At 35.3% G+C, this 72,089-nt stretch overlaps 1 protein-coding gene across 1 annotated transcript; it reads right to left on the bottom strand.

Moving 5' to 3' along the window:
- Positions 1–22,905: 22,905 nt before the first annotated feature.
- Positions 22,906–63,568, bottom strand: LOC148940921 (uncharacterized). The gene is made up of 5 exons (XM_089105505.1): positions 63,451–63,568; positions 38,581–38,733; positions 33,744–33,850; positions 30,881–31,066; positions 22,906–24,497 (listed from the first exon to the last, which is right to left on the bottom strand). The coding sequence occupies exons 1-5, from the start codon at positions 63,503–63,505 to the stop codon at positions 24,237–24,239; spliced, it is 762 nt and encodes a 253-aa protein (XP_088961631.1). The 5' UTR covers positions 63,506–63,568; the 3' UTR covers positions 22,906–24,236.
- Positions 63,569–72,089: the final 8,521 nt, after the last annotated feature.

The following is a 72,089-nucleotide window of genomic DNA, read 5'->3' as shown; positions in this document are numbered from 1 at the left end:
GGAGATTCAAGAGAGTTTGTAAATTATTATTTGTCTTTGCCAGTAATATAATGTCGTCTGCAAATAGTAGCATTTACATATTCAGATTTCTCAGTTGGAGAGTTGGTGCCCATCTTTGTCGGAAATAAGGAACAATATCATTAATAAACATAGCAAATAATTTTGGCGAGAGTGTACTTCCTTGGCGCACGCCCTTTGTCGAGAAAAAAGGCAGAGATATTCCCTTCCTAACAACTTTTACAAAACTTTTTTTCAATGAATACATAGATGATAGAATTTGTAAAAAAGGGGCTGGTAGGCCTAGATTTAATAATACATTCAGCACTAAAACACGATCTACACTATCAAATGCTGATTTCAAATCAATTAGGGCCACATATAATTTTCCTTTACCTTTGTAGTGCTTTTCTACAAGAGCATTAATAACAAAAATTCCATCAGCTGTGGAATAACCTGGTCTGAACCCACCTTGTTCTTCTTGCAAGATTTTTTTCTCTTCTATCCACATTCCCAGCCTTTTATCTATAATTTTTTAGAACTTTACCATCACTGTTTAGGAGGCTTATTGGTCTATAGTTGTTATGCGCCTTGGGATTACCATTGGGAGAATAAGAGAGGTTATCCAGGTCATTGGACACTTCCTCTTTGAAATAATTAGTTTAAATAATAAGGCCAAAAAAGGTAAAAGAAAAGTCCGAAGTGCTTTGAAGATCTTCATAGGACTTCCATCGGGCCTGGGAGCTGAATTACCTCGTATTTTGTTAAGTAAATCTTCAATTTCTTCCGGGGTGATTGGGTCGCATAACACGTAATCTTCCTGGTTCAGAGGGAATGATGTTTCTTCACTGTTATCTAGACCTAATGTCTCTTGTAGGTGTATGTTGCTATCCCGGGTATCTTCTTGTAGTAGTTTGAAGTAATCGGGCCAAGTTTCGGGGGCGGGCACCTCTGACTATCGGTCTTTTAGCCTATCTCTTTTTATGATTTTCCAGAACTCCCTACTGTTATTTTCCCCAAAGCACTTTAAAAGAGTGGCTTTTTCTTTCCTTTTATAATTTTCCTTTTTCCTTTTTATTAATTTTTTGTGCTCTTTACGTACTAAACGGTAACTTGTTAGTGTCTTGATTTTTGATTCATCATCCAGTGCATTCTTTACATTTTGTAACATTTTATACAAGTTAATGCTACTGAATTTACATTCTTCATCATAAAAACTTTCATTCTTTTTCTCCGCTGGTTTTACTGATGCCAGTGATTCGTTTAATATTTGTAAAAATCTATCAGCTAGTGTCTCCGGGTCAGCTTTTGGTATCTCGGCCTCATACTTCAGATGGTCCATTTCTTTAGCCATGGGGTCATTAATTAATTCCTCATGGACCAGTGCCCATTGTTCATGTGACCAATTGCAATTTATTCTAGTAAAATTGCAAGGAGGTAAAATTGCAAGCTCCTTTTTCTTCCTCGTTTCTTTATTCACATACATCTCCTCATTACTCCTCTCAACCGAACAATATTCCCTTCTAGAAAAAATATACTCTACTTTAACTACAAAGTTGTCTGATCTTGTTCCATGTATCACTTTCACATTTCGGGATTCAACTTCGAGCCCAGTGTCCACCAAAATATAATCAATCAAACTAAAGCAAGGTCCAGAAACACAAGTGTACTCACCTATGCTACCATCCTCACCAAATCTTCCATTACCAATTGCCAAATCAGAACCTCCACACAGTGCAAGCAGTTTCCTCCCCCATGAGTTAACTCTCCTTTTTCGATCTTGGCTCATTCGTGGTATAAAATACATTGAAGGAATGATCCCCGCTACAGGGTCGTCATCATCATCTGAAACAAAACTCATATTTAGTTCTGGTTGTTCAGTAGTGTAAGCGTTTAAGTCACCTATTAATAACACTGAATCTCCTTTATACCGAGATCTAATAGGAATAATTTCTTCCTCTAATATTGCCCAAGTATCCTCTTCACAATATGAACTATTTTCTGGTGAAATATAAACACACCCCAATATAAACCACTTCCCCAAAAAATTCAAACGTAACCATATCAAATTCTCAGACATGCTTGGAAAACGACTTAAACTAGAAAATTCATGTTGCTTGACTAGCACTATTATTCCTCCATAGTTCCTGGAATTCCTTGATGTCCTTCTATCTACCTAAAAAATAACATGCCCAAACACTGAAATTTCATCTACTGGCAATAACCATGTTTCAACTAAGCAAGTTATTTGTGAATCCAAAAATGAACTATTTAAACACACATCTCTTTTACTACCTAGACCCTGTACATTCCACGTAATAGCTGATAGTTTTTGTATGTGGCTATTTGCTTATCCTATGACAAATGGTGGTCATTCTGCTAGAGTTTGGCCACATTTTTTCGGATTATGACTTTTTTGTTTCCTTTCCGATTTTGGTCCTTTATTTGGTCTCACATTTCTTCGATCCTGCTCACTATCGTTGCTTGGGCTTATAATCATGCCCAGGTCCCTTTTTCCTTTCGGCCTATCACTTTTTTGCGTGATTTCCACTAGGAATGTTAGGGTCTAGAACCGCAGCCGGTTTTTCTATGATCGTTGTATCTGAATCGCTGTTTGAGATGCTTTCAGTTTCAGGATCTGAATCACTATCGCTTGACGGGAATCGCATATAAGACCTTCTCGGGATATGGTTTTTTGTGCTACTATCTTTATTATGAGCTTGTTTTTCCATAGTCGGCTCCGCCATTTCCAGCACTGTTTTTCTCTCAAAGTCATAAACAAACGTCTGTTTGTCTATGCATAATCTAGTTCCGCGTAGCTTCACAATTCTCTTTTTGCTTATAGCTTGGGAAAATAAAGGTCTTAGGGCCGTACGAGCCTCGCGTTCTTCTGGCGTATAATCTGGCGCTACTGATATCCCCTTTTGTTTGAAAAGGTTTGCATTCCCCAACAAAATGTCTCGTGTAACTTTGGAATTGAACTTTACTAAAATAGGGCGTGGGTTTTGTGGTCCCCTTAAACGAATAGCATCCCTGAATTCCCACTTTGACACTTTTAAGCTTGGCACAGTATTACTGATTAGTGCAATTATATCATCTAACAGGGTTGTATTCGATATAGGGGGCTGGGGAAAATTATAAAACATCAAATTTGTCTGTTTTATTTCTTTCTAAAGCCGCATATTTCTCTTACGGGATACTTCCAGCTCTGCTCGAATGTTTGTCAATTCCTGAGCTGTTTCCGTTTGCTTAACATTAAACTCTTTCATTTTAGCTTCAATACTTGCTAGGCTTAGTTTAACGTCATCGATACTCTTCGACAGGCAAGGGATTTCGAACACTGCCTTTTTTATCTCTTCAAGGGCAAATGCTATAGACCGTCCTTCCATCCTTTTTCTATTATAAAATGGAAAATTATTAGCTTAACTTTCTATTAAACATGAAACGAGGACTTGCACGCAAGGGGGGCTACTTCGTAACTTGTACGGCCCCCCAGTTTCAAACAGAATAGGTGGTAGATTCTATTCGTCAATCTTCTTTTGAATCCCATGTTAAATCATATATCACAATTAAAAGGTTTATAAATCTTGTCAAACTGGTTTATAACCCTTTTAAGCAGCGTGTCACTATAGATTTTATTTCATCTCCGCACTGAATGAATGCCAAATCGCAACAAACCGCACTGTCCTTTTCGGCGAACCGTCTGGGGCTAAACGGAAAGCAGGTCTTCCTCGGTGGGGGTAGAAGGATGTCATAAAGAACGATTTTAAGGAATAGGGAACTTCCTGGGAGGATGTAAAGAGGAAAGCTTTGAATAGTTTGGGACGGAGGAACAGCGTGCGTAGCTGTGTTGGCGTCAGGCGGCTTGACGCTGCGGTGAGCTGTTAGTAGTAGCAGTAGTATGTTCCCATATTTTGATACGAAATCATATAAAAACTTAATTTATATTACCAGAGGACATTTTTTTAAACCCTCGATTCTTCCCAAACAATAGGCTTTCTAGTAGAAAGATTGGCATTTCCCACCTTATGAATTTGAAAAGCTAATCGCAATCCTATATCAAGAGTTAATTTAAGACACCATATCTCCTTTGCGCATATTGTCAATATTAAGTTGGGACTCGGAAGTGCCTTATCCAACCTTCTACCTCGTCGACGCCACTCGATGTTACGAACGACATGAAGACGTCATTTTAATAATGCTAAGTTAGGACTCTAGGAGCCAAGATGTCATATTTAGTCCATCTCAAAGATATTTAACAATGTATTTCAGCAAGGCCATACCCAAGATTTTTTTTTTTCGGGGGAGGGGGGGGAAGGTTACTCAATGATTTTTCGGGGGGGGGGGGGGCTACACAAAAAAAAACTAAATCTGTATACGAAGGGGATACTGTCCCCTCAATTACCCCACTCTTTACGCTAAACTTTGACTCTTTCAACAAGGCTTCAAAAGTGAATGCTGTATTAGAAGAGCAGTGGTTTTTTTTTGTTTTTTTTTACAATGGCTGTAGAATAGAAAGGATTGTTTATTCACATTTGCTTTTTTGAGCAATAAAACTTTTAATTTAAGCGCTTTGAACGGCAGTTGCTAAAGAAAACACCTGCAGTTACCAATTGGCTATTTTTCTGCATTCTAAAATACTTTCAGTTAATTACTAGCTAAACTTCAGCAGAAGGGATGGGGGTTGAGGGGGCATCAGCCCTCCCCTATACACAACATGTTATGAGTAGATTTTCTTCTTAATTATGTCTTTGACCTAGGCTTGAATAATATATTTCTTGCCCTATATACGTTAAATTATAATGAATAGAATTTCTTATAACCTTGATTTAAATATTCAAAGCTTTCAAATTCTGGTTTAAGATGTCAAAACATCACAAATCCGATAAGCAGAACCAGGCAGTTAGGACGCTTCTTCACTTGAAGTTTTACAAACCAAATGCAAGATAAATCAGCCAATTGAAAATCCTATTTCCCTGTACTGTATTGAAAAAAAGTTGGGTACGTGTATTATCCACGCCCTACCTAATGTTCTTCTAATATGTTTCTCTGACACTCAATTCTAATGAAATATACCAAAGTAAGATAAAAATATAATATTTTATAAACAATCCTGGACTATATATTTGCACATTAGGGGGGGGGGTAAATATAGTGGGTCTGCATGGTTAATGTTTTAGGTGCAATTATTTTGCATATTATGTTGTAAAAATTGTTTTCTAACTTCACACTGTTCATATACTTTACCCCCATTCCCCCCAATGTCTAAATACATAGTCCAAATTTTCAATGTATTCTGTTACTTCTCTTTGTCTTTTCTTACGCCAAGCTGAAATTCAAGTATATTTGGTCTAATATTTGCCCACCTCCCCTCCAAAAACATTGTGTACGTTTATAAGCAAGATTATTCACTTGTCTTCCGCAACACTGGTTATCATCAAGAAAAATAAAGAAAATGACGGAGACGTGTCAAAATCCTTATATTTAGAGTGGGTTACCTGAAGCCTCATCGTGTTTGCCTAATTGTCACCTAAGGAAACTACAAAAGTAAAAAATTGCCATTAGGCATGTCCATAGGGATGATGCAAGTGGGTCCGTGTCCCCTCCCTAAAGCATTGAAATTTATATTTTAATTCCTTACATTTTCCTTATAATTTCGCAATTTTTGGTGTATTTTAGTGTACCCCTCTCCTTCAATTTAAATTATTTCCTATGTTCGAGCCTTATGGTCACCATAATTACTTTTTCCTTTTGAACACCTTATACATGTTTCAAATAACTAGTCCGATCACCAAGATGGGACGCAAAATTTTGTTTCAGAGATGGTTCGAAGTATTGGTTGAATGTGATGCCCAGGGTCTTTCAACACACAGAAATCAAGGTTTTAGACTTACTTGCTCAGGTCCTCCACCACCTTACGGAATATGAGGTAGCGACAGATGACCTCCACGCAGGGACGCAGCTAAGGAGATCCCACCCCCAAAGTTCCAAGGTGTCAGCATTCAACGTTCGAATTAAAGAACCAAACGCTAGTCTCCGACAGATCAAACAGTATTGTCATCAATTAATGATTCGCCCAGCTTCTAGTACCGAGGGATATTGTAAATCATTTGCCCCTTATTTTACTCGGCAATTTAATGATTAAACTTTAGGAAGTATTCAATCTATGATGTAGTCTATTATATGAGTTTGTGTGAGTTTTACCTGCTAATGTTATAGCCCTGATTTGATACTATAGATGACGTTGTGCATTATGCATTATGACGTTAGCGTGATGACTTTGACGTTAGCGATAGCATAGATGACGTTGACGTTAGCGTGACTGCGTTAGCGTTTGCTATTTTGGATAATAAGGCATCTTTAAAAACCATTTTGGTCATCTTTATCTTTTATCAATGGTCAACGGCAGGCACGCACCTACAGAGGGGTGGGGCTAAAAGGGCTGGAGCGCCTCCTCCCCCTCAAGAAAAAAACTAAATTCTGTTTTTAAATTTTATTTAATCTGCTTGGTTTTATCGTTCATTCCTAGGTCCCAACTCAAAACTTGCGTTCAAAGAGCTAAAATAAACTTAAAGTATAACCTTTAAATACCGTTTTTTCTAAAGTATCTTAAAAGCTTTTCTTTGGTTGGCCCAGGAACCCCCCGTCATAATTATTTTATGATTGCAACACTGGTCAACTGTCAATATTATCGTCATTAATTAAAGAAAACTTTCCGAAAAAGAAGTTTTTCAAATAAAAGTAAAGGCCATTTTAAACTTAAGATCAGCAGATACAAATACGTCTTAAGATTAAAACTCAAAACGACCAGAAATTACTATTAACGAATAAACGAACAGAAATTAAATAAAAATCAATGCAAACAAACATACAATAGATACTAATATAAATGAATAAATATATCTAAAAACCGAGTGAAAATTAAATTGAATATGCAAATCAAGCTTGAAACGAACGAAAATCCCTACAAACTAGAGTTTGGGTATCGCCTCCTTCTCTCACTGTAAAAGTCTAAAACCTACTGCGTCATTGGCGCTTTACTGAAAACTGTATGTGTGTTGAACAGTCTTGGAAAGTATAAACCAAATCAAACTGAATATTTGATATATAATGATACTAATAATTGAAAGATCCATCAGTTGAAGATTTTATTTCACTGTAATTTTATTTTCATTTTCAATGCTGTAAGAACTTGAAAAGAAAATATTTGTAACATAATTTGTTTTCAGTAAAGCGCCAATGACGCAGTAGGCTTTGGGTTTTTACAGTTAAAAAAGGGGCAGTATCCAAACTCTTATTTGTAGTGAAACTATGTTCGTCTTGAACAATTTTAGAAAGAACTAATAAATCCAACTGAATTTTTGATTTACAATGATATTAATTGGTGAAAGCTCATCAGTTCAAAATTCTACGGTAATTTTAGTATTTATTCTCAATATTGAATACAAAACAAAATATTTTTAATATAATTTGTTTCAGAGGTTTCCGTATAACCTATTGTAAAGGTCATACGGGTCCAATGTTTTATAATTTATTTATTTTTTCCCAGAGGCACTTTATATGGAAGGAGTCAACGCATAAACTTCAAAAGGGGCTCATTCGATCGGAAATCGGAAGTTGTAGTGTCCTTTTTAAGAATCAAAAGTGATTGGAGGGCAACTAGCCCCCCACGACCTTTTTTCCCAAATGCATCTAATATGCAGCCATGCACAAGTGTCACACTCTTTGTCAGAGCTTGGAGTGAACCCTTCTGTCATACATGTACTTAAATTTTGGTACAGTAATTCGTTTCTTCGTTTAAAATCTGGTAGAGGGTGCTACGGTAATATACCAGTTCAATCTGGAGTACGACAGGGTGGATTGCTATCACCTTATCTATTTAATGCTCGTATTCAAAATGTGTTATTAGGAATCAAGCCTTCGTATTTTTATAATTTATCTGATGTGTCTTATATTGCGTATGCGGACGACCTGCTAGTTTTAAGCCGAACCTCAAAATTTGTTAGATCAATATATGCCCCCAGAGCATAACTTATAACGCCTGCCCACGGTCCCTGGGGGGTTGCGTCGACATCGGATTTTTTCTTATCTGACCTTTGAACTATTTTTAACAAAATGGCTATCTCAAAGTTTTGATCAAATGGGATTTGGAAAAAAGCACACGGAGGGGCTAGTTGTCCTCGAATCTCTTTTAACTCTTGAAAAGTGAACTAGAACTTTCAGTTTAAAATCAAATGAGCCCTTTCTGAAGTTTATACGACCATCCCTTTCATAAGAATCATATACACCCCATAGACATAACTTACAACGCCTGCCCCCGGGCCCTGGGGGTTGTATCGACAACGGAGTTTTCCTTATCTGACCTTTGAACTATTTTTAACAAAATGCCTATCTCAAAATTTTTATCGGATTGGTTTGGGGAAAAAGGGCTAAGGGGGGGGGGGCTAGTTGCCCTCGAATAAATTTTTACTCTTAAAAGGTGAACTAGAGTTTTGTTATCTGACCTTTGGCATCGAGCTAATAGAACAGTACCAAATAAGCAATATGAATCTGGCACAAATCATTCTTATTCAACAACAAATACATTCCACTTAAAAACAAGACAGAATGGTCACAGTATGTGGAATACATTTTATCTAAAGCTCGGCGTGAATATTTTCCACGGTTAGGTACAATTTTCGCTTATCCAATCTTTAACTTTTCTTTAATATCTCTCAGAACCTGAAGTCGCAAAAATGTTTGTGTAGAACAAATACTAATTCCTAACCACCGTAAACTCGCAACAATACGAATTACCGAGGATCCACAGGACAAATTATGAGCTTATGATTTGGGATTGAAAACTAAACATTCGCATTTATCAACATTCAAAAACAGACCAGCATCCCGAAACATCAAAAAATACGTTGCACAGATAATGCCAAAATAGACTTGGTTCGGCTTAAAACTAGTAGGTCATCCGCATACGCAATATACGACTTATTTACTTAGAGTTAGACTTAGGTCTTCCCACGCCGGCTGGCGCATAAGGCGACAACGGTGCCTCTCCATGACGACCTCTCTTGCGAATTTGACCAAAGTTCTTCGAGCGACGATCTCAAAAGCGCAGCATCCTTCTCAAGGTGTTTTCCTAGTGTCTTCTGTCGCCCAAGTCTTCTGATGACGGAAGGAGCCCAACACCACACATCGTGTGGTAGGCGACCCTCACCCATCCGCACCATGTGACCCGATTATCGCTATCGGTTAGTCACAATTCTATCGATCACGAGTGGCTGCTTTGTCTTTTCACACATAGAGGCGTTAGTGAGCTTATCAGTTCACTCGATATCAAGGATGCGCGGAAGACAGATGTTGTCAAAATCCTGGATTCGCTTTTCCAGCTGCTTAGTCAACGCCCAAGATTCGCAGCCGTACATTAGTACGGAGAGGACGTTACTATTGAAAAGCCGGAGCTTTAGGGAGTATGCTGGATTCCTCCACACATTTCTTAGTTTATTGAAGGCGCTTCCTGCGCATGCAATCCGTGTGGTAATTTCCTTCTCAAGGCTACCATCATATTTAATGACACTACCAAGGTACTTGAACTCTTCAACTTCATCTAGTACATCAGATCCAATTTTAAGCGGTGGGGCAGGGAAGGTATTGACGCTGTTTCGCATGACTTTTGTTTTCTGTGTACTGATTGACAGACCAACTCTCCCAGCCATACTGGAGAGTACAGCGATATTATTCCGTAGCTTCTCTCTTAAATGAGATAGGAGGGTTATATCATCAGCAAAATCACCGTCACAGAATGTGCGGTTTTGGTTCAGCTGAATTCCACCTCTGAAATTACACATTCGAAGTACATAGTTGATGAAAATAGCAAGTAACACTGGGGACAGGATACATCCTTGGCGCACATCATACTTCACACTGAACCATTCGGAAGGGTCCCCACCATCAGTCCTTACAGCGCATAACTGATTCTCGTATAGCCTGACAATCATACACAGAATTTTGTTGGGCAATCCATATTACCGAAGGATTTTCCATAGCGAGTCTCTTTGGACCGGGTCAAACACTTTCAAAAAGTCAACGAAGGCAACAATAGTCTCAGTCTGCCATTCATTTGCTTCTTCTACGAGTACCCTCAAGTTGAATATCAAATCAGCTCACGATCTCCCTGGTCGAAACCTATGTTGCTCATCTCTTAGTATTGCGTCGACTTTTGACTGAATACGGTTCAGTAGTACTTGGCAGAGAATCTTATCCCTGACAGACTGCAGAGTCATACCTCGCCAGTTATTACAGTCGGTTGTTCTGCCTTTCTTAAAGAGCTTGACGATAACCCCTTTCTTCCAATCGATGGGAATATTTTTAGTTTCCCACATCTGAGAAATAGCCTTGTGAAGGGGCTCGGCAATGACTTCAGCTCCATACTTCAAGAGTGCAGGCTGTAAGCTACCAACTCCTGTAGCTTTGCCATTCTTAAGATTATGCAATACTGTCATGACTTCAAGCAGGCTTATAGGTTCTTCGCTTATGTCAAGTTGGAGGAATGGTAGCTCAGCCGGAGGGGAAACGGGGTTTGTAAGCAGTGGAAAGTTTAGTACCTCATTGAAGTATTCCTTCCATCTCTTATCAATGTCTTCCTTTTTTGTAAGAAGTTGGCCAGCCTTACTTTCAATCGCAGGTGCCGGCTTTCTGAAACCTCCAGTTATTTCCTTTGTGATACGATTGACTCTCGCCCTTACTGGCGGCTGCCTCTGCTTCAGCCACCTGTCTCAAGAAAGGGCCGTTTGTCCGCTCTGGTAGACCGCTTTGCGGCCTTGTGGGCTTCCTTATATTTAGATTTCAAAAAAATTTTGCACTCGACAGTGGACTCACTCTCGCAAGTTTCCAGCATGATTTTGGTTTCTTTCCGGTCATTCATAAGTTTCCAAGATTTGTCGCTGATCCACTGCTCACCTTTCTTTTTGCATACCCGCTGTTTTCTTCGGCGGCACCCCGCACACATTGTACAATAGACTCCCATCTCTTGTTTACTGTTGCAGTTGTGTCTTCAGTCGAAAGACTTGCAAACCTATTAGCAAGATTTACACAGTAGGCTTGTCGAAGACTCTAAGCTTACGGACGTCGAAGGACTTGATAGGGTTTTCAAATTTCTTCAGGGTCTTCAGCTTAAGTTTGAAACTGGAAATCACCAGTTGGTTGTCAGAGTATGTATCAGTGCCACGGTAAGTTCGCACATTCTCCAGCAATCGTCTATGACGCTTTTTCACTAATATCTGGTCAATCTGGCTTCTTGTAACACCGTCAGGTGAAGTCCAAGTATATTAGTGTACTTCAGGTTGGGAGAACCATGATCCATCTACTATCAGGCTATGGCTGGCACACATATCAACCAGACGCACTTCATTATCATTGATAACACTCAGTCCATGTCAGCCTAGCACATTAGGCGCAAAACTATTATCACTACCAACTTTGGCATTAAAGTCACCACACACAACTAATACATAGTGCTCAGGTACTGTATTGAGTATGTCGTTCAAATCACTATAAAAACTGTCATTGGTGTCCCTACCAGCATCGTTTGTGCGGGGATAGGCTGCAATGACGGTAAGTTTAGACTGGAAGCTTTCAAAACGAGCCTTAAGAATCCTTTCATTCATAGGTACAAACTACAACATCGACTTTTTTGCTTGTTTACTGAAAACTAGGGCAACTCCGGCTTCACGTCTCTTCTCTTTATCTGTCAACATATATTGAACCAGAGGTAGTCAGCCTGGCTTCAGAAATAGCTGCTATTTCAATCATATATTATTGAAGAATTCTAATCCCGTCCTCTAGACGACCTGGCTGTGTGTCAGGATTAACAGTCCTGACATTCCAAAAAGCAACACGAAAAGGTTCATTCGCTGTCAAAAATCGTGTCCGTGGACGGTCAGTAGTCGTTACCAGAGAAATCAAATTAGGCCCGAGGCCTTTTGTTGTCGTTTCAAAAATCATCTAAAATTTTTACAGGGACAGAGGATTAGCCTGTCGACCAACCCTCCTCCTTTCTTGGCTTGGGACAGGCTGCTCACCGAGCCCCGAGAGGCAAGGGTCCTAACAGGCCGAGTTATGTCCACATTGAAAAAATTATAAAAATACGAAGGCTTGATACCTAATAAAACACTTTGAATGCAAGCATTAAATAGATAAGGTGATAGCAATCCACCCTGTCGTACTCCAGATTGAACTAGTATATTACCGCAGCACCCTCTACCAGATTTTAAACGAAGAAACGAATTACTATACCCAAATTTAAGTACCGCAAAAAATATTCATGCCGAGCTTTAGCTCACACATTGTGACCATTCTTTTTTGTTTTTAAGTGGAATGTATTTGTTACTGAATAAGAATGGCTTGCGCCAGATCCGTATTGCTTACTTTAGCTATTGTAAATTTTTACTGCACCTTCCCACTTCATATCGTAATACACGTATTATAGAAGAAGTATAGTGCTACCGACATTAGTGCTGCACTATATCTTGGGTTTTGCCTTCATCTTCCACTGTAAAAGTCTAGAACCTGCTGCGTCATTGGCGCTTTATTGAAAACATTTTATTACCAATATTTTCTTTTGTACTTATTATAACATTGAAAATAAATTTAAAAATTACAGTAAAATTAAATTTTGAACTGATGACCTTTCAGCTACTAATATCATTATATATCATATATTTTAGTTTGATTTTATTAGTTCTTTCCAAGACTTCTTAAGACAAATATAACTTCCCTACAAACAAGAGTTCGGATACTGCACCCTTTCCTAACTATAAAAGTCTAAAGCGTAGTACGTCATTGGTGCTTCACTGAAAACAAGTTATATTACAAATGTTTTCTTTTCCAGTTACTGCAGCATTGAAAATAAAATAGCACTGAAATTGAACTGATGATCTTTCAACAATTAATAGCATTATATATCAAACATTCAGTTCGATTTCATTTGTACTTTTCAGGACTGTTGAAGACATATATATTTTTCAGTAAAGCGCCAATGACGCTGTAGGTTTTAGACTTTTACAGTGAAAGACGAAAGCAAAAACCTAATTCTTCTTTTTAGAAATTCTTGTTCATTCCAGAGTGGGTATCCATAATTTAGCTGAAATTCCATTAGTTCTGAGATTTGTTTAAACATACATCTTAGTAATCACTCTTGGTTTGTTTGCTATGATTATTTATTTCGTTTCTGCTCGTTTCGGGGTTTCTTTATGCCTCAGTAGCAAAATGTTTTTGTTCGTTTTAAGCTTTATTCGCATATTCAGCTTGAGTTTTAGTCGTTTTGAGATTGATTTATTCATTTACATTAGTACTTGTTGTATGTTTTTTTGCTATGATTGTTTATTTAATTGCTGTTTGTTTTGGGTTCCATTTATTCTCTAATATTAATTTCTGGTTGCTTTGAGTTTAAATTATCGTAGATTTCTATTTCTTATGATCTTAAGTTTCGTATGGCCTTTACTTTTCTTTAGAATAATTCTTTTACGGAAATTTTATTTTTTTAAATTAATTTAGTAAAGTGCCAATGACGAAGTAGGTTTTAGACTTGTACAGTGAGAGGAGGCAATACCCAAACTATTGTTTGTAGTGATTTTTTTTTCGTTTCAATCTTGATTTGCATATTCGATTTAAGTTTCACTCGTTTTAAGATTTATTTATTCATTTATATTAGTATCCACTGTATGGTTGTTTACATTGAATTTTATTTAATTTCTGTTCGTTTTGGGTTCCATTCATATTTTAATTACAAAATAGTTTTTTTCGTTTTACGCTTGATTTGCATATTCAATTTAAGTATGACCCGCTTTAAGATTTATTCATTCATTTATATTAGTATCCACTGTATGGTTGTTTACATTGAATTTTATTTAATTTCTGTTCTGTTCGTTTCTGGTCGTTTTGTTATGGAAAGCTTCTTTTTTTTATTAATTTTTGTTCGTTTTTTATTGCAAAAAGTTTCAATTTTTTAAAATTGCTTATTTCAAATCAATTTTTTTTCGCCATCAAATGTTCATCAAAAGTATCAAAACTAGTATCAAAGTAACAATATAAAAGTAAAAAAAAAATTTTTTTTTGTTATCTGACCTTTGAACTATTTTGACAGAACGACTATCTCAAAATTGTTATCTGGTGCATTTGGGGGAAAAGGGCATGGGGGGACGACGCTAACTGCCCTCCGATCACTTTTGACTCTTAAGAAGTGAACTAGAACTTTCAATTTCGAATCAAATGAGCTCTCTATGAAGTTTATATGAGCATCCCTTCCATAAGAACCATATATGCCCCAGGACATAACTTACAGCACCTGACCCCGGGCCCTGGGGGGTTGTGTCGACACCGGATTTTATGTTATCTGATATTAGAACTATTTAAAAAAAAATGGCTAACTCAAAATTTTTATTGGATGTGCTTGGGGAAAAAAGAGACACGGGGGGGGGGGTCTAGCCCTTGGATCTTTTTTGACTCTTTAAAAGCGAACTAGAACTTTCAATGTTTAATCAAATGAACACTCTCTGAAGATTATACTAGCATCCCTTCCATAAGAACCATATTTGCCCTCAGGACATAACTTACATTACCTAACCCCAGGCCCTGGAGGGCTGTGTCGACCCCAGAGTTTTTGTTATATGATCTTTGAACCATTTATAATAAATGGCTACCTCAAATTTTTTATCGGATTTATTTGGGGAAAAAGAGTGTGAAGGGGCTAGCTGCCCTCTGATCACTTTTGACTCTTAAAAAGTGAACTAGAACTTTCAAATTCCAATCAAATGAGCCCTCTCTGAAGTTTGTACGAGAATCCTTTCCATAGGAACCTTATATGCCCCCAGGGCATAATATAAAACGCCTGCCCCCGGGCCCTGGGCGGTCGTGACGACATCAAAGTTTTGTTTTCCGACCTTTTAACTATTTTAAGAAAACGGCTATCTCCAAATTTTTATAAGAAGCATTTTTTTGGGGGGGAGGGAAGGCGAGGGGGGGGGGCTAGTTGTCTTCCAATGTCTCTTGACACTAAAAAAGTGAACTAGAACATTTAATTTCCAATCAAATAAGCCCTCCCTGAAGTTTATACAAGCATCCCTTCCATAAGAACTATATCTGCCCCCCAGGGCATTTCTTACAACGCCTGCCCCTGGGGGGTTGTGTCGATTCCTGAGTTTTTGTTATATTTTCTTTGAACTATTTTTTAACAAAATAGTTACCTCGAAATTTTTATCGGTTTTTGGGGAAAAAAGAACGTGGTGGTGGGGGGGGGGGGGGCTAGTTGTCCTCCGATCACTTTTGAAAATAAAAAAAGGCTTAGAACTCCTGATTTCCAATCGACAGAGCCCCCTTTGAAGTCTATACCACGACCCCTTCCATATAAAGTGCCTCTGAAAAAAAAAACAAAAAAAAAAAACAACAGCATTGGAGTCGTATGTCCTTTACTATAGGCAACGCTATAGCGCTGTCTCTAATTGTCTTATTCCACTGATCTCCGATTCCTCAAAATAATCTGTGTGGAGTGTCATCAAACGGACATACTTCCTCAAATTTATATTCATTGAAAAAATAAAAAAAACAACAAATACCCCCCCCCCCCTACATTTTCAAAAATACATCTTTCCCCCTAAATTCACCAATGTAACACCACTGAACTGAGGATGTTTACTAATTGTTATATTAAAACCAAATTCTAGATTTTCTACAAAAAATAGAATTATTCGCAATTGATAAATCCAGCAATAGAAGCATATAAAAAGATAATACAAGATAAAAGAAATTAAGCTGCATTAATGAAGCTGACTATTCAACTAAGCTAAACTAAGGATTTTTCACTATCTTATTTGAAATAGTATATCAGCTTTTCTATAGTTTAATTTCTTTTTATTTCTAAAAAGAATGGCCTAAGAAATTATTTATAAATTCATCAAGGTTTCTAGATACCTGAATTTTAGTTTAAACACTACATTTCAAAAAACCTTAAGTTGCTCTAGGGGTATTTCTACTAGAAAAAACCTATAATAGAAACACCAATATACAGCAGTGAGCAAGCTTGAATCTTGAGAAAATACCAAGATACAACAGTGAGCAAGCTTGACCCTTGAATTGTTCTATGGGTATTTCTGTTCAAAAAAACTATAATATAAATACCAAGATACAGCAATGAGCAACCTTGACGAAGATACAGCAGTGAGCAAGCTTGACGAGGTGGGAGTTTCATCTAATAAATATTGCTGAAACCTAGACTGCTTCATGGGACTATAGAAAATAAAAAATATCTACAGTTAGATTACAAGAAGACAAAAATTGCTTTATAATTTATATTAGAATGTCATATCACAAAACTCATTTCACTTCGGTTGCACTTATAACTCAAAATGTCGAAAAGCGTTCAGCTACCCTCCGCCAAAACCTAGTCTCCACAAAAATTAAACTTTTAGTTAAGGACGACCTCCCTTAACCTCGACACGGCGTGTCCAGTAGACCAGCCAGAATTTTTATAACCTCTATACTTTTTGAGATACGACCTAGAAACTACAAGGGCGAAAACATATTTCACCAGTTTCTTGCAGCCAAAACCTAGAAGGGACACAGTTAATTGCAGTACCTAGTATCTATGTCCAGCAGAAAGCACGTGCAAAACGAAGAAAAAATGACTTAGGAACAGGAAAATTTGGTTCTTCATCTATTTCTCTCATCCTAAAAGTGAAAATAATAAATATTTTGCAGTTCTCTAAAAAAAAGTGAAAAATGAAGAAACTAAGTTTTGGCAGAGGACAGCTGCATTATTTTTAAAACAAAATTTTTGTATTTCTACAAAAGAGGGGTAAACAAAAAGAAAACGCAATCACTCACAACCACTGAATCAAAGAATAGAAACATATAAGAAATTAATACAAGAAAAAAGAAAACAACAACAAAACTGCATTTACATGTTGACAGTAAAACAGACTAACTGAAGGATGGTAATGTAAATCACCGGACACTGTTTCTATTAAACAAATTAATGCACAGGCCGCATGAAAGTCACACTTATCTGTTAAATCAAGATTAGGGGCAAATACATTGCCAAATATGTATGACTACTGCGATTTCTTGAATCTAATATTGTTGAACTTTTAAGCAGAAAATTTGTGATCGACAAATCAGAGTTGGTTGAATCAGATTGGAGACCGGACCGGTCTCCAATCTCCAAATTTGAGACTAAGTAATAAATTCCCTATTGTCAAGTAAGGACAGAGATAGGAGGAAAAAATTAAAACAAGATACAAGCTTTTCATACCAATTTCTTACCATTTTAATATTACGCTTTTGAAATTCAAATATGACGTTCAAATCACGAATAAACCCATGTCATTCATGGTATTTTATTTCTATTCTTTATCAAGAGGTGTTACCAAAGCCATATCCAGGATTTTTGTTTGGGGGGAGGGGGGAGGGAGAGGGGAGTGTCAAACCCGGTAATCCCCCTCTTCTATGGACACGGTCCTAGGAGTGACAATAGTGTAGCTCGGGCATAGAAATTTCTATCAGATATTATGGTTAAACACACAAAAAAAGATGCTGGGACTTAAGTTTACTATTCTATGATCAACAAAACTTCAAAATCATTGCAACTAACATTCCTAAAGAGCTTCATATTTGATAATACTAATAACAAAAAAAAAAAATATCGCATCATATGCTTCAAAACTCTTTGCTCGATTTGCATATAAGGCTCCGGTTGGGTGTGTAACAGCGTTGCCACAGCGATAAAATTGTACCGTTTTTGGGGTAATTTAGTGGCCCCGGTACAATATAGTACATTTTATGGTAAAATCCAAATTTTCAGGTACATTGGGGCTGTATTCGCCACGTCAATTTATATTTTATAAAAAAAAATCGAAACGTCTTCAGTCAGCTCTTAAGAGATTTAAGCAAAAGAAAAATATAAGTAGTATAAAGTAGATAAAAGTATAAGCAGATAAGCTCTTATGGCAAAATACCAGACGGTATTGGCAGCAAAACATCTGCGAATTCTCTTTTAATTTTTGTCCTTTTCTTTCTACTTGTATAACAGTCTATTTCATAAACTGAAACAACTCTTGTTCATGTAGGATAGAGTCCGCGGCCACTTTGAAAATTAAAGAATCAATAGAAGAAGAGGCTAAGAGGTTCGAGACTGACAGTTATCATCCAGACTATTTTATACAATAACTACCCTCCTTCTCCTCCCAGTTGCAGATCGGGGGAGGGCAAGGGGGACGCCCCCCCCTTAGCGTAGTCTAAAGTAGTGTAATTCACTTAATTAACTCAAGTTTGCGTTAATTAAACTTGCTCCAAACGCAAGTTTATAAATCAACCTATTTTGCGCCCCCCCCCCTCCTCCCCTAAAAAAAAATCTTGGATCCACCCCTGTCTCCTCCTTTCCTTGTGAAACAAAGTGTATGGGCTATGCTAGACAAATGCGTATAGGTCTGAGAGGTCTAAGACTGACAGTGATCATCCAGACCATTTTATACAATAACTACCCTCCTCCTCCTCCTCCTTTCCTTGTGAAACAAAGCGCATGCGCTATGCTAGACAAATGCGTATTATAAGGTGGTTGGAAACTTGTCTTTTATTTTAACAGTGAGGCCTAGGAAGAGAGCCTTGTGGACAAAGCTGTGACTCAAAATACAGTATTCCATATTATAAAACATAAAACTTATAATTATAAAAAATATATTAAAAAAAAATAATCGAAACTTCTTCAGTCAGCTCTTAGGAGATTTAAGCAAAAGAAAAGTATAAGTAGTATAAAGTAGATGAAAGTAGTAAAAGTATAAGTAGATAAGCTCTCTTGGCAAAATACCAGATGGAATTAGCAGCAAAACATCTGCAATTCACTTTTAATTTCTGTCCTTTTTTCATCGAACACAAACGCGTTCAATGAAAAACGTGCTCGAACACAAACGAAACGAACACGAACACAATTTCTGTCCGTACTTTCATCGAAATCAAGCGCGACAAAAAAGAAATCTCCGCAAAATTTACACTGATAAACACGATAAACAACATTCAAAATTGATTTATGAGAAAATGAAGATACAGGTGCAAAACAATAAGTTCTTTTCTGTTTATTCTAGCTTTTTTGTATATGAAATTGAAACTGACGCAGAATGCCATAATTGTGCCAAAAAGAATTCCCCGCAGTACAATCTGGTGAGATTACGGGTACAATTTTTGTCAAGGCATTGACAACGCTGGCCTACAAGTAAATTCCAGATTAGAGAAGAAACATACCCCATTCAACGCATGAATGATTAGTGGATTCAATTAGTGGATTAGTTTTCTAATTCAAGTGGTTCGATTCCCCTGTCCCCTCTTTGCAGGCATTGTAATATGAATAATGAAACAATTGACCATTGCCTATTTGAATGTAATATGCTGACGTCTGCACAACATACCTTGCTTTGTAAACTGTTAAAATGCTTCAAACACCACAAAGTCTCATTATCAGCCAAGAGCCTAGCCAACTATACCTGCACACAGAGCACAGAAATCAATATCTATTATCTTATATTTGAACTCCTTGAGTCAAAAGATCTACTGAAAGATATCTGAGAATATCATATAAATAAGAGACAACCAAGACAGTAGCTCTGTAGCACCACAGAGTGAAGCAAAAAGAAGAGGGCTAAATAGTATCAACTGAATAGCCCGCCTGCTGTGAATTAGAAGAAGAAAGAAAGTGGAAAGAACATGGGAAACTGAGCAGAGAGGCTTAACCTCTCAATTGGTTTAAACATCCTAACTGGTTTAGCTTCTTAAGAGGTTTAAACCACTTAATCGTGAGACGTTGAACTTTGATGCTTTAACAGGGACTTAACAGGAATTAAAACTACTAGTGCCACTGATACTACAGCGATACACAGCAGAACTAAAAGATTGAAAAAAACTTCGGTTTAATTACAATAATTTGGACATATTCTGACGTTCAAGTGTATTTTCGTCCTAACTGATATTTTCTAAAGCTAGGCTTATTCTTTTGTTTTTACTTATCATCAAAAACAAGGCTAATGAGCAGAATGTATGCTGGTGTAAAAAAGACTGCACACAAATTGTGCCCTTTTGTGCTATGTATTGTACCATTTTACTCATTCTGGTAAAAATAGTTCTTTATCTTCAGCCAGACACAAAACAAAACAGAGTGAAAAAAACTTACGCTCTTTCGTAGGTCTTTATAATTAACTTAATTTTGCTGGGTAACACTAGATGGCGAATGTTTTTATCTCTCTGATAAACTTAAGTATCCTCTTATGAGCTTCCCATACTCTTTGAGTTAGTGGTTAACTAATTGTTATACAATATTAAGATATAATACTTGGATTATTCTCTTTTCTTTTTATTTTAATATAAAATCAACTCGTAGGTTAGACCCATACTTTATCTAAAAAATAATAATAGGCCCCTTTTTTTGTCATCAAATCACTTAAGCCTAATTTCTTTGATATTTACTTCTGCATTCAGGCCTTAGTTCTCTAGCCTGACAACAAAACCATCAGAGATCAGTTTAATGGTTGTGGTTTTTTGAAACCTAATTTTGCTTCCGTATTACTGGAACAATTACTTCATTTTATATACTAAACATAATTTAGATTCCTCAACACGGGGTTGAAAAGCAATAATAGGGCCGTTGTACTTCGACAAAATTACTAATGGCATATTTTTCTGATTCAGGTCTTTCTTGGCCAGAATAGAAACTGCCAGAGATCCGCCTTTAAGCCAATTACTTACATACCATCAGTAATTTTTTACTACATAAGACATTTTTTTAGCATAAGAATTTATGCAAGTACACCCTTCTAGCAACAGGAGAGCAAATTTATGAGAGCTTATAATTCACAGATCAGAGAAAAAGTAGGATGAAGCAATAATAACGGAAATCTGATTCACATCTTTTTGGAGAAGAAACTTCACAAAACCCACTCAATCTGGTAATTTCAAGTCTTTTTATAAACTGATGCTCGTATCCTCTCAGAAAAGAAACTTCACTAGATCCACTCAATCCAATAAGCGTAAAATTTTGTCATAATCTGATGCTCTAGGAGAAGAAATTTCACTAAACCCATTCAATCTAATAGGCCTCAGATCTTTTTTGTCATCAGAGAAGTAAGATCCTAGTAATCCAATTACCAAAAACAGGTCTAATGTTCACATAGTTTAGGTTTTATAAGTTTTTAGTTTTTACCCTACCTTTTTATCAGCTATCTAAGTACAACCGTAATTTTTAGTTTTTTTTATATTCAATTTTCCGTCTAGTTTTTGTCACTTCTGTAAGTGAGGCGTCAAAACTATAAATAAAGCATGCCGAATCCCAACATCCCCCTCCGTATTTTTGATGATCTGGCCATGGTTGATGTAATGTAAAATTAACTCCCCTATTATTTCTTAACCTGCGACAGCTAATTTTTCTTCACGTAATATATATATATATATATATATATATATATATATATATATATATATATATATATATATATATATATATATATATATATATATGCAAGGAATACATGGTAAGGAATCAAATAGCCAGCTTTAATATAGTTCATTCGCCCTGGACGACTTCAGCACTCCTTAACAGATTACAAAGTCAGCCATCAGAAACTGCAAGTTATGGTTAAATTGCAATAGGATTTAATTAATTACATGTAAGTGGCCTGTGATCAAATATTAGGCGACGAAAATTGATTTTTCTGAAAGAAAAACAAAACGACTTTTCTTGTTTCAGATGCAAAATTGGTCTTGTCACGTGAATTAACAAAGAAGCTGAATAGCTAGTGATGATAATGTAGAAAGGCAATTTTTATCATTTAATCCACACGGTGGGGTTCGACATAAAATGGCTTATCAACATTTGGACAAAGCATATTTACGGAAAATCAAACTAACACCAAATAAAATTGGCGTGCCTATTTAGTTTGGTTCAATTCCCCATTTCTCAACCAATGATTGCTAAACCGTCAAGAGGAATTTTTTTGTCACTTCCAGCAAATAATGACAAAAAATTGATTTTTGGCTCATTAAAATACTGCTTTTAAAATTTATTTATAAGATATATATCTGGTCCTACAACTTAGTCATAAACTGAAAGGAGGAGTAATGAAAATTTAAAGTTTAAAATTTAATTTAAATTTAAAGTTGCATCGACCAGCTGATCCTAACTTTCAGAACAGCTTAGCAAACGGTTTTGTCAACTGTCTGAGAAGCGGAAAAATATCAGATACAACCTATGGGCGTAACACGATGTTCGTGTCTTGCCTCAGCCTTAGACATGGATATGATAGGCTGAAAGGGATCTAAGATATCACTTTAATTAGGTGACACGATCGGCAAAGCGGAACTGATTCAATATATGGTCAATTTATTTCTCTTCTTTGCTAGTCTAGAAGTAAGATAAATCGATGTAAATTTCAGATTAGCAGCGATAATCGATTTTTTTTTTACCTTAACAGGAGTGCCAAAAGCATAAAAAACGAGCATCTTAGCAACTAAATAAGATGGACTTTGGACAGCTTCGAAAACTTAATTTTTTAACCCGCTATTTTAAGGTCTGCTTATAGCATCTACTTAAAGCAGATGCTATTTCAAAACAATACCCAAGTAAATACCAAGTGAATCAATGACAATACCCAAGCCGATTTACCACCGTCCTAGCAAATATTGTTAAGGCATTTCGTCTAAAATTTTGAAGCAAAATCGTCTTCATAATTACGAAAGGTTTAGCAAACTCATAAAGAGTAGCTTGACTATGTGTCAGTTAATGAGATAAAATCCCAGTTCCCAAGGCCTTACCCAGGATTTTTTTTTTTCGGAAGGGATTTTACTAAATTTTTTTTTTTTTTGGGGGGGGGGGGGGTACACAAAAAAAACTAAAAAAAACGCATACAAAATTTGTTTATGTTCGTTTTTGTTATGTGTTTACGAGTCAGACAAACATTTCGGGGGGGGGGGGTCAAAAACCCTAACCCCCCCCCCTGGATACGGCCTTGCTAGCTCCATTTTTGAATTAGGCCTTTCATGCACAAAAACATCGGTAATAATTTAAAAAAGCCATGCAATTGTTTAAAATTAAGCTGTTTTCAGCTGTCCTAACAAAACTTTTAGCCAACAATTTATTAGGAATTATGTTTCTGTGAGCTTACAAAACGTTGTTAACAGCAAATATCCTTAGAAAAGTTAAAAAAACAAATCAAATCGCTTTTCTAAGAAAAATGTTAAGAGATTTCCAACAATATTCAGAAGCTGATAAGAATGACTGTTTCTATTCAATAAACGTTGATAGAGAATCCGTAGCTGCTAATATTCCTTTGAGTAACAAATCATTTTATTGGTTTCTTACAAATGCCCTAGCCTAGAAGGCTATGCTAAATTTTCTTTCTAGCTTGGATCTTTAAATTTCCAACCCAAATGTGATAATTGTTAGATAACATTTGTGTTCTACAAACTAGAAAAAAATGCAAATTAACAATAAGACGGCAGGAAAAGCCATAATAGAAAAAAACAGAATAGAAAAAAAATTCTAATAGAAAAAAACACATGCTTATCAATGGTACTGCATTAGCGTCCTGAAAAAAAGAAATTGATTCCCCGTAATCAACATACCAATCAGAGAGATTAAGAAACTGTCGAGAGACGAAACTTTGACGCTGTATCATGGCTTAATCGAAGTTAAAAGCTATTACCGCCACTACCAATGCAGCGTTACTCATTGGAACTAGAAAATTAAAAACAAGCTTGATTTAATCTTTTTATTTGGATTTCAATTAGAAATCTTAAATTTATATAGAACCAGCCAAAAATTTTTTAAACGGCGTTATTTTGGTTTGAAACTAGTTTTTATTGATTATAAAGTAGTTCCAACTAGGCTAGAATACAGAAATTGATCTAGTTTTAACAGAAAGTACACTAATATGTACGTACACATTATACAACACTAACCTGTTGCAATGCAATACTAACCTATTGCATTATCTCACAATGTCGTTCTTGTGCCTTCAACCCAATTTTAAGGAAAAATAAAAGATAAAAGACAAATAATATGTTTGTCCAAATTTTTATACAGCGTTGACATAGTTGTTTTTTTTTTTATCAGAGGCAGTTTCCTCTCAACAGTTTCCTAAAATGTTTAATAGAAAAGATAAAAAGAACAGAGAAGGAAAAAAACTGGCTTAAAAAAAGAAACAATATAAGCCAAAATTTCAGTAAACTTTGGCAACAATGTATCCAAAAAAAACTGCAATTAAAACAAAAATAATTAGCATGGTGTAAGTCATTGGCTGGGCAATAGGCTGCGTATGAATTCGAGCAAAATTATCCGCTTTGCTTTCACCAATAGCAGCTGACCTCTTCAGTTTGCTACACTCCTCCCTCATTTTCACGTTCTCTTGGGTCACACGGGAGATTTCTTCACGCAAACGTTTCAATTCCTCAGCTGCCCTTCTTTCGGCTTCCACCAGTCTCTAAAATAAAACAATTATATAAGTACATCTAATAAATACAAATTTAATCATATTTTTATTAATAACATTTTATATATTTCATTATATTTTATACACATATATAATTTTTTATGCTCATATATATATATATATATATATATATATATATATATATATATATATATATATATATATATATATATATATAATATATATATATATTTATTCATATATATATATATTATGTCTAGCTTTCCTTGAAAGCATAAGCATCTGTGGGAATTAACTGATCATTAATATTTGAATTTTAACGGACGAAAAGCGTTGTCAAATTTAACAAGTTAGCTTTGTTTATTTGTTTTCACGGTTCAACAAGACAACACTGGCAAAAATGTTATATTGCCCTAGGCTCTTCATAATTTTGAAACAGCCAAAGGAAGAATCTTAGAAAATGACGGCTTTCGGTAGACTTAAGATGTATCCAGAGGGAGAGGGGGGGAGAGGATGTTTTTAGCTTAGTACCCTTGGTACTCTAAATCGTCAGTCACAATTATAAGTTTTCAGAAGAGCAAAAAACCTCACAGCTTTTTCATATCCCATCCGATAACCGTAAAACAAAAACGGATTGATATTTAAAATCAATACACATAAATCCGTCTTCGTTTTAAGGTTATCAGAAGGGAAATAAAAAGGTTATGAGATTTTTTCTGCTCTTCTGAAAATTAATAATTATGGAGATACAACATTTTAATACCCAACTGACGAATGTTTATTATTATTTGTAATGTAAAATACCAGATAATATAACAATTTGGTCAATTCTCAGTACGATTAAGTAAAAACAAATTTTTTTTCAACTGCAAGTAAGGAGATACGTTAAAATTTAAAACAAAATGAAACTATTCCGTATATGAGAGGAGGGGACAGCCCCCTTGTCAATCCCTTGCTCTTTATACTAAAGTCTTAAAGTTCTTTAAAATTACTTCACATTGAAATTCCACGGTCCTTGTGTTTGAGCAGTATATCTTAATGAATTGTTACAAAAAGTCAAATCTTAGCACAAGGAGCAAGGGATTAAGGAGGGGACAGTCCTCCTCGTATAGGGCATAATTTCTGCCTGTTTTAAGTTTTAGCGTTGCTCCTTATTTTCAGTTGAAAAACTTGTTTTGCTTATTTGATCTCTGACCATGTTACAAATAATGCCGGAAAATCCTCTTCCCCCTCCGTAGAAAATTCTCCCTGGAAACTTTTTCTCCCACGAAAAAATCTTTCCCACAAAAAACTCCTTTCAAAAATCCGTATGTTTCCCAATAACAAATACTACACGTTAGCAAAGAATGAATTGCTTAACTTATAGTCCTTTCCTATGGGCAGTGGGGGGGGGGGGGTTGTTCATCCCCAGAGGCTTAATTACTGGACCTTTCAACTGTGCTGAACTAAATGGATTTTAGAATTTTGACCGGATGTCTTTGAGGAAAGGAGCGTGGTGGGGCGAGTTGTCATCCAATCTTTTTGGTCACTTAAAAAGGGCACTAGAGATTTTAATTTTCGTTCAAATGAACCCTCTCCCGATCTTCTAGGATTACTAGTTCAATATGACTACCCCTGAACCAAAGAAAAAAACAACAAAAAACAAAAACGAATAAACACCGTGGTCTTTCTTCTGGCAAAAACACAAAATTCCACATTTTTGTAGATAGGAGCTTGAAACCTATACAGCACGGTTTTCTGATATGCTGAATCTGTCGGTGCTATTTTCATTAAGATCTCTTGACTCTTTGGGGGTCTTTCCCGCCTTTACCAAATATCAGGTAAATTTTCTTAGGCTTGTAGCTTTTGATGGGTAAATTTTAAACTTGTTAAATTTTGTAAATTTGGAATCAGCATAAAAAGCTAACTCTTCTAATGTATCGATAGTTATAAAAATTCCTTTTTTTTAGTGTTTAGGTTACTATTGGAGCGAGTCTTTCCTTATTTACAGTTCGTTACCCTGAAATTGTTGATACGCGCATAAAAAACTGAAATTTTACCCTATTTTGCTTTGAGGATATAAAGGGTGGAATTGCATGAATGAGCCATATTAAGGTGAAGGTAATCACACATCATTAGTTAAAATTAATAAATGTTAATTACAACATAATTAATTACATCAATTAAAAAATATAATTAATTACAATTAATAATCAATAAATAATAGCAATTTAAATTAAAAATAATTCTATTTACTGTTAGCAAGGCCGTATCAGGGGGGGGGGGGGTTACCCGGTTTGAACCCCCCCCCCCCAATTTTTGACCGAGTCGAAAACTAGTCTAAAAAATACATGTAAAGACAAAACCTTACCAGCAAAAACAAAATATGCTCCCACACTAAATCCTATTGCATTTTGTGGGTAAACGGTCTGATCAGCTTACGCAATTAGGTAACCGTAGGTAAACCCATGTTCACCTGACCTTGCATAGTAAATTAGGGTTAACATGCGCTATTATCCTATTGCATTTTGTTGCATACAAAAATCCTATGGTAATTTTGTGGGTAAACGGTTGTGATCAGCTTACGCAATTGGGTAACCGTAGGTAACCCCATGTTCACCTGACCTTGCATAGTAAATTAGGGTTAATATGCGCTATTATCCTATTGCATTTTGTGGCATACAAAAATCCTATGGCAATTTTGTGGGTAAACGGTTGTGATCAGCTTACGCAATTAGGTAACCCCATGTTCGCCTTATTATGCAAGGTCAGACCTTGCATGAGGACTTCCTTGGTTTTACTTGGTTTTTGCTTCAGGCATGCGGCGTCACCTTTTTTCCAAATGTTTTTCTTCTTCTGACTGTTCTTGCGACGTTACCTGTTAGCACTGCTACTCCGGAAAGAATTTTTTCAACGCTCAGAAGGCTCAAAACCTGGCTGAGAAATTCAACAGGAGAAGAATGATTGAGTGGCTTAGCCCTCCTTGCAGTCCATAGGGACGTTGACATCTGCCCTGACAAGGTCATCGACATTTTTGCAGGAAAAAAAGATCGTCGCCTGGATTTCGTTTTTATAGATATTCGCCCTTACTTTTAGCTAGAAAAAAAAAAAAAAAAAAAAAAAAAAAAAAAAAAAAAATATATATATATATATATATATATATATATATATATATATATATATATATATATATATATATATATATATATATATATATATATATATATATATATATATATATATAGACTACTTCTACTATTTGGCTTCTTTTTGCGTTAACTGTTTTTGCTGTCTCAAAAAAAAAAAAAAAAAAAAAAAAAAAAAAAAAAAAAAAAAGCTTGTAGTATTTAACTATACTTAAATACTTGTCTTGTTTTTGCGCTTCAAAAAAAAAAAAAAAAAAAAAAAAAAAAAAAGAAAAAAAAGAAAAAAAAAGATGCCCCTTAAAGATACGAAAGTATGCCTAGTGGACGCGTCCTCGTTCGCAAGGGGGGGACTAACGGTCTCGAGCTAACGTAATGTTGCTCCAGGATGTTAGACAAAGTCCACGGGAAAAAATCGGGTAACCCCCCCCCCCCCGAACAAAAATCCTGGATACGGTCCTGACTGTTAGTTTCTTGAGTTTTTATTGTGCTACGTTTCTGAAAATAAGCCTAAAGCGGTTAGTCTCATTGGTTTATGTTTGCCACATATTTCTGTGAGTCAGTCACTTTGTTCCTTAGGGAGGTAATTTTGACAATAAGATTTCAGATAAAAGGCTAAGGGCAAACAAAGAAAGAAAAAAAAAAAGAAAAAAAGGGCCATACCAACAAAATATACTACCTTTACTGAAGAATTAGCTGCTCAATTTTTGGGCAGAGATAATATAATACAAAAAGATATTACTCCCTCTCTTGCTGTTCCCCGTACCGTTTTGACCAATGTAGTATATCCTAATTGGTATAATAGGTTTGAGAATTTCATCTGTAGCTGGACTATGAAATTTTTTTGTAATAAGGACGACTTTTTGTCTCTTACCGTCTCCTTATTCAACCCAATTTATAACCGGTCAGAGCCACCTAAACTATTTCCTACACAAAATTGAGGAAAAGTGACAATCCACTCTGCTCGTGTGGCGGTGTAGAAAATTATTATTACTTCCTCTTTGAATGTGTTAATCATTCTTTTCCTCGCTCTCTTTCGATAAATTGTTTAGATCGGCTGATAATTTTTCCTTTTGATTTGTATTTATTTAATGTTTGTAAACTTACCCGGTCTGTAGTAATTCCTGTTCTCATTGATACGGTCCGACTTGATCAAATTTCATAGTTGATTTTAAAAGTGATATACTTATTATCAGATCGTAGTTCCTTTTTTGGCCCATTTTATCCGTATTTTTTTCTCCTTTCTGTATTTTGCCGTGTTTTATCTCTCATTTCTGTTCCAATTTACATTTTTTTTGTAATTGTAGACGCGAAATACCGGGTTTCCGGTTCCGTCACTAACAGAGTATCTATACCAACAAAATAATGAAACACACCTATAAAATTATAAATAAATAGTGTGTTAGTATTGATTCTTTTTCTATGAATTTTCTTCCCTGCTGCTCCAAGTTTGGCTGATTCCTAGCGCTAAAACTCGTGCTAGTACGAAAAAGTTATTTTAGGAGGGGGGAGGGAAATTCATCACTATAAAAAAAAACAGAACAACTAAAAGAAACTCTTTCAAACCATAATAACAATTAGAACTAGTAACAAATTATGTTAACGCATCGTAGACGTTTGTAAATAGTAAAGATGTACTGCAGATAAATATGAGATATATAAGAAAGACGAAAAAGAACATTGACGAAAAAAGAAATTGACAGATAATAAATTGTTTTGTTACATCAATCAGAAAATCTAGCTCGAGAAGAAGAAAAAAAGAAATATTGAGACAGAAATGCATAAATAAAACCAGAGCGGCACAAAAATCAAACTAGAACAAGGCTAATTTCATTCATGATTGGCTGTCTTTTTCTCGTTTTATCGTGACTATCATTGACGTCTGTAAGTGATTAATCAGTGACTAAAAACTAATAACTTATTTACTAGCAATAAACAGGGAAAATATTTCGATAAAGTGACGTCAAAACCCAATCATTTAAAACCTGCAGTTAAAATAAATCAAGGCAATTATACACAAAAATAAGTCAAACAAGCTCAAGTTGTTTAACTAATAACTTATTTAGTAGAAAATAAGAGAGAAAAAAATTACATAAAGTGACCTCTGTCATAGAGAGAAGTCACTTGATCTAATTACTTTATTTAAAAAATTGCTAACTGCAACATTCTAGTAACGTTTAGAATAAAAACAATAGGAAAAGTCAACATTCTAGTAATGTTTTGACAAAAAACAATGGAGAAAGTCAACATTCTAGTAACTTTTTGACTAAAAACAACGGAGAAAGTCAACATTCTAATAACGTTTTAATTAAAAATGAGAAAGTCAACATTCTAGTAACGTTTTGACTAAAAACAATGAAGAAAGTCAACCTAGTAACGTTTTGACTAAAAACAATGGGGAAAGTCAGCATCCTAGTAACGTTTTGACTAAAAACGATAAGAAAGTAAACATTCTAGTAACGTTTCTACTAAAAACAATGGAAGAAGTCAACATTCTAGTAACGTTCTGACTAAAAAGAAGAAAGTCAACATTCTAATAACGTTTTGACTAAAAAGGAGAAAGTCAACATTTTGGTAACGTTTTGACTAAAAACAATGGAGAAAGTCGAGGTAGAGGCAGAACCACAAAGAATGTATCCAATGGATGGTCTTGGCCGCCTCCCCATTAACTCCAATTTTTTTGAATTTCTAAATTTTCTAAATTTCGTTATGTTTGTTGTTAGGTCCCTCTAGGAATCAGAAGAAGCGGACGGCAGAGAGGGAAGTTTGGACATTGTCTCGAGAAGAATGCTGTGCTATCAAGGTCATCCTTGGAAGATCTTTGGTCCAAGGTGCCGGAGAGGTTGTCGTTGTTGTCTTATGCACCAGCCAGCTCGGGGATACCTAATTCTCGATAAGTGGCCTCCGATTATGCTCCTTGCTGAACTTAGTCTATAGTCCCAAAACATTATGACAGGCAAGAATGAAAGGGACAAACATTTTGGCATACGTCAAGGTACTTAACAATTATTACTACTATTATTTATTTGTTAATAAACTAATTTATTACTACAATTATTATTTTTTATTAAAAAACCTTCCAAAACAACACAGCAAAAGAGAAATATTACTTATTTAGCTGATAGAACCGTTCATTACGAATTCAATAAATTTTTCAATTTCGACACAGCAACAGCTGTGTCAGGAACTTAAAATTAACAGTAACTTTAAAATCTCAGAAAAATATAGGCAAGTGAAGAATAGTTGGTAAACTAAAATTCCAAGAATCTCAAAGGCATAGTAATTTCAAACCTGTTCAATTGGTGGATTAGGTTGCCCGGACTCAATCTGATTTTTTGGAGGAGTGGCATCAAGTCGCTCTGCTGGAGCACCTTGCTCAGAAACCTTTTTTTCTGCAATTTCTTTTAACTGAGGAGGAATGTCCAAGACACATTTCAGTTTCCAATCCTGTATCTCCTCGGCTGCTACTTCTTTCCACTGAAAAACAAATAAAATATAAAAATCGGAAACTGTGCTCAAAGTTTTATTGAAATCTAAAAACCGCTAGCATGTAAGTATTTTGAGTAGGTAAGATAAGTATTATACGTTTTAACAAGAGACTGGCTTTTCCTTCTCACAAGCCAAATAGTCCTGTTCTACCTTGTTTGACCCAGAATTACACAACGATTTTCGCTTAGTATGATGACCCTTTAATCCCCTCTTGTAACCCCCCCCCACCGCCAATCAAAGGCCGGCACGTTGCACCTTGTTCGATCCTCAATTATGTGAGGATTTTTCACTCCGAATCAAGATCCAAATTAATCCCTCCGACGCTCCACCCCTACCACCTCCATATTTTTAGGAGTAGGCATGTGTTTTCTCCAGCTCCCTAATCTGTCATCAAAATGTACTTTGTATCTTATTTAAATTGAAAACATGTAATGACTTTTGGTATAAATGATTTGATGCAAAATATGGCCAGTGGACCCGACAAGTCTACCCTCCCGTCTCATCACTAGGTATTAGCAGAGAAGTAGACATGTTGCATGTTTTTTAAGTACAATCAAACACAAATTTTCAATATGTGTTATCTGATTCACAAAAGTGGACCATAGCCCCTTCAATACCGTCCACAACCTACTTTTCAGCAGAAAGATATGCATGCCTTTGTCACCGATAGACTTGAAATTTATGGAACAAATACTTGGGAAATGAAAATGATGATCTCAAAACGCACACTTTTCTTCTCCAATCTTTGCATGAAAGTACTCTTATCTACTTGAAACTTTTTGGGCAAGGAATTTGGACCAGAAAAACAGATGGTATGGATCATCAGAGATGTAGAGGACTTTTGAGCAAGCACGGGCACAGTTCTGTTTTCAAGCAAAATATTGAAACAAAAAAGAACAGGCAATCTGTTTTTTTTTCATTCCTTTTGATTTTCTTATTTACCAGTTTGGCCTTGTTTCTATTTTTAGCATGCCAGTTATACTCTCTTTCTTTTTTCTATTTCTTTTTTAAGTTTTTTTCTTTTTATACCATTTTTTCTTTTTTATATTCTTTTTTTTATGTTCTATTTCTTTTTTTGACCAATCTTTATTTTTTGACTGGTTTGCAAGAAATCACACGAGCATTGGAACCACTGGTGAATCCAGTGTGAATTCGTCTGTGACCCCAGCCCCCAAGATTTATGGCACCGCTCATACGATTTTTTTTCCCAAAATTAAAGCTCTAAACGAATTTTTTTAAATTCGTGATCTATGTAGATCGTTTTTGCAAGCCAGAAAATCCCAGGATGCCAATTTTCCAAAATATTTTTGGCAAGTTCTGATTCTTGCTGTCTCTTGTAATTCTTGCTATCGCTTATCTTCTAAATCGTTTCATTTCTTCTAAGCATATATTTATCTTCTAACCATATAGTTCTCACTGAGGCATACCTTTTAACCACATATTTTTTTTTCTTCACTTTCATTTTTAATTCGTTCTGCTCCTCGTTGTCGCATGTCTTGTAACCGCATATTTCTTTATTACTCACTTTTGTTTTTGAATCGTTTTATTTCTCGCTGTCGCTTATCTTCTAACCTTGTATTTATTTGTTCTTCAGTTCCAATTTTGACTCATTGTATTTGTCGTTGTCGGAAATATTCCAAACGTATATTTCTTTGTTCTTCCAAACGTATATTTCCAAACGTATCCAAACGTATCTTTCTTTGTTATTCATAGACATTTGTCCTCGAGGTATTATAAAACTGCTGAAAACGCCTTTTGTAAACAGACTCATCACACTTGGTATTTTATGCTTAGCTATGTTTCTTGTCTAATTTTGCCTGCGTCATAGACACTAAAAACGATACAACGACTAATGAGGCAAAAATGAAATTTGCAAGCCCTTGAAATATCCTTTTTGAATAACTCTATGTGTTTGACAAGATTATGCTATGGTTAGAAGATGGAGCAGAGTTGAAGAAATTGACAAATAGTTATAAACTTGGCCAGAGACACTGACTAATATCCCTGCGAAAACAAACGACCTTAATAGCAATAAAATATAAATATAACTTAATAATATAATAATAAATATAAATATAAAACTTAAATATGAATATAATAATAAATATAAAACTTAAATATAGATAATATAATAAATATAAATATAAAACTTAATAGCAAAAAAAAAAAAATATCTTAGTCTCTTCCTTTATCCTGTCAAGCCGTATTTTCATAGGCACAATAAGAGTCATAAGAATCCTTGACCTTAAAAAGTTTATACATAAATCTTGAAGAGTTGATTTCCTAATTGTTTTAATCCCTAATTAAGATGATTAAAAGAGATTCCCATTCCTCTCTTTATTGGTGTCTTCATAAACAGAATAAGAAGTGAGCACGCCTTCCTCTCCTTCTAAACAAATGCCCATTGCCCATTGCCAATGCCCATGCCTATTCCGGACATGTAACTGGTACATACTTCAACACCAGGATGAATAAGAAAAATGCTATTTTCTACTTTGGCGTTATTGACTGTTTTCCCCTTATTGAATAATGCTTATTGCTATTATTTGCCAAAAAGATAGGGCTACAGAAATTAAGACAGGATTTCAAATATGTGTAAATGAGGCCTAAACAGGGCTAACACATAACACCTTTTAAGCTACTGCTGTTGAAGTAGAATACTTACAACATTGTCTAAATTAGTAAATCCCTCTGGAACCACAGCACTCTGAATTTGGAACTTGTGTTTAACAGTTTCCGATGGATCATTAACGTCAAATGGCTGGAGATTCACTAGAATGAAGGTAAAACAGATTAGGACAGCTGCATTACACAATTTCCTGCACAGAGCAAGCTGAAGTATCCTGTGACTGATAAGAAAGAAAGATGATGTAGAGATATGTTAGGGTATTTTTTATAGATGGCGTTTTTAGTACTGAAGTAGCTGCAAAAGGTCCATGCAAGTTACTTCTATTTGTAATTTCATGCGGGTTTTCCTGCTGTGATGGCGCAAATTATGAAAAATTGGACTGGCCAAGCTTTCATTAGTGTCCCAATAACAGTAGTAATTTACGAGAAAGCCCGATTGTATGACCTAAATTTGTAAATTTGACATGAGCGCAATCTGCTCCTTGTAAGTGAGGCTATTTGGACTTAACATGTTAGAAGCCGAGAGGAGCTCATTCAGGATTCCCGGTGCTTTTTTAAGACGAAGAAGAAGTGGTCAGGTAAATTTGTATTTGAGTATACCTGTTGTGCAATGTAAATAAAACCTCCAAAAATTGATTTATAGTCCAAATAAAGGTCTCACAATCTGTTTTTAAACCATGTACATCCACTCCATTCCTTCTTTGAGTCTCAACCAGCCAACAACCTCTAAATTGGTAGACCTTAATCTTTAAATGCAACAAAGTTACATTTTTTTTTCTGCACATTTTTTGGGGGGGGTTTTGGTTTTTTTTTTTTGGGGGGGGGGGAGTTTGGTTTGCACAAAGCTATATGATTTGTTCAGAGAGAGAACCATCCCCTGATTCGTTTGATTTGATACACCCAAAAATTTGTATACCAACAAGGGTCTTCTTAAGCAAGGAACTATAGAACAAGACAAGGCCGCACCCAGGGGGGAGGGGGTTTGCCCCTCCCCCCCGAAATGTTTGTTTGAGTCGTAAAAACGTATCAAAAATGAGTATAAAGATATTTTTTTGTGTTTTATGACTTTTGTTAGAACCCCCCCCCCCGAAAAAAATCCTTGGTACGGCCTTTGAACAAGAGTTGCTATTTCAATCACAAGGTTAAAAACAGAGACCTTCAATTTACCTAATTATTCTTTTCTTGTCTAAGACATGCTTGTGTAAAGTCTAAATGCACTTTAAAATAATTGATCTAAAAAAAAAAAAAAAAAAAAAAAAAAATAAAAAAAAAACAGCCGAAAAATACAATCATAACTACTACAATGATGGACTGAGAAAAGGGAACTTACTTAAGCAACACATAAAAATAATTGCCATAGAAAAAATAAAAGTTTAAATAAAAAATATTCTTAGCACAAATATTAAAGTTGTAAATGAGCTTTCTCAAGCAACAGGCTACTAATAAAAAACAAAAGAAGAAACCTATTGGTGTTAATTTTTCGGTTATTTCCCTTCTACGGTTTTGGTGTTCTAATTCTTACCTCCGCCTGAAATCTTCTCCAGAAACAACTATTAAAGTTCTTCGAGGAGTAAGACAGGGAGGTGTTTTATCACCAACCCTTTTCAAAATTTGTATTTTCACTGTTCTGGAAAAGATCTCGGGCACTTATTTTTCTGGTTCTACTGATATTTCATACATTGCCTATGCTGATGACATTCTGTTGATTAGTCGTACTAAATTTGCTCTTTCTGCGATGGTTTCTTTAGTTTCTCGGTTTTTCCTAAATATTGGTCAATCCCTGAATCTTGACAAGTGTGAATTCTTATCTTATAATCTGTCTTCATCTACTCCTCTGGTATGTAATGAATTTTCTGTATTTTCTGTCTCTTCCTTTCGGTGGCTTGGTATTACTGTTTCTAATTCTATAGCTCTTTTCCTTAAACAGATTGTTGCTGATGCAGTAAGAAAAATTCAGTTATTCAAAAATTGTAGCAAACCGTGGAATATATAGCAAAAGAGCTCTTGGGCACTTTTTTTCGACTTTTTCTTATCATTCTGTACTTTATATTTCGGATGTTCATTCTGTTCTTAAGCTTAAGGATTTGAAGAAAATTAAAGTTGTAAGTTTCAAATTTTGGAAATTTCTACTTTCTCTGTAAGCATGGACTAGAAATTGGTATCTAGTTAAAAATTTCTATGTTACGGATGTAACTCAAAAGCTCAGTGACCTACACAAAAAGCTTTCTTCAGATGCATTTTGTAATATTGGCCCTTACCATGGTCTTTTACAGATTTTTTCTTAGCAGAAATTAATTGCTAGTGTTTGTTGATGTTCTTTTTTTTTTTTTTTTTTTTTTGTTATTATGCTTATACTCCACTTGTTCTCTTGTAGTTGTGGGTAGTAAACGATTGAATTGAATTAACCGACAGCAATCATTCTGTTATTATTGAATTGGCCTTTTGTTCTTCCCTTTTTGATGGTGGAAAGAGACCAGAGGAGGGTTGTCGATATTTTTGATTTTTTGTTTTGTTATCAAAGTGACTCCAGTGGCAGCTCAATAAGGAAAAATGTGCTTATCTATTTGCATTATCAGTATTGTGTGTATTTAATTCAAATACCCAGCATCAAATAGCTTTTATTTTCTTGGCATGCCCAAGCGGCTTGCCCCAAGGGGCAAGGGGCCAATTCCCAAGAATGTAGGACAGGGCTCGTGGTAGTGCTGCAAAATGAATTTCCAATATCTAGGGGCAGAGGATATTCCCCTCCCCATTATTAAATTCTAATTCACAACAATATTTAATTCTATTCTAATGGCAATGCTACTTTGTTTGAGCTGTTTGCATTTACGAGTTGTTTGCAGATAATTATCTAATATATTTATATTTGTATAGGATTAAAAAGAATAATGAGTTTGACACAAAAAATAACTTGGAAATAATTTTCTACAATTCATAAAAGGTAAATTGCTAAAAATAGGAAAAAACAGTCAGTTTCTAAGTAAATTATTGGATGTTTTGAACCCAATAAATTATACCTGCATATAATTAAAAAGAATTAAGAGCTTGACCCAAAAAACAACTCGGAAATAATTTTCTTTATTTGATAAAATGTATATTGGTTAGAATAGGAAAAAACAGTCAGTTTCTTAGTAAATTTCGGGATGTTTTTGAACCCAAAAAGAAATAATTTTGTATAATAAGTAAATATAAAACACAGAAAATGTTATGAACAAATAAAATTCCTTACTCCATTGATTCGTGAAGTTTATTTGTTACATTTTCCTTTTCTTATTGCTAATTGATCTTTGCTATTCCTCTCAAATTTTATTCTGATAGAATTGATATTAAAAGAAAAATTATTTAAAAAATACAATTTTTCATTGCAAACAACAAGTCAAAACTCATTGATTAACTTTAATAACTTTTATAACTGAGCCTAAAATTCATTGATTAAAGGAAAAAGCAGTAAAAATTAAATAAAATATAAAAAAACTACGCATAATAAATTCGTCTATCAATATTCGTCCAAATTCATGGCTGTTATATGATAAGGGTCAAAATGGCTGCAGTTTTACACAAAGTACTTAAATTTCGTTAAATGAGTACAATTCCCCCTATCCATCCATCCAAATTCTATACCAGAACTATTATAAAAATTTGTTACTAATTTTTGCCAGAATACAAACAAGTAACAAACGTCTTGTCACTGCAACATATACAAGTTTGCCTGATATAATGACATGTCAATGCCATCTACTGTTACCCAGCAAATTCACAAAGTAATCATTTAAATCTAAATGAAAATATTGACTGTACTCTTTTTTACTCCCAACTTTTATGTTTGGTACATAAAACATGTTTTTGCCAAAAGGACATTATAGATATAATTTGTATACAACAGTACAGTTTGTATGTATGCGGCCAACATACTGCCAGGGTTGTCATCCCTAGTGATTTATCACTATTTCTAGTGATTTTTCATATTGCCTAAACAAGAAAATCAACGAATCCATGCGTAAATCACTAGATTATTGAAGCAAATCACTAAGTCATCCATAAAATCTAGTGATTTTTTTAGCCAGTGGCAAACCTGTATACAACCTATTTTGACAAGAGTAGCACATATACACTTGACTGGATTCCAAGAGTATATGGTCGGGTTGCCGGGCTTGCTGTTCTTATATATGGCGGGGTTGCCATATACTAGAAGGGGTTGCCAGGTTGGAATTAAGGGACAGTTTCTTTTTGTAGAAGATGCTGATGCAATTATCCTGGAAGCAACTATTATGCTTGGGAAGAGAGTTGAATGGGGAATACAATTTTATGTATTTATTTATAGCCCAAAAAATATAATGGAAAAGCTGTGGAGTAAAAAAACAACAACAAAAACATACGATTCTATAATACAACATAAATAAATTAACGGAAGTTAAAAAATGGCCAAAGAGGTACAAAAACACCAATAATTTGCTGAGTTCTAAAACATAGATCTGCAGATATTTGTTTCAATTGCGAGGGCGCATCAACAATGCCAAATTTAGGAACGATTCTGTGTGTCCAGTACCACCAAGGCAGATGCAGCAGTTATTTACAATGCTTAAAATATCCTGAGTGTATTTTCTTCGTATCCTTCTTGCAAAGGAGGAATGCAAAACCAGAAAGATAATAAACGGCAGAGGTTAGTGTTACTCCATTGTTATTATAGTCTTTAGCATATAAAATGAATCTTACTCCAAGAATGCTATATTTTGATCATTGATACCTGGTTCCAAAGTTCCATTGGAAACAATTTGTCTAAATCCAAAGACAATGTTTCTGAATGTTTTTTTCTTTTTTTTTTACAGAAAATTGATAGAAAAAATTAATTAAAAGAACACAAAAATACAACTTACCCAAAATATAGACAGTACTATTAGCTTCTAAAATGCCAGTGGTAGGCTTCACGCAATATTTTTTTGGGGCCGTGGTTTTTACTTTGAAACAAACACGCCTATCAGTTCTATTAGTGAGTGACAGTGTTGCTGGCGTTGGCTCTTTGAAAGGCCCTGAAAATCAATTTCTTTTTCTATAAATAAGTAAATAAACTAGAAAAGTATAATAACCTTTTTCTCTGCAATCTTTTTTTTCATTGTTGCTGGTGTTGGCTCTTTACTGAAAATGGATTTTTTTTTCTAAAAGAAATAAGTAAATACACTACAAAAGTATGATAACCTTTTTCTATGCAATCTTTTTTTGTCATTATTAATGGTGTTGGCTCTTTGAAAGGCCCTGAAAGTCAATTTTTCTTTTCTAAAACAAATAAGTAAATACACCAAGAAAACATAATAACCTTTTTCTATGTAATCTTTTTTTGTCATTATTACTGGTGTTGGCGCTTTGAAAGGTCCTGAAAATCCTTTTTTTTCTAAAACAAATAAGCAAATACACCAGGAAAACACAATAAACTTTTTCTATGCAATCTATTTTTCATTGTTGCAGGTGTTGGCTTTTTGAGGTCCTGCAAATCATTTTTTAAAAAATCAAATATAATTAAATATACTAGAAAAACATAATATCCTCTTTCTACACATTTTTTTTTATACAAATCATATCCACCTTTTATTTGGTAGTTCACTCATGATGTCAACTTGGAAGCAATTAAAAATTCAACACCCATTATTTTTTTTTTTTTTTTTTACACAGAAATGGTAATTTTAAAAACCTCTATGTACATGCATTTTAAAATAAAACATGGCTCTTCCTTTTTTTTAGCATCACTATAAGGTAAAAGTAGAGTTTGTGTCTTTTTCTGAAAAGAGCACTATAATTAACAAGACAAGCCTATTGTTTACTCCCTTTTTTTTAAATAAAATAACACACTTTTTTAACTTTTGGATTCTTACTTACACCAGCCATTTATTTTTTTAACTGCATACTTGATAGAAAAGTTTTTTCTTTCAAAACATAAGATTTTAAGTCAAAATACATTTTATGTCCATAAGATCCTGTTTTGCTGCCTGTATTTACATGATTCCTTCTGATTGGTCTAAATGTCTGCCCCCTCCCCCATTCCAAAACATGCGTGAAAGTGTCTGTATGTGAACTTGAACACATACAGAGATAGGGAGAGGGAGAGGAGAAATACTTAATACTGAAAATTAAACAGATATGCTTGAGCTATCCTAGGTACAAAAATTTCAGATTCTAAGGAGGAAGAATAGAAAGGGGGGAAAGGGTCCATTGTTGAATTGGTGGATTTACCCAAAGAGAGATAGAAATACAGTTGAATCAGAAGTTTCCTCCTCAGTAGAGGGGACACAAAACTGAAAAAAAAAAGAATTTTGCAATTAATATCTAATATGTATAGGGAGGGTGAAGGGGCCATCAGGCCAATTTTGGGGGTAAGAGATTCCCTACTATTCCCCTACATGCATGCATGCTATTTCTCCATGCACTAGCCATAGGACAAAACGAGGATAAATAATAATTATGGCTAACAATACCTAACACAAAAAGACTTCAACGAGTCAAATGGTCTTACACTTTTTGTGTCATCTGAACCTTTCCAGGAGGCTCCTCCACCCCTGTGTCTAGAGCTAATATTTAGGACAAAAGCAAATTTTCGATTTTTTTTTTAGCCCTAATGCTCATAATTTCTGTACTATCATAAAGCACAAGGGTGCTTGGATAGCTTTGGGTAGCATCTCCATATATATAAGTAGAGATGCAAACAGCCAATCTTTTTATGAGGGGGGGGGGCAAGGAAGGAATAGTTACTAGAAGATACTCCCAGGACCTAGGGATTGGCAGATTTTCTCAAAGATTGGGTTTTCAAAAATGTGTCCAGGGGGCTTTGGTATTTCATGATGTACTTCTTATAAATATCTATCCAGATTCTGTCTATTTGAACTATAAATATTTCCCACCCTCTTTGGACTGGGCACCCTACGACTGAAATTAGGAAGCAGTATTATCCAGGAGAGGATATCCAAGACACCCTTCCATTGTGTATAGGAAGCAGTATTATCCAGGAGAGGATATTCAATACACCCTTCCATTGTGTCTAGGAAGCAGAATTATACAGGAGAGGATATACAAGACACCCTTCCATTGTGTTTAGGAAGCAGCATTATCCAGGAGAGGATATTCCATACACCCTTCCATTGTGTTTAGGAAGCAGTATTATCCAGGAGAGGATATCCAAGACACCCTTCCATTGTGTCTAGGAAGCAGTATTATCCAGGAGAGGATATTCCATACACCCTTCCATTGTGTCTAGGAAGGAGCATTATACAGGAGAGGATATACAAGACACCCGTCAATTGTGTGTTGGAAGGAGTATTATCCCGGAGAGGATATGCAATACACCCTTCCATTGTGTCTAGGAATCAGTACTGTATTATACAGTAGAGGATAGTCAGGACACCCTTGACTCGTGTTTTGGAAGGAGTATTATACAGGAGAGGATATACATGAAACCCTTCCATTGTGTTTATGACGCAGCATAATAAAGGAGATGATATTCCATACACAATACAATTGTGTTTAGGAAGGAGAATTATCCAGGAGAGGATATCCCAGACACCCTTCCATTACAAACAACAAAAGTTCCATTGTGTTTAGGAAGCAGCATTATCCAGGAGAGGATATTCCAGACACCCTTCCATTGTGTTTAGGAAGCAGCATTATCCAGGAGAGGATATTCCATACACCCTTCCATTGTGTTTAGGAAGCAGCATTATCCAGGAGAGGATATTCCATACACCCTTCAATTGTGTTTAGGAAGGAGCATTATCCAGGAGAGGATATCCCAGACACCCTTCCATTGTGTTTAGGAAGCAGCATTATCCAGGAGAGGATATTCCATACACCCTTCCATTGTGTTTAGGAAGCAGCATTATACAGGAGATGATATCCCATACACAATTCAATTGTGTATAGGAAGCAGTATTATCAAGGAGAGGATATTCAAGACACCCTTCCATTGCGTTTAGTAAGCAGAATTATACAGGAGAGGATATCCAAGACACCCTTCAATTGTGTCTAGGAAGGAGCATTATACAGGAGAGGATATTCAATACACCCTTCCATTGTGTTTAGGAAGCAGCATTATCCATGAGAGGATATTCAATACACCCTTCAATTGTGTTTAGGAAGGAGCATTATCCAGGAGAGGATATTCCATACACCCTTCCATTGTCGATAAATAAAAGTTCAAATAGGGATAAAATCCTTTTAATAGACAGTGATGATAGAAATTCACAAAAATACCAGATATTTCGGTCACATATACAGTGACCGTCATCAGTAGAGTTTTACTACTGATGACGGTCACTGTATATGTGACCGAAATATCTGTATTTTTGTGAATTTCATCATCACTGTCTATTAAAAGGATTTTATCCCTATTTGAACTTTTATTTATCGTCATGGAAAGGCAGTGTGGTCTCCGAAATTATCTACCCTTCCATTGTGTTTAGGAAGCAGTATTATCCAGGAGAGGATATCCAAGACACCCTTCCATTGCGTCTAGGAAGCAGTATTATCCAGGAGAGGATATTCCATACGCCCTTCCATTGCGTTTAGGAAGCAGCATTATCCAGGAGATGATATACCAGACACCCTTCCAGTGTATGTAGGAAGCAGAATTATCCAGGAGAGGATATTCAAGACACCCTTCGATTGTGTTTAGGAAGCAGAATTATACAGGAGAGGATATTCCGGACACCCTTCCATCGTGTCTAGGAAGCAGTTCGGTATTATCCAGGAGAGGATATTCCAGACACCCTTCCATTGTGTCTAGGAAGCAGTATTATACAGGAGAGGATATTCCATACACCCGTCCATTGTGTCTAGGAAGCAGAATTATCCAGGAGAGGATATCCCATACACCCTTCCATTGTGTCTAGGAAGCAGCATTATCAAGGAGAGGATATTCCATACACCCTTCCATTGTGTTTAGGAAGCAGGATTATACAGGAGAGGATATCCCAGACACCCTTCCATTGTGTCTAGGAAGCAGTATTATCCAGGAGAGGATATTCCATACACCCTTCCATTGTGTTTAGGAAGCAGCATTATCCAGGAGAGGATATTCCAGACACCCTTCCATTGTGTCTAGGAAGCAGTATTATCCAGGAGAGGATATTCCATACACCCTTCCATTGTGTTTAGGAAGCAGTATTATCCAGGAGAGGATATCCCAGACACCCTTCAATTGCGTCTAGGAAGCAGTATTATCCAGGAGAGGATATTCCATACACCCTTCCATTGTGTTTAGGAAGCAGCATTATACAGGAGAGGATATCCCATACACCCTTCACGTGTATTTAGGAAGGAGAATTATCCAGGAGAGGATATTCCATACACCCTTCCATTGTGTTTAGGAAGCATTACTGCATTATACAGGAGAGGATATTCAGAACACCCTTCCATTGTGTTTAGGAAGCAGCATTATCCAGGAGAGGATATTCAAGACACCCTTCCATTGTGTTTAGGAAGCAGCATTATAGAGGAGAGGATGTTCAAGACACCCTTCCATTGTGTTTAGGAAGCAGCATTATCCAGGACAGGATATCCCTTCCATTGTGTGTCATTGACACCTCATATTTTAAAACAAACTTGCATTCTATTATAAATATTTGGATTATTTAAATCTGCAGCTAAACTGAATTCAATTATTTAACTAATATATTGCAATTGTAATTGAAACAAAACTATACTAAAAACGGGTAAATTTTTATCAAGACAGCAAAAAATAAACTTTTAAGATATAAATAATAATAAAAGCCCATATGTTTTATCATGGACTTTTATTATTATTCTACATAAAGCTGTTTTAATTTTTCACATTCTTATTAAAAATTTGCCCTGTTGTAATGAATTTTCGTTTCAACTGTAAACTGAAAGGTAGTATGGTCCAACAAATTATTTAAATATGGTAAAACAAAGGAAATACAAAATGCCATAGGCTTTAGATGCTGATGCTTGTCCAAATGGCATGACCACACACGGGTCACGTGATTACCTCAAACACTTTTGTCAAAACCTACTCAGATAACCATCAATGGAGAGCCAGTTGAAAATGTCACATTATTTATCTACCTTAGACAGTCTTTTAACTCCTAACAATGATCACTCAAAATTGATCAGACAAAGACTTGGGTTGGTCACTTCCTGCTTAATCCGATCTGGAAAAGCAAACCATTGTTAACATCTTAAAGGTCAGACTCTACAAAGGTCAGACTTTAACAAAGGTAAGACTCTATAGGCTACTCACTAAAAATTTCCATTGCTCTGTACTCAAGTGAAACTTTGACAATAAAAGTTGGTGAGAAACCAAGAATCTCTGCTTTTGAAGCCAAATGCCTCCCCCACAGGGATCCCTTATGCCAACCAAGTATCAAATGATGCCTATGTAACTCCTCTATTGCTCTTGCAGCATCAAGGACTGGATCAAAAACCAACAACTCTGCTGGTTTGGTCAAACCCAATGAATAGCAGCCAACCAGCTACCAAAAACCACGTTTGATAGACAAAGGTGTTTTGTCTCCAAATTTGGTCCTTTGGGGCTTGAGATAGTCATCATTTAAGAATAAATATCCTATCTTACAAGCACATAGCCTGCATTTCTAGGCTGACCAAACCTGTAAAATCCACCAGGTACTCCAACTAATGCCACAGTGACCAAAATATTACAACAAACATTCATAAGATCAGAGGCAACGCAATAGCTCTGCCTATAGTAAAGGTCATAGGGCCCCAATGTTTTATTAATTTTTTTCCCAGAGGCACTTCATATGGAAGGGTGCGTCAAATAAACTTCAAAGGGGGCTCATTTGATTGGAAATCCAGAGTTCTAGTGCCCTTTCTAAGGGCCAAAAGTGATTGGAAGGCAACTAACATTAGACCCCGGCGCCGCGCCGGTGGATCGACCGAACGCCGCCAACGAGAGGCCCGGTCGAACGCCGCAGAAGTGTCGTAACACCACCGGCACGCCACCGCCGCAGAGGCGGTGGTGTTCGGTCGACTTCAAATTCATTCTGCAGCATTTCTTTATTGCGTCAACTGCAAAGTCAGAGCTTTTCCTTCTCATGTGGTTTAGTATTTCGATTTTCCTGATTAGAAATCAAGCAGGGCTTGCACTATCCCTGAATTTTCCGGTATTTCTCCGAAAATCTATGCGTCACCCCGAAAAAAATTTGGTTCCCCGAAAATCATGGTGCCACACAGCGATTTATCACCAGTGACTTTCCCTGCCGAATATTACTTTCCACACCATAGTTCTTAAATACTCTCTTGTTCATTAATTTTCGTCTCTTTTGTTACTTTGCATAAAAACCAGACAGACGCAATACACAATTGTAAATATTGCAATATACACAGTTCTTCATATGTTGACAAAAAAAGTATCATCTTTATGAAATGAGTTTAAATCATTTCAAATGCAGTTTCCCAATCGCTATTTCTTACATCATTCGTAGTCAAAGAATTTTATTTTCAAGTTGAATAGAATTATAGAACCCATTCACTACTATACAGCTTCAGCCTTCAGTTGGATTTAGAAATTGACAGGCGACAGATTGTTTCTACAGCTGAATTGTAAGTCTACAGATTTTTTTGATGTTTTTAGATAAGATTTTATTAATTTTTAATACTCAATTGTTGAACGCCTGATAGAAAATACAATCTTGTTTCTGAAACATTTTTACCCCCCCCCCCCAAAAAAAAAACCTTCTATTGTGACAAAATTTAGCTATTGACTAAGCTATGTACAAGGTTGGGGCATTAAAGATTGAACCGGAAGTTACTCCAAAAATATGCTTCATAAATAAATTGTAAATTATTGCCTATAGGGGGGGATACAGGGTTATAATTTTTAAACGATAATACCTCATTTTTTTTTTATTGAAAGCAGAGAGGCCAAAATGAAAATTATTTTTTTTCATTTAAAATGGAGGCACAAGAACATGATATAAAAGTTCCTGGGAGACCATTGAAATATATTGATATACACAGGACCCCCCATTAGGACTTGTTCATTGTCTTTGATATTTTGCGATTTCTCATAGGCTACTGGCCTAATTTGGCTTTTATGTGTGTTCCCTTTTAATTAGATTCTTTGGATCTTTGTATGCAGCATTGCTCGATGAAAAAAACTACTAATTTTGATAAATATTTATGTTAAGAATAGATAGCAAATAGATACTTCAACTACTCGTATTATATAAGAGTTCTGAAACGCCAAAGCCATTTTGTTTCTATCAGATTTTTATTTCTCTAGATGGATAACGAAGAAGATCAGTTTCCAGCCAGCGACTTATGAATTTTTTAACTCATGAATAGGCTCGAATCTGTTATAAATTGAAAATGTGATTTGAGAAAGACTGATTAAAACATTAATGTTTGCGGTCAAAATTGATCGCGCCAGCGGCGCGCCGCCCATATCTTACCGGCGTTGCGCTGTTTTTGGCCCCACCGTCACCGGTCTTCCCTCATCGGCGCGGCGCCAGGGTCTAACTAACATCTTTTCCAGGTCCACCGTTTCCCCAAACACATCCAGTCAAAATTTTGAGATACCCATTTTGTTCTATGTAGTTGATTTCCAGAGAGAAATTACGTTTTTGAGGAGGACATTCTCCCCACAGCCCTCAGGGCAAGGGTTGTAAGTTATGCCCTGGGGGCATATAAGGTTTTTTTTATAGAAAGCTTTGTCATAGAAACTTTTAAATGGCTAGTGGTCTTTTTAATAGTCGAAAGTGATTGGAAGGCAACTAACATCTCTTCCACGCCCACCATTTCCCCAAACACATCAAATCAAAATTTCAAGATAGCCATTTTTTTTCAACGTAGTTGAAAGTTCTGGACATTATATCTTTGAGTAGGACACTCCCCCTGCAGTCTTCAGGGCAAAGGTTATAAGTTATGCCCTGGTGGCATATATGGTTCTTATGGAAGGAACACTCGTATAAACTTCAGAGAGGGCACATTTGATCGAAAATTGAAAGTTCTAGTTCACTTTTTAAGCATCAAAAGATATCAAAGGGAAACCCCCCCCACGCCCTTTTCTCCCAAATGCATCCGGTAAAAATTTTAAGATAGCTATTTTGTTAAAAATAGTTCAAAGATCATATAACAAAAACACCAGTGTCAAAACAAACCCCCAGGGCCCGAGGGCAGGCGTTTTAAGTTATGCCCTGGGGACATATATGGTTCTTATGGAAGGGATGCTCACATAAACTTCAAAGAGGGCTCATTTGATTGAAAATTGAAAGTTCTAGTTCACTTTTTAAGCATCAAAAGAGACTGGAGGGCACTTAGCCCCCCCATGCCTTTTTTACCCCAAACCAATCCGATACAAATTTTGAGATAGTGATTTTCCTCAAACCAATCCAATAAGAAGTTTGAGATAGTCATTTTTTTAAAATAGTTCAAAGACCATATAACGAAACTTTGGGGTCGTCACAGCCCCCAGGGGTCCAAAGACAGGCGTTGTAAGTTATGACCTAGGGGAATATATGGTTCTTATGGAAGGGATGCTCGTAAAAAACTTCAGAAAGGGTTCATTTGATTGGAAATTGAAAGTTCTAGTTCAGTTTTTGCGAGTCAAAAGAGATAGGACGGCAACTAGCCCCCTCCCACGCCCTTTTTTCCCCAAATGCACCCGACAAAAATTTTGATATATCCATTAAGTTAAAAGTTGTTCAAAAGTGAGATAAAAAAAACTCGGGTGTTGACAAAACCCTCCAGGGCCCGAGGCAGGCGTTGTAAGTTAGGTCTTGGGGACATATATGGTTCTTATGAAAGGGATGCTCGTATAAACTTCAGAGAGGGCTCATTTGATTGGAAATTGAAACTTCGAGTACACTTTTAATAGTCAAAATTGATCCGAGGGGAACTAGCCCCCCCCCGTCCATGCCTTCTTTTTCCAAACCATTCTGATGAAAATTTTGCGATGGATATTTTGTTAAAAATAGTTCAAAGGTCGGATAAGAAAAAATCTGGTGTCAATACAACTAGACCCCGGCACCGCGCCGGCAAATCGACCGAACGCCGCCAACGAGAGGCCCAGTGGACCGCCACCAGCGTGCGGCAGGTGCGCCGCCACCGGCAGAGGCGGTGGCGTTTGCTCGTCTTTAAATTAATTTTGCAGCAATTCTTTATTGCGTCAACCGTAAAGTCGTACCTTTTCCTTCTCGTGTGGTTTAGTATTTCGATTTTTCTGATTAGAAATCAAACAGGGGTTGCACTATCCCCGAATTTTCGGGTATTTCCCCGAAAATCTATGCGTCAATCCGAAAAAAAAATTGGTTCCCCGAAAATCACCCCTATTGATTTATCACCAGTGACTTTCTCTGCCAAATATTACTTTGCATACCATAACTCTTCACTACTCTCTTCACTATTCAACGTTCGTTAATTTTCGTCTCTTTTCTTACTTTGCATAAAAACCAGACAGATGCAATATGGAATTGCAAATATTACAATATACACAGTTCTTCATATGTTGAAAAAAAAGTTTCGTCTTTATGAAATGAGTTTAAATCATTTCGAATGCTGTTTCCCAATCGCTATTTCTTACATCATTCGTAAACAAGAATTTTATTTTTAAGTTGAATAGAATTATAGAACACATTCACTACTATACAGCTTCAGCCTTCAGTTGGATTTTGAAATTGACAGCTGACAGATTAGTTCTACAGCTGAATTGTAAGTTTGCAAAATTTGTTTTCTTTTGCTGTTTTTAGATAAGATTTTCTTAATGTTTAATACTCAATTGTTGAACACCTGACAGAAAATAAAATCTTCTTTCTGAAACATTTTTACCCCCCCCCCAAAAAAAAAACCTTATATTGAGACAAAGTACAAGGTTGGGGAACTAAAGATTGAAACGGAATTTACCCCAAAAATATGATTCATAAATAAATTGTAAATTATTGCCTGTAGAGGGGGGAATAGGGGACAATCATTTTTAAATGATAATACCTCATTTTTTTTATTGAAAGCAGGGATGCCAAAAAGATAATTATTTTTTTCATTTAAAGTTGAGACAGAAGAAAATGATATCAAATTCCCTGGGAAACCATTGAAATATTCTGATAGACCCAGGGCCCCCCATTGGGACTTGTTCATTGTCTTGGGAATTTTGCGATTTCTCATAGGCTACTGCCCTAATTCGGCTTTTGCGTGTGCTCCCTTTTAATTAGATTCTTTGGATCTTATTGAATGCCACGGCGAATATATGACTCAGTTTTCCAATAATTTGAGGTATATCTGAATTATTTCGACGTTTTTGTTATTGCCTTTGTACCCTTTTACTCATACCCTCAATTTTTTTTTTCAAGAAACACTTAGCTGTTTAACGTTATTTTGCATGTTTGTTTGAACCATATAGTGACCTAGTTAATTATTAAGTAAGTTATTTTTCTAATGTAAAGCTGAGACGGTATCCTATCAAGGTGGTATCAAGAAGGGGGGGGGGGGTAAAGAGGTATTACATTTAAATGATAATATCTCGAATTTTTTTTTTATTGAAAACAGGGATGCCAAAAAGTTGATTTTTTTTTTAATTTAAAGCAGAGACGGCATCCTATCATGGTGGTATCCAGGGGGGGGGGGTAGTGAGCTATCATATTTAAATGATAATACCTTGACTTTTCTTTTTTTGAAAGCAGGTATGCCAATAAGTTAATTTTTTTTTTATTTAAAGCAGAGACGGTATTCTATCAAGATGGTATCCAGAGGGGGGGGGGCATAGGGAGTTATTATATTTAAGTAATAGTACCCTGATTTTTTTTAATTGAAAGCAGGGATGATAAAAAATTGAAAAGTTGACAAAAATTAACAAGATTTTCGTGAGTTATACTTGATACAGCACTTGCATAGTTTTTTCGCCCAAAGGGAAAGGGACATAGGCGTCCAACCCGTTTTTTTCTTATTGATGAAACGGCTTTACTTTGAAAACATTCATTCATAAGTACCAGGCAGATTCACACTAAAACGAATTGCCATGACGAAAGCCATATCGACATCCCCACCTAAAGTTGCGCTCGATTGACAATGGCGCCCTTGGTCCAGTGCCCAAATTACATTAAAAGGCCAGATCATAATAAAAGCTCTCAATTTGGGAGGTTCAAGGAGGAGTCTTTGACATTCTTATGACCTCAGGGTACTAGATTTTGCAACGTTCTTACCATGGGCGTAGGCAGCATTAGGCAGCATATTGTCTAGGGGGGGGGGGCAGTCGATAGTGTGATGGAGTTTTATCATCTGCTTTTTCCAAACCATCTGCTTTTTCAGCCATATCTAATGTAAATTTAAAGGTCTAGGGGGGGGGGAGCAGCTGCCCCCTTGCCCCCCTCCCTACGCCCATCATTCGGAATCATTAACAGGTGTTAAAAATTTTGATTGCTGCACATATGAAGGCTGAAATTCTTCACAAATACGGCGAGTGTAGCATGCTGGTAATTTAAACATTTTTTTCAAATCTTTGAAGAAAAGCAAAAAAGGCTAGATTCACCTAGCTACGCTTGACAGCTATTTTAAAAAAGAAACTTTGGAGATTTCCATGGATATGACCATAGCAGAAGCTTTGAGCCTGGGTGGGGATCAAAGAGGAGGCTTTGAGTATTTTGACCACAGGTGACTTATTGTTGCGACTTTCTTATATTTGGTAAATTTTGTGAGCATTTGGAAATCAAAGTCTAAACTACATAACTGATATTAAGTGTCCTAACATTTTGCTTGGATTAAAAGTGACGAACTAGGAAGAAAATCTCAACATCTTCCTGGGGCTACTTCAGTCTGCATATTATTTCATTTAATTACATTTAAAACGGATGAGCTTTTCATTTTTTTACCTAAGAAAATAGCTGGCACTTCATTTTTCTTCATACCGAATAAACCATTAAGTGTTTTTTTGTTGTTTTTTTTTCATTGTAATTGAAGTGTTCTCATGTGAAGTGCTCATCATGTATTTTTCAATTTAATAAATTTACTCCTTTTAGATACAGTTTATAATTTGACTGATATCAGGTATTTATGAGTTTATAATTTGGAATGAATCCTCAAAAGGAAAAATGAATAATGAATAATATCCAAAAGAGCAGCCAAAAGCAATAAAAAAGCAGCAGTTCAGCCTTAGCCTACATGACATATATTCTGTAAAGAAGCCCAAAAAACCTTTAAAATGCATTTTTTTTAAATTGTAATTAAAGGCCAGTTTTTAATACTAGAAGGCTTTTTAGGAATCCAAAAGAGCAAATAAAACAATCAATATGAAAGTCGTCATTTCAACTGTTTTAAAGGTGACAAAACAGCTTTAGGCAAAGGGCATTATGAAAAAATTAAGCTTCTAAATTCAAAGTTATATTCAAAGTTTTTACCCAGAAAACTGACAAATTTTGTGATACGGTATTTGAAGTTTTGTATGCAGTAATGCTCAATGAAAAAAAAAACTACTAATTTTGATGATTATTTATGTTAAGAATACATAGTTAATAGATACTTCAACTACTCGTATTATGCAAGGGTTCTGAAACGCCACAGCCATTTCGTTTCTACCAGATTTCTACTTTTATTGATGAATAACGAAGAAGACCAGTTTCCAGCCAGCGACTTGTGAATTTTTGAACTCATGAATAGGCTCGAATCTGTTGTAAATTTAAGCTGTGATTTGAGATAGACTGATGAAAACATTAATGTTTGCGGTCAACATTGATCGCGCCGGCGTCGCGCCACCGACATCTTACCGGCGGCGCGCTGTTTTGGCACCACCGTCGCCAATCTTCCCTAATCGGCGCTGCGCCGGAGTCTAAATATAACCCCCAGGGCCCGGGGGAAGGCGTTCTAAGTTATGCCCTAAAGGCATGTATGGTTCTTATGAAAGGGATGCTTGTATAAACTTCATAGAGGGCTCATTTGATTGGAAATTGAAAGTTCCCTTTTTCCTCAACCTTATCCAATACAAATTTTGAGATAGCCATTTTTTAAAAATAGTTCAAAGGTCAGTTAAAAAAAACTCCGGTATCGACACAACCCCCAAAGGCCCAGGGGGCATGCATTGTAATCTATGTCCTGGGGCTGTATATGGTCCTTATGAAAAGGATGCTCATATAAACTTCAGAGAGGGCTCATTTGAATGGAAATTAAAAGTTCTAGTTCATTTTCTCAGAGCAAAAAGAAGTTTGGAGAGCAAATAGCCCTTCCCTCCCTCCACGCCTTTGGGTTTCTTGGATGGATAAACTCATCCAATAAAAATTTGAGGTGTCCATTTTGTTAAAAATAGTTTAAACATTAGATATTACAACTCCGGGGTCAACACAACCCCCCCAGGGCCTAGGGACAGGCGTTATAAGTTATACTCTGGGGATGTATATAGTTCTTACAGAAGGGATGCTCGTATAAACTTCAGAGAGGGCTCATTTGATTGTAAATATAAAGTTTTAGTTCACTTTTAAAGAGTTAAAAGAGATTAAAAGGCAATTAGCCCCCCCCACGCCCTTTATTCCCCAAACTCATTTGATACAAATTTTGAAATATCTATTTTTTTTAAATAGTTCAAAGGTTAGATAACGAAAAATCCGGTGTCAACACAACCCCCCAGGGTCCAGGCATTGTAAGCTATGTCCTGGGGTTGTATATGGTTCTTATGAAAGGGATGACTGTATAAACTTCAGAGAGGGCTCATTTCAATGGAAATTAAGAGTTCTAGTTCATTTTCTCAGAGTGAAAATGATCAGAGGGCAACTAGCCCCTCCCGCCCTCCATGTCTTTGGGTTTATTGGATGGATAAACCCATCCCAAAAAAATTTGAGGTGACCATTTTGTTAAAAATAGTTCAAAAATCAGATATTAAAATCCGGGGTCGACACAGCCCCCCCCCCAGGGCCCAGGAGCATGCGTTGTAAGTTATAGGGGAGAAGGGGGCGAAATTGAACAGGGGTGAACTTAGACATCGAAACTGACATCTAGCCTATTGCTTCTATTGATCCACAAAAAAATAGGGTAGATGATGCTTATGTATGTCTACATTGGCGGTAAGTTTGAAATTTAACAGAACTATTAGCTCCAGAATAAGAGGTAATAAAATTTTTTGATGCTTAAAAAAAATCTGGGAGTCACAAGATCAGCTCGATTCGCGGTAACAAAAGGTGGTAGTTTTTCTTTGTTGTTGATATTTTACAGCTTCTAGATACATCCTCTGTCTATGCCCTGAGTTTGATTTGTCTATTCCAAGTAATTTTTTTTCAGGAAGCCATTTTTTGACTGGGTTTGATAGGGGCGAGATTTGACAGCAATTTGGGTGCGACTTTGGACACTGTCCAAGGTTGCCCCGTGTGTCCAGCTTCACCCCGTTCCATTTTTGTTTATAATATTCGGTACTTTCGCATTATCCGGGCCTCTTTAAGGAAGTCATATAAGAGATGCTAGATGCTACAGTCAAACAGGCATTGACAACCCGTTTTGATACAAGATGATTCAGCAAACCGCTGAGAGAAATACTTGGTCTAGCATGGTTTTAATTGCGTATACGATATTAAACTGTGGTTTTTGGAGTTTAGATGGGGAAAAAGCTACCTAGGTTAGGTTACGTATTTAATATATGCAATGCTTGCCCCCCCCCCACTCCCCCTAATGTGCAAATATATAGCCCAAATTTGTTTTTTTTATTAACTAATTGCTTTCCTTTTCGCTAAATTGCTTACGTAGTTAACTTTTAGTTATACTTCAACAAAACATATTTTCTTTTTTGCCCACTATGAAATAAAAGGGGTCATTTTTGACACAGAACATGTCAGAGCCTCTTAAAGCTATTTTTAGGTTATCTTCTGTGCATTTACTGTTTGTTCTTTCTAGTTGGACAACGGTTCAGAACTACATCAGAAAACATGATCTACCAGATGCCGAATCCACGGAAAAGGCCGTGAATGCAGTCTTAGAGCGTAGACTATCTATTAGAAATGCCGCAGAAACCTACGGACTGAAGAAATCAACTGTCGGCTACACTCTGAAAAATCGACAAGGAATTGCTGAAGAACCTCGAGCAAACCCAGTTACTCCCCAGGTCGCCCAAGCCCATCGCCCAACCCGAAGAGAAAAACTGTTTTCTCTGAGAAGCAAGAAAAATAGCTTGTAGAATATCTCCTACAATGTCAACTGATGAATCACAGCCTCACTCCAAAAGAAGTAAGAAAACGTGCCTTTGAATTGGGCAAATTGATTGGCGTCAAAACACCAGAGTTGAGTGCAAGACGACATAGCTGGGGTTGACTGGATCTCAGGCTTTATGAAACGAAACCAAGAGCTATCTATTTGTAAGCCTGAAAATACCAACCAGGCAAGGGCTGCTGGCTTCAATTCAGTGGTTGTGAATCTGTTCTTTGACAACCTGTAGAAACTTTACGAAAAATTCAAGCTCCCAACAAACCATAGCTGGAACTGTGATGAGACTTGGGTTCCTACTGTATTGCCAGCTTCAAAAGTAATTGCAAGGCCAGGATTGAAGCAAGTTTCCTAGACATTGTCAGCAGAGAGAGGGGAAAATGTTGCAATGCTTGGGTTTATTTCAGCCACAGGTCAAGCTCTTACCCCTGTTTTTATATTCCCACAGTGAAGGTGAACAACTGGCTTTTTCGAGAAGACACCCCAGGATGTCTTGGGCTTTCTCATCCTAGTGGTTGAATGACCTCCATCAATTTTTTAGCTTCTACTGAGCACTTCATCAAGTTGGTGAAGCCATCAAAAGAAGACTTTGTGCTACTGCTGTTTGACAGCCATGATAGCCATGTATCAATGGAATTAGTCCCCATTGTTCCCATTGCTTACAGCCATTGGACATCTCTGTCTATGAACCATTCAAGTTTGTGATGAGAGAATCACTGAACACCTGGCTGCAGATCCATCCAGGTCAACAAATTATGATTCATGACTGCCCAGCTCTGCAAATAACCATTCTTTTGCAAGTTCAACCCAGAAAATATAACAGTTGGTTTTACAAAAGCTGGAATTTGGCCCTTCAATAAAAGTGTATTTTCCGAGTTAGACTTTTTACCTGTTGAGGTGACAAATTGTCCACCCTTGGTTAATTCGTTACTTGATATGGAACCAATACCCTTTCCCTCTCCTCCTTCACCTTCTCGTCCCAAAACCAAGCAAGGAAAACAAACTCCTGAAGTGGTAAGACCATATCCAAGAGCAGATATGACATAACCCAGAAGGAATGTGAGAAAGCAAAATCAAACTCTTATTCTTACCAATACACCCAAAAAAGATGCTTTAGTAGCTGAAGAACAAGCAAGAAAGGAAAAGCAGAGTAAAAAGCCTATGCCCAAGCAGCCCACTCCCAAGAAACAAAAGCAAGTTGAATTTCCAGGGGAAAGTAGTGGTGGTGATGTTGAACTTGATGATAGTTCATCTGACAATTCTCTACACCTCCACAAGGTTGATAAGAATGACATAGGTAAGGACATTCAAGCCAGATACTTTGTTCTTGTCAAGTTCAAGTATGGAAAGAAGAAAGCCCATGTGTATTATGTTGGCAAAGTTGTTGGTGTTGTAGAAAAGCAGTTTCTTTGGAAACAAAGGGTCAAATTCATGTTTCCTGAGCTTCCTGATATTGCTGACATAGACATTACTGACATAGAACTGAAGCTTCCTGTCCCCTCTTCAGCTGGTGGAACCAGTTGTGCAGTTCAGGGCCTTGTCTTTGGTTGTGATCTTTTGATGTACACTTTAAAATGACAATTCTAGTTGAAACCCAGATGTCCATGCAAAGTTTCTGGCTGATTTTGAATTAAATAAACAATCATAGCAAAAAACATACAACAAGTAATAATATAAATGAATGAATATATCTTAAAGCAAGTAATGCTTAGATTGAATATGAAAATCAAGCTTAAAACAAACAGAAATTAAATAAACAATCAATGCAAACAAACATACAATTGATATTAATGTAAATGAATAAATAAATCTGAAAAAAGAGTGAAACTTAAATTGAATATGCAAATCAAGCTTGAAACAAACAAAAATAACTACAAACAAGACTTTGGGTATTGCCTCCTTCTCTCACTGATAAAGTCTAAAACCTATTGCATCATTGGCACTTTACTGAAAACTATATGTGTGTTGAACAGTGTTGGAAAGTATAAACAAAATAAAACTGAATATTTGATATATAATGATACAAATTGTTGAAAGATTCATCAGTTCAAGATTTATTTCACTGTAATTTCATTTTATTTTCAATGCTGTAAGAACTGGAAAAGAAAATTTTTGTAATATAATTCGTTTTCAGTGAAGCGCCAATGATGCTGTATGCTTTTGGTTTTGATTTACAGTTAAGGAAGGAGGCAGTATCCAAATTCTTGTTTGTAATGAAACTATATTTGTCTTGAACAACTTTAGAAAGAACTAATTAATTAAACTGAACATTTGATGTATAGTGATATTAATTGCTGAAAGCTGATCAGTTCAAAATTTTACTGTAATTTTAATATTTATTTTCAATATTAAGTACAAAATAAAATTTTTGTAATAAATTGGTTTTCAGTAAAAAACCAATGATGCAGTAGGTTTTAAACTTTTACAGCAAGAGAAGCAGGCAATACCCAAACTCTTGTTTGTAGTGATTGTAACTGTTTCAACTGTTTCTGATGGAAGTGTGTTCTAAGTCTTCCACACTTGGCTAGGTAGAGTTTTAGCCTAATCTTTTCTGTGAACATGGTGGGTATATTTTGTGTTGGTGTTGACGGGTACTAGTGTATTCTGTAAAAGTGAAAAGTAAGTTGGAGTGGTATTATTAATGTTCTTAACAATGCGGAATGTATTTATTAGGTTGGCTCTATCACATCAGAACTGAAGACTAGGCCACTGAAGTCTTGGAATTCTCTGGTGGTAAGGTAGATCTGTAAGGAAAGGTATGAGTTTGGTGGCCCTACATTGCACTCTATCAACCCTCTCTCTATCTCTATTATTATTATCTCTCTATCTCCATACTGATGAGTAATGTTCAAGTATTGGATGAACAATCAATACATAAACCAAAATCAATGAACAAAGATTAAACTTAGAAAATGTATGCTTTAGATGAAGTAATTGGTAATTTGCCTAGGTAATTTACCCAGTTGCAACCAAGTTGGTCATTCATTTTTACAAAGATATCATATTCAGAGGAGGACAGTGAGTGGCATTGTGCACACAACCATTGGTCACATTTATCACACTGTATAGTGCAAAAATTGTTGTCTAGCAAACACCAGCAACAGTACATTTATCTATGCCTTTTTCAGGAGTAGTTGGTTTCTGATGTTTGTTACTTTGGGGAGGGGGCAACCCACTGGCAATAGGCTACTATACTGGCTGTAAATTCAAAACTACCAACAGGTGTGCAGATTCTATAATCTATAGTCAAGTAGACTAAGGCTACCCAGACTATTCACAATCAGTGGACAAATGATAGTGGTAAGAAAAATGTTGTTGAAAGAAAAATTTATTGTGCAAAATTTTCAAAACAAACAATCATGGAAACAAATAGTCAACTGAAGTTTATTAATAGTTACTTGATTGATCTCAGCTTAGTTCTCAGTTTAATTCTAAGCTCAGTAGCAGGGACTTTCCCTACAGATACCTCTGGATGACTATTTATGATGACTATGGTGGTACTATTCACAATCAACTGTAGGAACATTACCAATTCTAATAATTCAGCAATAAAGAATGTATGGTTCATCAGTGAAAAATACAAAGCTTTTGGGACATTCAGGGAAACAACCATTTTGATGATTTCAAAGCTCCTCAATAATTCTGAACTGACCATCTTAGCTTGTTCACTCAAAGACTTACTTTCTTCTAGCACAACATCTAAGTCTTGTACAGATACAGCTCTGATTAGTGGCACTTTTCATTATTATTCCTGTAATCTAAGAACATAAATTTATAGATCTGGCAAACACTATAAGGGCTTATTTACCAATGTTTCACTTAACTAGTTAATTTTTTTATCATAGCCACAGCATTACAAGAATAAAAATATAGGGGAACCGGAACTAATTCCAGAAGAACTCTAGATAATGCATTGGTAGTATCCAATAAATAATCAGGAAACATTACATTTTGACTTAGATCAGATAGAAAATTTTCAAAACTGCTCATATGCAACAACATTAAGGAACAATCTCTGATTCAATGAATGACAATAAAAAAAATTAAGCAAAAAAAATGGCTTTTAATTTTAATAAAGCAGTGAAACAATAAATAAACACTTAATTAAAAAATACTTAGAATATTTTGGCCCCATGCCTAGGAGCCTTTCTCAACAGAAAAAAAAAATGTTCTTTTAAAAAATAACACACATACAAATACAACAACTAAACACATGAAGAGAAGAAAAAAAAATATATAAATAAATAAGTAAGAAACCAACTCACAGTGCTGGAAGTTTTGTTTAATATGTGAGTTTGTTTCTTACTTACTATATATTTTTTTCTCTCTATTCATATGTTTAGTTGTTTTATTTCTATGTGTGTTATTTTTTTAAAGAAATTTTTTTTCTGTTGAGTAAGGCTCCTGGACGTGGGGCCAGAATATTTTGAGTATTTTTTAATTAAGTGTTTATTTGTTGTTTCACTGCTTTATTAAAACAAAAACCCATTTTATCTTGCATAATTTCTCATAAATGGAAAAGCAGTGTGGTCTAAGAAATTATTTATGAAATTTATAATTTCTCACAAGCTGAAATCTTCTCTGAAAGACTTACTTTCTTCTAGTAAAACAATCTAATTGTTGTATATATACAACTCTGACTAATGGCACTTTTCATTAGTTATCCCTGTAATCTATAATTCTACATAATTAAAGCATCTACTAAAACAGATGTTTTGTTTGATATACATTTGCTTTTATGGTAATATATGGCTCATTTTTCACTTGACTTGGAAAAATTGACTCCACTTTAACTAAAATATTTCCTTTTGATAACTATCCCAGTATTGTTTAAAAAAAAGTAACTAATTTTTACTTTATTGGGCTTCATTTTCAGCTAGTACATTCAAATTTTCCCTGTAGGAAAACTTTATGATGGTTTAAAAACTTAGAAAAAAGGGATCAAAGTTTGGGATATAGCATAAGGTTATATCTATCAAATAATAGTATCAAATATATAATATAAAGTAGCAACCATTATCTTTTTAAAGCAGCATACAATGGCAAATTGAATGGTACCAAATGCAAAGGACTGCTGACTTTTTTTTAAAGTTCTATAATAATGAACCATCTGTCCTGAACAGGGAACAATTCATTAAAGGGTTTCAAACTAACCATTGCTCAAGAGAATAAAAAACAACAACAACTTAGCATGATGAGCCATGTATCTCCATACACTTTGATATCTCAAGGGCTTAAAAAGGAATATACAAAAGCAGCTATTATTATGTTACAAAAGAGCATCAAAAGCTGCATTGAGTGGTTTACTCATTTTTTAGCAACATAACTAACACAAACATTGTGAAGTGTAATGACATCTTTGAATGGGAAGCTGAATAGCATATTTGGTAAAATTCTAGATAAAGAGCTTTTTGCTGACTTGAAAATATTCCCAATGCCAATTTTGGTTAATGAAATCCAAAAAGTTACACTGTTTTTATTTTGGATTTGGTAAAAATAGGTATCAACTCATCTAGCTGAATTAAAGACTTTGAACAATACTGAATTAAAAATAACTACTAGCTTTTAACTGAAAGTAAAGAATGTCCCATGTATTTTAAACAAACAGAAATTGTACAGAATCTTTATATTAAAGCTTTACTACTGCATTATAGAAAGAGTTTCTAACTGACAAATATAAACATTTGGCAATTTCATTTAACTTTTGGGTTTAAATAAATTTTAAATTAATTGAAACAACAAACAGGCCATGATTTTTGAATTGAATATGGCTTTAATCTAGTATAATCTATACAGGTCTAGTCAGTGTAGCTGTGCTACTTCACACCCCCCCCCCCCCAAAAAAAAAATCTTAAATATCTGGACACTTTTTATTCAACTTATATTTTTTTTTATTAGTAGGCTGTCTATGATTTAGACAGCAAACTTCATTTTGAATTTAAGATCCCATGTTCAAAATTGGGCAACATTTTCTAAGTTTAGGCTCAAGCTTAAAATTTGTGTCTCAGATTTGGCTCTACTGTTGACTATCAGTGCATTTAAATTTTTTTATGTTGTAAATGATTGAGGCTGTTTAATACCACTCAGGATCACCCTATGTTATCCATTATAAACTTTTTCAGTTTGGGTGGAAAAATTATTCAGAATTGATTGAGTGTTCTTGCCATAACTTGTATGGCCTTGACAAGAGATCTAAATTAACAACAGATAACCTAAAATGAGCCTCTACTTTCTTGGAAATCTTAGAAAAGCCATTTCACTTCTCCTGTTTTGTACAAGAGATATTCAAATTTGATGAAACTTAAATAATTGGAAAGCATTTCTTTTGTTATTCTTTTTATTGAATAGAGCAGAATTTTCTTCTTAAACTCCAGAGAAATGCAGTCCCTAAGAATATTCTGGCATACCTGTTTGGAAAACATCAAAAATCAACTCAAAAGAATTACCATTGAATAACTTGACAGTTTTAGGAGTTTTCTATTATGCTAACTCCTTGATTGAAATCTTTGCTGACACAGTGTGAATGTACATTAGATAGAAAGCATTTTGCTTAACAATTAGTAAGAAATTCTATGCTTTCTTTGTTTTGAACTAGCCTTTCATAAGCTTTTTAAACTGCAAAATCTTTTAAGATCTTCTTACAGTTTTCACCAAAATTGCTTTGGGAGTTCCCTGTGGTGTTGAGAAAATTTGCTGATCCGCCCTTTGTCTTTGAAACTGTCAGCCAAAACAAAGGCTAAAAAAGAAAATTTATGGTATTGAACATCCTTTAGATATCCAAACTAATTATATACTTATTGAGGAGATTTAGACAAATCCAATGGTGACACAATCCTTTTTCTAGGTAGTATAGAGACTTTACACTAGTTCAACAGTTGAGAGTGGTGATTATCTACCTAACTACTAGGTATGTTACCCTAAACAATACATTTCTTTTGATGTTCATCATCTTTTGATGAATTGTTTATGTTAATAGACAGCTGCATTCTTGACCTGTGAGCAGCATTCATCCTATTTGACCACAAAAAACTAAGGATAACATGTGTTATTTGAAAATGATTTAAAAGCATGAATAGTAATGAATGTTAACATGGAAAAATGAATGTTAAATTTGAATTCAGGATGCAATTCTGAGTTTAGAGGTAAGTTTGTTTCTTAGCTACCTAAATAGTCTGTTAATATGAACATTACCCAAAACATGTTTAAAAAATTGTCATTTGAACCTGATTTTGAATTGGTAATTATTATTTCCCTTAGTCTTAGCAGTAAAATTTTATTTTGGAAACAAATTTGAAGGAATTTTTAAAGAGTCTGAAACCCCTTGAATTTTTTTTTAAAATTCTGGAATTTTTTTTAAATAGCCTAACATTTTAGGCTACCATTAAAGCTAGGGAAAATAATAATTAGCCTACCATTTCCTGAATCAGATATAAATGGTTATTGTTTCTCAAAAACATATTTTTCTGAAGAAAATATTCTGGTAAATATCTACCAAATCATATTATTGACTTATGCATAAAGTGAATATACAACTTGATGCTTTTTTTATGCTGATTACAAATATAATAATCATTTCTATCAGAAATGAATTTCAGCCCCCCCCCCCTATATATGACAATTCAGGGTATATTTTTCTACATTAGGGGGGGGGGCAAATTTTGTTTGATGTAAATGGGAGGTAAGTTTAAACTTTACCCCAGCCCCACCCCCCTAATGTAGAAATATATACCCTGAATTGGCATAGGCCTATATAGGGGGGGGGGGCTGAAATTCATTTCCAATAGAAATGCTTATTATATTCGTAATCAGCATAAAAAAGGAGGTCAATGTATACCAAATCATATTATTGATTTAGGACTAAAGTGAATAGGCCTACACCATTCGCTGCCTTTTTTAATGCTGATTACAGATATATTAAGTATTTCTATCGAAAATGAATTTCACCCCCCACCTATATATGCCAATTCAGGGTTAGGTTAGGTATAGCCTATTTCTATCAGAAATGAATTTCAGCCCCCCCCCCCCTATATCTTTACATTCCGGGTTAGGCTAGGTTTAGCCTATTTAGGGGGGGGGCTGAAATTAAGTTACGATGGAAATGATTAGTATATTCGTAATCAGTATAAAAAAAGGCATTGAATGGTGTATTCACTTTATTCCTAACTCAATAATATGATTTGGTAGATATTGACCAAAAAGGCATCAAGTGGTATATTCACTTTATGTGTAAATCAATAATATGATTTGGTAGTTATTTACCAATATTCTTAACCTTTATGTTACTCTGGGCAGTCAATATCTACCAAATCATATTATTGAGTTAGGACTAAAGTGAATGCACCATTTGATGCCTTTTTTTATGCTGATTACAAATATAATAGGGTAAGACACCCAGTAGTCGGACACTTTAATCACTTTGGAAACTTTTTGACATTTAAACTACTCTAATTACTGTATTATACCACCTAGAAACTTAATTTTTGTATAAAAAAATTTCTGAACAAGTAGGTTACTAATTCAAATAGTTTCACTTGTACAGCGCCTCCTATTTTTGAATTTACTAACAAGTGACAATTCTGCCTAAACTCAGACATACAAACGGCTCATTGTAAATAGTGATTAAAATAGTATAAAAGATTATGTCCAAGAATAGGCAGGTGGCTGACTACTGGGTGTCTTACCCTAATAAGCATTTATATCAGAATTGAATTTCAGCCCCCCCCCCCCATATATGCCATTTCAGGGTTAGGTTAGGGATCAATATCTACCAAATCATATTATTGAGTTAGGAATAAAGTGAATACACCATTCAATGCCTTTTTTTATGCTGATTACAAATATAATAAGCATTTCTATCGGAAATGAATTTCAGCCCCCCCTATATAGGCTATACCTAACCCAACCTAACCAAACCCTGAATTGGCATATATAGGGGGGGGGGGGGGCTGAAATTCATTTCTGATAGAAATGCTTATTATATTCATAATCAGCATAAAAAAATGCATCAAATGGTTTATTAACTTTTGTCCTAACACAATAATATGATTTGGTAGATATTGACCAGGTTAGGTTAGGAATAGCCTATAGGGGGGGGGGGCTGAAATTCATTTCCAATAGAAATGCTTATTATATTTGTAATCAGCATAAAAAAAGACATCGAATGGTGTATTCACTTTATTCCTAACTCAATAATATGATTTGGTAGATATTGACCCTCTGGGCTGTTTTGCAAATTGAAACTGAAATTTCTACCCAAGTGATTTTGAATTAGGGTAAAAGACTCCTTTTTGGGAAAGACCATATGCAATTCTTCTCAATTCCTCTTTGGTAACAAGGTGTAAGGGTTTAAGTTCTACATAATTTTGCTCAATGGGATGCTGGTTATTTACCTAGCCTAGGCTATGAAAGTGTAAAAAAGCATCAAGTGATATTTTCCCTTTCATTTTAGCAAACTTATGTTGAAAACAGCCAACTTAAACTCATCTGAAATGTTACTGGAATTGTCTTTTTGAATGACAAGTTTTATTGTGGGCTGACCTAGGCCTAGTCTATGTCAAAGTGACACCTAAGCTATTCAATCAATCTAGGCCTATAGGAGTCAACCTGAAACTTGAGATCACCTTTGAATTTAAGCTCATGTTTAGGCTCAACTGTAATTAGTGTACCAATTGACATATCGTGAATACTAGGCTACAAAATTCAATGGGCTACAGGTTCCAGGGAGTTGCTTGCTTCTTTTCTTTCTAGAACTGGATTGATGAATATTTTTGAATTTGGAACGTTGACACGTAAATAGGGTCAAATTGTCACTCCCTTCCAGATTTTCGCTGTAAATGTTTTACACTAAACTTGGCGGTCAATTTAAGAAATTGTATTTCAGTCGTTCAGCCCTTATTTAGTAACCAAAATAAGATTATAATTTAAGGCTTATTCTCACTATACATGTTTTTGGCCGTTATTAAATAAACCGCGTACTGTCTTCAATTTTCGACTAAAGATGACAATTTGGGCATTATTCGATAGCTGAGACTTAGAACCTGGCGATAACTGGCGATCTATCTCCTTAAAAGATGAATTATCGGTTTTTCACACTAATTTAAGACGTATATGGCTATGTAAGTTTGCACTTGAGCAATTTAATGAACTAGTTTTCATTTTAGGGGTCCTTGGTACTTTAAAAAAAAATTTCCAAAACGGAGGAAGTGCTAAAACATGGGGCATTAATAGCGCCTTCATTACTATAATATTGGCAGAAAATTTGACTTGTTTACAACGTTGGTTGATTCTTCTACTCTTAAGTGTTTCTTATGGTCTTAAAGGGCTAGGTACACGTACCTGATTTCGGGAACCGATTTCAGCATCAGTGGACAAACGATAGCGGTATGAGAAATTGGATGAAAGAAAAATTTATTGTGCGAGATTTTCAAAACAATAAATCATGGACATAAATAGTCAACTGGAGTTTATTAATAGTTGCATAATTCACCTCAGTTTAATTATCAGTTTAGTTCTCAGCTCAGTATCGGGGTCTTTCACCTCAGACATTTCTGGCTAACTGTTTATTTGTATCCCTATTTTGTTAATGTGATGATCATGATGAAAATCTGCGTTGATTTGTAAATCGGCACCAAAAACTAGAAAATTTTTCAAGCTCAAATCGACGCTGATTTCTTTTAAAATCGGTGCTGATTTCGGGAACTGATTTCAGCATCAGTGGACAAACGATAGTGGTAAAAAAATGTTGTTGAGAGAAAAATTTATTGCGCAAAATTTTCAAAACAAACAATCATGGACACAAATAGTCAGCTGAAGTTTATTAATAGTTGCTTGATTGATCTCAGCTTAGTTCTCAGTTTAATTTAAAGTGGGGTCTTTCACCACAAATACCTCTGGATGACTATTTACTTGTATCTCTATTTTTGTTTGTGATTATCATGATGAAAATCAGCGCTGATTTTATAAATCGGTGCCGGAAACTAGAAAATTTTTCAAGCTCAAATTGACGCCCATTTCCTTTAAAATCGGCCCTGATTTGGAAATCAGTTCCCGAAATCAGCTGCGTGTGCCCAACCCTTACAGGGCTGGGCACTTAGCCCTTCATCAAGACTGAGTCTTAGTCAAGACTCACTTTTGTACGAGCTAATTGATACTATGTTTTTTTTTTTTAGAAATATAGGGGCAAAATAAAAGAATAAATTGCCTATTAAGCTAGGATTTTAACATAGATAATTGAATTTTAGGTAAATATTTACCAAATCATGTTATTGACTTACAAATAAAGTGAATATACCACTCGATGCCTTTTTTTTATGCTCTTTACAAACATAATAATCATTTTTGTGGGAAATGAATTTTACCCGCCCCCCCCCTATATATACCAATTCAGGGTTTATATTTGCACATTAGGGGGATGGGGGTAAAGTTTAAACTTACCTCCCATTTACATCAGAAATGAAATATACCCCGCCCCCCTAATGTGCAAATATATACCCTGAATTGGTATATATAGGGGGGGGGTAAATTCATTTCCGAAAAAAATTACTATTATATTCGTAAAGAGCATGAAAAAGACATCGAGTGGTATGTTCACTTTATTTGTAAGTCAATAATATGATTTGGTAAATATTTACCGAATTTTAAATAGACTAGACTAATCTGAGTCAAATTAAAGCCCCTAAATGCACTATGAATCTAGAAAATAATCCCCTTGATCCTGGATCAATTAGGCTTGTTTAAGCCTAATTAAACTTACCTCCCATTTACATCAGAAATGAAATATACCCCGCCCCCCTAAGGTGCAAATATATATCCTGAATTGGTATATATAGGGGGGGGGGGTAAATTCATTTCCGAAAAAAATGATTATTATATTCGTAAAGAGCATGAAAAATACATCGAGTGGTATATTCACTTTATTTGTAAGTCAATAATATGATTTGGTAAATATTTACCGAATTTTAAATAGACTAGACTAATCTGAGTCAAACTAAAGCACCTAAATGCACTATGAATCTAGAAAATAATTCTCTTGATCCTGGATCAATGAGGCTTATTTAAGCAATTAACAACATACCACTAATTCCCTGGAATGAAAGGGATACAAAGAAATCAGGCAAATCTCAATTTATAAATTCATGAGCTACTTGTTTCTTTGAAAAATGACCATCAAAGGCAAATTTTGCATCCAGGGGTGCAGCTCAGGGGGGGGGAGACTCCCTTCCCCAAGGTTCGATTGTGTCTGCACACTGTGCAAACACCTTGGAATTTATTTTATGTTTTTAGTTTAATTTAGCTCATGTATCCGCATTTGTTGACACTCTGGATGATTTTGTCAGCACATTCTTTATATCCTCCCTCCTAAATCAGAACCCAAGCTGAGCCCCTGTTCTCATCAACTGTAAAATTCACACCAAATACCAGCCTTGTGACATCACCAAAGTTGAGCAATGTTCAACTCAAGCATTGTCTTTGTTTTGTATCTAGGATACAAAACAAATATTTTCGTTTCATTTTAGGTCTTATTTAATTACTGATAGTGATTCCTGCTATTTTTTGTGCTGAATTAATATTTGAATTTATTTCTACTTGTCTTAGAATTATTTTAGCTGTTTACTATTCTTTGAAAGACTTCTTTTGTGGACAAATTTTTTTTTAATTAATGCACGCAAAAAAAGACAATAAAAGTTTTGGTTTTCTTGGAACAGGAATAAAACCTTATTGCTCAAGGTAAATGCAAAAAATTTTTATATATTTTAACAAGGAATGACAACAATTCCAAAACCTTAAAAAGAACACACAACACTTTGAAGCTTAGTATATGTCGTTGTAAGAAATCAGACTTGCTGTAGTAATCAAATATCTTTGAACAGACTGCAGTATGAAAAGACATTGAATTGCGGAAAGAGCAAAAAACGGTTAGTTGCAAAAATATTTGTGAATATTTTAACAAGGGATTACAACAATTCAAAGGCCTCAAAAAATTAAACCAAAAGTTTGAATCTTAGTAGAAATCCTTGTTAGACATTAAATAAAAAAAAACAAGTTTTTGAAACTGAAAGTAAGGAGCGACATTAAAACTTAAAACGAACAGAAATTATTCCGTATATGGAAGGGGCTTTCCCCTCTTCAACGCCTCGCTCTTTACACTAAAGTTTGACTCTGTCTCACAACTTTATTTTTTAAAATAAAAAAAAACTTTAGCGTAAAGAGCGAGGCGTTGAGGAGGGGAAAGCCCCTTCCATATACGGAATAATTTCTGTTCGTTTTAAGTTTTAATGTCGCTCCTTACTTTCAGTTTAAAAAACTTGTTTTTTCATTTAATTTCTGATCGTTTTTTTGTTAATGCAGCTTTTATTTTGGCTCACCTTCATTGAATAAGAAAACAAAATTTGCATAAAAATTTTACTTTTCTTTTGCTAAATGGCTGTCTCTAAATTTAGTTCTGACGTAATTTACAAATTAACTTACGTAACAAACGTCTATATTCGTATATTTTTCTTCTGGCAAAAATACAAAGTTGCAGATTTTTGCAGATATGAGCTTGAAACCTATGTAATGAGGTTTTTTGATACGCTGAATCGGACGGCGTGATTTTCATTAAAATTCTTTCACTTGTAGGGGACGTTTCCCCCCACTTTAAAAAATCAGGTAAATTTTCTCAGGCTCGTAGCCCTTTGATGAGTAATACTAAACTTAATAAAATTTATATATTTAGACTCAGCATTATAAGCCCATTCTTTTGATACATTTACTGACATCAAAATTCCGTTTTTAAAAATTTCGATTACTATTGAGGCGTATCGCTTGTTTTTATTATTATTACGTATATGCTATTACGTATATGAGGGGGTTATCCCCTTAGTCAATACCAACGCTCTTTACGTTAAAAGTTAAAACAATTTTAAGCCACAAACCCCTGAATCACAAAGGCCGTTTAATTAGAATAGATAGCTCTTTTGAAAGCACTAAAAAAAAGAACTGTAGCGTAAAGAGCGAGGTACTGACTTGGAGGAGAACCCCCTCATATACGTGATAATTTCTGTTCGTTTTAAGTTCTAATGTTGCTTCTTACTTAGTTGAAAAAAACTGTTTTTTTTAATTTAGTTTCTGATTGTTTTTTAAATAATGCTTGGAAATCCGGCGCCCCCTTCATAGAAATATCCCTTACCCCAAACAAACATCCTCCACGGAAAGATTCTCCCGGGTAACCCCCTCCTTCAGCCCCCCCCCCACCAGAAAAAATCCTTCCTGAAAATGTCTGTATACTTCCCAATAGCCAATACAATATGTAAGCAATGGGCGAAGCTCATAGCTTGAAGCCCTTCCCCTGTGTGTGGGGGATAAAAGACATATTTATTACATTTTCGACCATGTTGAACAAAATGGCTACCTCAAAATTTTAATTGGGTGACTTTGGGAAAAAAATGAGCGTGGGAGGGGGCCTAGTTGCCCTCCATTTTTTTGGTTACTTAAAAAGGGAACTAGAACTTTTAATTTCCGTTCCAATGAACCCTCCCACAATATTCTGTGACCACTGGGTCGATACGATCACCCTGGGAAAAATAAAAAAAAAAAAAAAAAACCAAATAAAAACGCATCCGCGATCTTTCTTCTGGCAAAAAATGCAAAATTCCACATTTTTGTAGATAAGAGCTTGAAACCTCTACAGTAGGGTTCTTTGATACGCTGAATATGATGGTGTGATTTTCATTAAGGTTCTATAACTTTTAGGGGGTCTTTCGCCCTTTTTTCGAAAATCAGCCAAAGATTCTCAGGCGCGTAACTTTTGATGGGTAGGACTAAACGTGATTAAACGTATATATTTGAAATCAGCATTAAAATCTAATTCTTTTGATGTATCTATTTGTATCAAAATACCGTTTTCTAGAGTTTCGGTTACCATTGAGCCGGGTCGCTCCTTACTTACAGTTCGTTACTACGAACTGTTTGATCAAACTTGCTGTAATAATAAAGCATCTTTGAATAGACTTTAGTACTAAAAGAGATTTAATTGCGTAAAGAGCAAAAAAACTGATAATTGCAAAAATGTTTGTGTATATTTTACCAAGGAATTACAACAATTCAAAAACCTTAAAAAATTAAATGAAAAGTTTGAAGCTTAGTAGTAATCGTGGCTATAAATCGGACTTGCTGTATTAATCAAATATCTTTGAATAGACCGCAGTAGGAATAATAAAACCAAAAGTTTGAAGCTTAATAGAAATCATTGCTAGAAATTGGACATGCTGTAATTACCAAATATCTTTGAATAGACCTCAGTAGGAAAAAACATTTAATTGAGAAAAGAGCAAAAAAAACTGGTAATTGCAAAAATATTTCTATATATTTTAACAAGGGATTGAAACAATTCAAAAACCTTAAAAAGTAAAACCAAAAGTTTTAGTAGAAATCGTTATTAGAAATTGGACTTGCTTTAATAATCAAATATTTTTTTAAATACAGCAGTATGAAAAGACAACAAGTTGTCCGCAGTTAGAGGACAAGCGACAATGAGATCAAACAGCTCTTGGTAACGAACTGTACAGTAAGAGCGACTCGTCTCAGTAGTAGCTGAAATTCTAAAAAACGGAATTTTGATACTAATACATACATCAGAAGAATTATATTTTTACGCTGATTTTGAATATATAATTTTCGTCAAATTTAATGTTACCAATCAAAAGTTACGAGCCTGAGAAAATTTGCCATAATTTTCGAAAAAAGAGGAAAATAACCCCTAAAAGTCATAAAATCTTAACAAAAATCAAACTATCAGATTCAGTGTATCAGAGAACCATACTGTAGAGGTTTCAAGATCCTATCTGCAAAAATGTATTAAATCAAACAGTTCGTGGCTATAAGAAAGAGCTGTGTAATAGCTGATTTTAAAGAAAATTGCTGTATATAGAAATGTTTTGTAATTAGCAAAAATAATTATTATTATAAAATAAATTTTTTCGATATCATACAGTTCGTGGTAACGAACTGTATAGTTAGAGTGATTCGCCTCAATAGTAACCGAAACTCTAAAAAACGGAATGTTGATACCAATAGATACATCAAAAGAATGAGATTTGTATGATGATTTTAAATATGTAAGTTTCAGCAAGTTTAGTCTTAGCCTTCAAAAGTTATGCGTCTGAGAAAATTTGCCTTATATTTTAAAAAAGCGGAAAACACAAAAATGTGGTTTTTTCTCAGTTCAGGGTCACTAAAGTTATTATATAAACTGAAAAAATATTTATGGTATGCGAGAAATAATTTGAATATTTCAATTCAAACTATAAAAATACATTAAATTTTAAAATTAGTTTTATTACTCGTTAGGTTCTAACTACCCGACTCCCCGACTTAATGTGTGTTTCCATACAAAAATTTAATTTTTTTATTTTAGTTTTTAGTTCAAAATCGCTAAAGATATTATGTAAACTTCAAAAATATATATGATATCTGAGCAATAATTTTAATCTTTTAATTCGACTAGAAAAATACCTAAAAATTTTAAAATTAGTTTTATTTTTCGTTACATAAAAGATCGATACTGTAAATAGAATTTTGTAAGTATTATTGATATTATGTTTTAATTCATAGCTGAATTACAAACTAAAAGAAATCGACCGCAGGTGGTCTTAAACCACCAACTTTTCGGGTAAGGCCGACCGTGCAATCTACTAGCACCACAACATCATTTAGTAAAGTTGTAAAATTAGCAATATGACACATAAAGGATCGAAAAAGTTCATTATAAATGGGGACTATGTAATTTTCATCGGATATAGCTGAAACCTAGTAAATCATGGTTAAAGCGGTAGCCAGACATTTCGTGGTAACAAAATGTATAGTAAGAGCGACCTGTCTTAGTATAACCGAAACTCTAAAAAACAGAATTTTAACATCAATTGATCCATCAAAAGAATTGGATTTTTATATTAAATATATAAGTTTCATCAAATTTAGTCCTACCCATCAAAAGTTAAGAGCCTGAGAAGATTTGTCTTATTTTAAGAAAAGGGAAAAGCACCCCCTAAAAGTCATAGAATCTTAATGAAAATCACACCATCAGAGTTAGCGTATCAGAGAACCGTGACTGTAGAGTTTTCAAGCTCCTATCTGTAAAAATGTGGAATTATGTTGTTTGCCAGAAGAAAGATCACGGATGAGTGGTTGTTTGTTTGCCTTTTTCCCCAGGGGTGATCGTATCGAACCAGAAGTCCTAGAATTTTGCGAGAAGGCTTATTTGAACGGAAATTAAAATTACTGCTGCCTTTTTAAATCAAAAAACAAAGAAAAATGAAAAAAAATCACTTTTTACAAGAAACGAATTTTTTATGTCTTTACATGATTTGATGCGCAGTCTTTTCAAAGATGTTTGATTTTTTTAAGCAATCATAACCATATATGAAGTAGCCTAATAAGTGTCATGACGTAGTATCTAACACTGATTGTGTACTAATAACCAAGATGAGCATTAATAAAGTCGAATAATATTTCAAGCGTAAATATTTCAAGCGTTATGTGACGTAATGAGTGACGTTACGTAAAAATTTTATTTTTGTTTTTTAGTTCAGAATCGCCAAAGCTATAAACTGCAAAAATATTTATGGTATCGGAGCAATAATTTTAATCTTCTAATTTATCATGGTTAAGATTGATTAATGATGTCAATCGTAGGTTGTAGCCAGGTCATCTCTTACTATTCTAATTAAGAAAAAAACATAGGCTTTTACCTGTTTGTAATCCGGGTTACAGCGGTAACTTGCAACCTAGTTAGAGACGATCACGTCCAATGTTAAGAAACATAATAACCCCATAACTCCTAAAAATTGAGCCAAATCAAAACAAAAATTACAAAATTAGAACCATCTTGTCCAAAATCCCTATATAGGAAACTTTCTGTCCCTTGGCTTGAACAGCAAGGGAAATATATTTGCTTGAAAATCAAGAATTGTGGCAGCTACTACAGCATTCTGCCTAAACGGCATCTTTTTTTCCTTTTTCTTTTTTCTTTTCCACAGATAGCTTGGCACTGGAACACCGCACAGAGTTGCTTGAGTGTTCAAACAGTTCACGGTAACAGACTGTATAGTAAATATGACACGTCTCAATAGTAACCAAAGTTCCAAAAGAGGTTTTTCGAGTTCAAGGTGCTAGAATAGGTTTGAAAATTAATGTTAAGAAGACTAAGTCACTAAGGCTAGGAATAAGTGAAGATGAAAAGGTGACGTTGGGTAATGACAAGATTGATCAGGTGGACAGCTTC

The sequence above is a fragment of the Artemia sp. Qi Xiang Cuo genome, chromosome 19 (genome assembly GCF_049724085.1).
Source record: "Artemia sp. Qi Xiang Cuo chromosome 19, ASM4972408v1, whole genome shotgun sequence".
NCBI lineage: Eukaryota > Metazoa > Arthropoda > Branchiopoda > Anostraca > Artemiidae > Artemia > Artemia sp. Qi Xiang Cuo.
Note: the sequence above shows the minus strand (reverse complement) of the source record. Positions and strands in the feature narration are given on the sequence as shown.

Excerpts from the sequence above, each read along its gene's own strand:
- LOC148940921 (XM_089105505.1), bottom strand. The coding sequence starts at position 63,505 with ATGTCAATTGGTACACTAATTACAGTTGAGCCTAAACATGAGCTTAAA. Across the intron at positions 31,067-33,743 it reads TTACTAATTTAGACAATGTT|TGGAAAGAAGTAGCAGCCGA; the intron begins GTAAGTATTCTA and ends TTTGTTTTTCAG. Across the intron at positions 24,498-30,880 it reads CTAATCCACCAATTGAACAG|AGACTGGTGGAAGCCGAAAG; the intron begins GTTTGAAATTAC and ends GTTTTATTTTAG.